The sequence below is a fragment of the Lagenorhynchus albirostris genome, chromosome 15 (genome assembly GCF_949774975.1).
Source record: "Lagenorhynchus albirostris chromosome 15, mLagAlb1.1, whole genome shotgun sequence".
Lineage (NCBI taxonomy): Eukaryota > Metazoa > Chordata > Mammalia > Artiodactyla > Delphinidae > Lagenorhynchus > Lagenorhynchus albirostris.
In genome coordinates, this window is record NC_083109.1 from 78,540,711 (window position 1) to 78,608,837 (window position 68,127).

The 68,127-nt window shown below is 53.3% G+C and overlaps 5 protein-coding genes and 3 non-coding genes across 9 annotated transcripts in view; 5 read left to right on the top strand and 3 right to left on the bottom strand.

Moving 5' to 3' along the window:
• The first annotated feature begins 2,646 nt into the window (after nt 1-2,646).
• TRNAG-UCC (transfer RNA glycine (anticodon UCC)) lies at nt 2,647-2,719 on the top strand. The gene has a single exon. It is a non-coding gene; the product is annotated as a tRNA-Gly (tRNA).
• Nucleotides 2,720-10,325: 7,606 nt separating this feature from the next.
• CLDN3 (claudin 3) lies at nt 10,326-11,412 on the top strand. Its single transcript, XM_060123314.1, has one exon. The coding sequence runs from the start codon at nt 10,487-10,489 to the stop codon at nt 11,147-11,149; it is 663 nt and encodes a 220-aa protein (XP_059979297.1). The 5' UTR covers nt 10,326-10,486; the 3' UTR covers nt 11,150-11,412.
• Nucleotides 11,413-29,496: 18,084 nt separating this feature from the next.
• Nucleotides 29,497-31,952, top strand: ABHD11 (abhydrolase domain containing 11). 2 transcript variants are annotated; one of them, XM_060122764.1, is made up of 6 exons: nt 29,497-29,675; nt 29,829-29,964; nt 30,645-30,818; nt 30,987-31,157; nt 31,261-31,442; nt 31,662-31,952. In XM_060122764.1, the coding sequence occupies exons 1-6, from the start codon at nt 29,560-29,562 to the stop codon at nt 31,792-31,794; spliced, it is 912 nt and encodes a 303-aa protein (XP_059978747.1). In that variant the 5' UTR covers nt 29,497-29,559; the 3' UTR covers nt 31,795-31,952. The 2 variants fall into 2 exon arrangements, with proteins under 2 accessions (XP_059978747.1, XP_059978748.1); XM_060122765.1 differs by lacking the exon at nt 31,261-31,442.
• LOC132506295 (CREB-regulated transcription coactivator 1-like) lies at nt 31,918-43,521 on the bottom strand. The gene is made up of 6 exons (XM_060124816.1): nt 43,327-43,521; nt 42,443-42,520; nt 32,970-33,065; nt 32,549-32,643; nt 32,203-32,323; nt 31,918-32,118 (listed from the first exon to the last, which is right to left on the bottom strand). The coding sequence occupies exons 1-6, from the start codon at nt 43,519-43,521 to the stop codon at nt 31,972-31,974; spliced, it is 732 nt and encodes a 243-aa protein (XP_059980799.1). The 3' UTR covers nt 31,918-31,971.
• On the top strand, nt 40,137-40,208 carry TRNAK-UUU (transfer RNA lysine (anticodon UUU)). The gene has a single exon. It is a non-coding gene; the product is annotated as a tRNA-Lys (tRNA).
• Nucleotides 43,522-43,559: 38 nt separating the features above from the next.
• On the top strand, nt 43,560-59,252 carry STX1A (syntaxin 1A). The gene is made up of 10 exons (XM_060123066.1): nt 43,560-43,598; nt 51,379-51,456; nt 51,815-51,914; nt 54,719-54,793; nt 55,562-55,635; nt 55,733-55,841; nt 55,932-56,005; nt 56,804-56,941; nt 58,625-58,735; nt 59,051-59,252. Exons 1-10 carry the CDS (start codon nt 43,569-43,571, stop codon nt 59,126-59,128), a joined length of 867 nt encoding a protein of 288 aa, XP_059979049.1. The 5' UTR covers nt 43,560-43,568; the 3' UTR covers nt 59,129-59,252.
• A 1,965-nt stretch (nt 59,253-61,217) lies between these two features.
• The window catches only part of BUD23 (BUD23 rRNA methyltransferase and ribosome maturation factor), an 11,515-nt gene continuing 4,605 nt past the window's right edge, over nt 61,218-68,127 (bottom strand). Inside the window, exons 7-12 of the mRNA XM_060124481.1 lie at nt 67,115-67,165; nt 66,278-66,363; nt 66,000-66,045; nt 65,775-65,833; nt 61,650-61,739; nt 61,218-61,515 (exon numbers count right to left, since the gene is read on the bottom strand). Of these exons, the coding sequence (XP_059980464.1) occupies nt 61,461-61,515; nt 61,650-61,739; nt 65,775-65,833; nt 66,000-66,045; nt 66,278-66,363; nt 67,115-67,165 (387 nt within the window). The 3' untranslated portion in view covers nt 61,218-61,460. The remainder of the gene's footprint in view (nt 61,516-61,649; nt 61,740-65,774; nt 65,834-65,999; nt 66,046-66,277; nt 66,364-67,114; nt 67,166-68,127) is intronic.
• LOC132506560 (small Cajal body-specific RNA 20) lies at nt 62,150-62,281 on the bottom strand. Its single transcript, XR_009535884.1, has one exon. It is a non-coding gene; the product is annotated as a small Cajal body-specific RNA 20 (non-coding RNA).

Consider the following 68,127-nt stretch of genomic DNA (forward strand, 5'->3'; position numbering starts at 1 on the left):
AAGGGTTGAGTAACCTCTGATAGAGTCCTATCTTAAATCAACTATGCTCTCCTTGGGCCTCAGAAGCTGCTTTGTTTAACTTTGTGCTGTTTGCATGAAGATATGATAAGTTTCCCCAAGGTTTAAATAAACTTAGAAGTCAACAGAGTCCATTACCCTCTGTTCCTGGGAAGGGAGTCTTAGTGAGGTGAAGACACAGCACAGTGCAGGGGCTGGGGGCTGGGGTCTCACATGCCTCTCTCCTGCAGTGCCCAAGGCCCCAGCCTATCCCAACCGAGCTTCCCTGGGGTTTCTTTCTTTTCCTTTTCCTTTTTTCTCATTCTGGTTGCCAGTAGGAGACCCAGGGCCAAAACACTAAACTACAGAGGCTAAGCCAGGGGTCTCAAACTCAAGTGGTTACATGGGCCGAGCAGGTAACGAATACGTGTACAGAGAACCAGGTGAAAGAAAACAGGTGTGTGGGGTGGGGGGGAATTCCCTGGTGGTCCAGTGGTTAGGACTCCACGCTTCCACTGCAGGGGGCATGGGTTCGATCCCTGGTCTGGGAACTAAGATCCTGCATGGTGTGGCCAAAAGAAAAAGAAAGGAAGGAAGGAAGGAAGGAAGGGAGGAAGAGAGGAAGGAAGAAGGAAAGAAAGACAACAGTTGGGGGACTGACTCCTGAGAAGATGAAATAGACATACGTGTTCCTATTCCTTCTGCCAAGTACAGCTGAAACCCCTGGATTTTATAGATAAAACAGGCATGAGAAGATTGAAAGGTGGAGGGAAGCCAGACCAACTCGGGACCTCTGGACCCAAGGACACATGATGCCCTCATCGTTGTCACCATCCTGCCGCCCGCCCTCCCGTCCTCAGACTCCTCGTAGCTCATGATGAGAGCCACAGCTTTTCTTTTTCTTTTTTCTCCCAGTTTTATTGAGTTATCATTGATATCGGCACTGTACAATTTAAGGTGTACAGCATAATGATCTGACTTACATACATCGTGAGATGATTATCACAGTAAGTTTAGTGAACATCCATCATCTCATATAGACACAAAATTAAAGAGATAGAAAAGAAATCTATTTTTGCTTGTGATGAGAACTCTTAGGATTTATTCTCTTAACAACTTTCATATAACATACATCAGTGTTCATTATATTTATCACGTACCTTACAGCCCTAGTACTTATTTATCTTATAACTGGAAGTCTGTACTTTTTTTGTTGTTGTTGTTGTTGTTTTTGCGGTACACGGGCCTCTCACTTTTGTGGCCTCTCCCGTTGCGGAGCACAGGCTCCGGACGCGCAGCCTCAGCGGCCATGGCTCACGGGCCCAGCCGCTCCGCGGCATGTGGGATCTTCCTGGACTGGGGCACGAACCCATGTCCCCTGCATCGGCAGGCGGACTCTCAACCACTGCGCCACCAGGGAAGCCCGAAAGTATTCCAGTTAGATTCTTTTGCATATAGCTGTCCAGTTTTCCCAACACCATTTATTGAAGAGGCTGTCTTTTCCCCTCTGTATATTCTTGCTCCTTTGTCACAGATTCATTGCCCATATAAGTGTGCATTCATTTCTGGGCTCTCTATTCTTTTCTATTGATCTAGGTGTCTGTTTTTGTGCCAGTGCCCTGGGTTTTCTTTCTCCCTCATGTATCCCAAACATGGAACTGAAGATGTAGGCAAGTGGGAGATACCACTGGACAAAAACCAAAAAAGCCCCAATAAAAGTCTGCTTTCTCCGGTCAAAAGACCAGGAAAGAGGCAGCCTAAAAGGACAGAAAACTTTTGAACAATAACCATTCTAGGGGAACTTCCTGGCAGTCCCTCCAAAAGATAGTAACACTTCAAATCAGCTTTATTATGGGGTGACAGATTTGGGGTTCTTAGAGATAGTGGTAGCTAGAAGAGTGATACTTCATCCCTGCAGTGGTTTGTGTGGGGGCGGGGTGAGGTGGGGAGAATGCAAGGAGTCATCAGCTGGAATGATCCTTGACCCTGCCTTCGGAGCCTACACAGTGCCTGGCACACAATAGGTGCTCAATAAATATTTGTCAGCCGTTTGTGGGTAGTGGGGGTTAAGGACTCCGCACTTCCACTGCAGGGGGCGGGAGTTCAATCCCTGGTCGGGGACTAAGGTCCTGCAAGCCATGAGGCACGGCCAAAAAAAAATTTTAATAAAATTTAAAACTAAGCATTCTATATTAGGACAAACACCAGAGAAGAAACTGTGGCCCCACCCATCCCCACACCACAAAGGCCAATGGGGAGCCTAGATATGAAATATGAAAACATTTTTCAATTAAAAAATTTTAATTACAGTATATTATAACAGCAGTACAACAGGACTCACTCACATATTCATTTGACAAGTATTTACTGAGTGCCTGCCCTCTGCTAGGCACTATTCCACTGCTAAAAATAAAGTGCTGAAGCATACAGACAAGGTCCCTACAGTCATCAAGTTTACATTCTAGCGGACACCACGTTTGAACAGAAATGACTAGAAAAGCATCTTGAAACGTATAAAACCAGATGTCAATAATGGTATCTTTAAATGGATGGGATTAAAATTTTTCTAATATCCTTTTCCATTTTGACTTTCCTGTATAATTAGGCATTGCTTTTAAACTTTAATAAATAATAGCCAAACTCGGGAATTCTCTGGTGGTCCAGTGGTTAGGACTCCGCACTTCCAATGCAGGGGGCACAGGTTCGATCCCTGTTTGGGGAACTAGATCCTGCATGCAACAACTAAGACATAAATAAATATTTAAAAAAGAACAAACACTATAGATAAAATGGATTTCAAAACTGTTCAAGTAACCCACAGGAAAGCAGAAAAAAGAAAACAGAAAAAAAAACAAACAAATGGAGAGAACAAACAGAAAACAAAAAATAAAATATCAGACTAAGCTTTAACACATCAACAATTACATTAAATGTAAATAGTCTAAATACAGGCATCGCTCAGAGATATTGCACTTTTGGTTCCAGACCACCACAATAAAGCAAATACAGCAAAGTGACTCACCCATATTTTTTGGTTTCCCTGTGCATATAAAAGCTATGTTTACACTATACAGTATTCATTAACTGTGCAATAGCATTATATCTAAAAAACAATGTACGTACCTTAATTGAAAAATACTTCATGCTAAAAAAGGCTACCCATCATGAGCCTCATGAGTCATAATCCTTTTGCAATAGTAACTTCAAAGATCACTGATCACAGATCACCATAACATAATAATAATGAAAAAGTTTGAAATATTTCAAGAATTACCAAACTGCGACACAGAGACACCAAGTGAGCAAATGCTGTTGGAAAAAGGCACCGATAGACTTGCTTGGTACAGCGTTGCCACAAACTTTCAACGTAAAAAAACACAATATCTGCGAAGCGCAATAAAACAAGGTATGCCTCTGTATTAATTAAAAGAAATTATCAGAGTGCTTAAAAGCATGACCCGAATATATGTTGTGTACAAGAAACTCACTTCAAATATAATGACATAGGCAAGGTAAACGGAAAAGGATATAGCATGAAAACAATCAAAGGAAAGTGAAAGTGGCTATATTTGTATGAGATAAACTAGACCTCAGAGCAAAGTAAATTACCAGAGACCGAGAGGGACATTATGTAACGAAAAAAGGGTCAATCTACCAAGAAGACATAGTAATCCTAAATGTGTATGCATTATCAAACAACAAAACTGCAAATTATGAAGAAAAAGCTGACATAACTGAAAGGACAAATAGACAAAAGCACAATTATAGTTGGAGGCTTTAACACTTCTCTTTCAACAATTGATGGGACAACTAGATGAAATATAGCAAAGTTATAGAACTCAGTGACACCATCAACAAACAGGATCTAACCAACATTTATAGAATACTCCACTCAACAACAGCAGAACACACATTTGTTTAAAAAACCCAGATAGGGACTTTCCTGGAGGTCCAGTGGTTAAGACTTCGCCTTCCAATGCAGGGAACGCAGGTTCGATCCCTGGTCTGGGAGCTAAGATCCCACATGCCTCGGGGGCAAAAAAACAAAACAAAAAACAGAAGCAATATCGTAACAAATTCAATAAAGACTTTAAAAATAGTCCACATCAAAAAATCTTAAAAAAATTTTTTTTAATTAAAAATTAAAAACCTAGATAGACCATATCCTGGGCCAAAATGAAATCTCCACGGATTTTTTTTTTTTTTTTGGCCGTGCTGCTTGGATTGCAGGATCTTAATTCCCCCACCAGGGATTGAACCCAGGTTCTGGCAGTGAAAGCGTTGAGTCTTAACCACTGGATGGCCAGGGAATTTAAATTAATTGAATTTAAATTAATTTAAATTAAATGAATTTAAATTAATTGAAATCATATAGTATGCTCTCTGACCAAAATGGAATCAAACTAGAAATCAATAACAGAATGACAACAGGAAAATCTCCAAACACTTGGAAACTAAACAGCACACTTCTTGTTCCATAACTCAAAAGGCAGCCATAGGTCAAGGGAAATTTTTTTTAAAATGCATTGAAATAAGTGAATATGAAAGTACAACATATCAAAATTGTAGAACATAGATAAAGCAGTGCTAAGAGAGAAATTTATAACACTAAATGCATATATTAGAAAAGAGGAAAAGTTTCAAATCAATAATCTACACTCCCACATCAAGAATTTAGAAAAAGAGGAGAAAATAAACCCAAAACAAGTAGAAATAAGAAAATAATAAAGAAGAGCAAAAATCAAGGAAATTGATAATTGAGAAGATCAATGGAACAAAGGGCTGGTTCTTTGAGGAAAAAAAAACTGGTAAAAATGACAAACCTCTAGCTGACAAAGACAGACCTCTAGCTGACAGAGAGAGAGAGGGAGAAATACAATTTGCCAACAGAAATGAAACAGGAGCTATCATACAGACCCTACAGATATCAAAAGGATAATAAGAAATATTATGAACACACATAAATTCAACCACTTAGATGAAATGGTCCAATTTCTCAAAAAACACAGCTACAACAATTCACTCAGTATGAAATAGATAATTTAAATAGACCTGTAAGTATTAAGTATTTGTAATTTTAAAACTCCCAGAAAGTAATCTATGGGCCCAGTTTTTCACTGGAGAATTCTACCACATTAGTCAAGGTTCTCAAGAAAAACAGAGCTAATAGACTATATACAGATACGCATAATAGAAGATTTATCATAGGAATTGGCTCATGCAGTCATAGAGGCCAAGAAGTCCCACAATCTGCCATTTGCAAACTGGAGAACCAAGAAAGCCGATGGTGTAATTCAGTACAGACTGCCCACTGGGGAGAGGTGGGGGCCAGGCTGAGTGTGCTGGGATGGGAGAAAGGGAAGGATGCCGCCACTGCAGTAGGGGAAAGGCAGGCCTTGGGGACGTGATGGCTACTTCTGGGGAGCTGAACACTGGGTGGGAGATGGGGAAAAGGCTAATCTCCTAGCTGGGGGCACTCTTCTTTCAGTTCCTCTTTTTCTAGACCCTTGCTTCTTGGAGTTACACACACACAATTCACCCCAAACGCACCTAGTCACCTCCACCAGCCAAATCCTTCTCTACCAGCTCCTGCCCAACCTCCTCCTACGGGAAGCTCTCCTGGACCAAGACAGCATCAGAACTCCTCTTCCTATGGTCACTCAGCACTAACTGGAGGGATGTTGGAGCATCGGTCCCACCTTGGCTCATGCTGCTGTTTCTAGACAGGAGGCTCAGGAATGGAGGAGGAGGAGACAAGCATTGTGCTTGGAGCCCCCAAGCCTCACCCTCCTCTCACCAACTCCCACAGTACTCTCCATTAAAAAACAGCTTCATCCCACCCTCATTCCCACTCTCTGGGGACACACATACCACACGAACACACACTGCAGCCCCCCCACCCAGCACCATTGTGGTTTTTAACAGCTTTATTGATACAATTTACATACCATACAACTCACAATTTAAACTGTACTATTCAGTGGTTTTTTAGTATCGTCACAGAGCTATGCAACCATCAACACAATCGTGTCATTAGAACATTTCCATCACCCCAAAAAGAAACCCTGTTCCCACTAGCAGTTAGTCCCCATTTTCTCCCAACACCACCACCGCAGCACCACCACCGATCTACTTTCTATTTTTATAGATTTTCCTACTCTGGATCTTTTTTTTTTTTTTTTTTTTTTTGGCTGCGTTGGGTCTTTGTTGGTGAGTGCGGACGAGCAGGGGCTACTCTTCATTGCTGCGCAGAGGTCTCTCATTACAGTGGCTTCTCTTGTTTCAGAGCATGGGCTCTAGGCGCTCGGGCTTCAGTAGTTGTGGCACGTGGGCTCTAGAGTACAGGCTCAGTAGTTGTGGTACTCGGGCTTAGTTGCTCTGCGGCATGTGGGATCTTCCCAGACCAGGGCTCGAACCCGTGTCCCCTGCATTGGCAAGTGGGTTCTTAACCACTGCGCCACCAGGGAAGTCCTGGATCATTTTTATAAGTGAAATCATATAAAACGCCATCCTTTGCAACTGGTATCTCTCACTTATCATAATGTCTTCAAGGTTCATCCACGTTGTAACACATATCAGAACTTTATTCCTTTCTATGGCTGAATGATATTGCACGTATAGATACACTCCTTTTTGTTTATTCATTCATCAACTGACATTTAGGATATTTCCACTTTCAGGCTATTAGGAATAATGCTGCTGTGAACATTCGTGCACAAGTTTTTCATGTGAACGTACATTTTCATTTCTCTTGGGTAAATACCTAATAATGGAATTGCTGGGTCCTATGGTAATTCTACCTTGTGAGGAACTGTCAGACTGTTTTCAAAAGCAGCTGCAGCATTTTACAATGCCACCAGCATTGTCGGAGGGTTCCAATTTTTCCACATCCTCTGCAACACTTGTTATCATCTTTTTGATTCTAGCCATCCTCATAGGTATGAAGTTTTACCTCTGTATGTTTTTTTTTTAAGATTTTTTTGATGTGGACCATTTTTAAAGCCTTTATTGAATTTGTTACAGTATTGCTTCTGTTTTATGTTTTGCTTTTTTGGCCATGAGGCATGTGGGCTCTCAACTCCCCAACCAGGGATCGAACCCACACCCCCTGCATTGGAAGGAAAATTCTTAACCACTGGACCGCCAGGGAAATCCCTCTTTGTAGTTTTGATTTGCATTTCCCTAATGATTAATGGTGTCAGACAACTTTTCATGTGCACCTTGCCCATTTGTATGTCTTCCTTGTCTATTCCAAATGTCTACTCAGATCCTTTGACTATTTTTTTAATTGGGTTATTTGTCTTTTTATTATTGAGTTGTAAGGACCGTGGACGATATTGAGCAAAACGCTGATTGAAGCTATTTGCCCAGCGTCCCTGAAGTTTGGCCCCTGGGCAAGAAGCTTTCTGTCTTGCTGGCCTCATCTCCTCACAGCCCTGCCCAGCACATCCACCTCATTCAGGCTCAGGAACAAGGCGCCTCTTCCTGCCCACCACCCCCCCAACCCCGAACCCAAGCAGCTCAGAACAAACCCCTCTTCACAGATGAAGAAACCAAGTCCAGGTGGGAAAGGACTTGCTCAAGGCCACAGGACTGATAAGAGTGGAGCTGGACTCCACCTCAGGTCTGTCCAATTAAACACTCCACCTTGTCCACACTGTTTCTCTGCCCACTGGTTTGTCTGGTCCTGGCTGTTTTCTGGTTTGCAGTACACATACGTTTCCTCCGTTCTCATCAATGCCCTGTGAGGTAGGTCATATAGGCATCAGTCTCCTCATTTGGCAGAGGAGGAAATGTAGGTTAAGAGAGGGGACGTGACTTTCCTCAGCCTCACAGGTAGCAAGAGATAGAGCTCAGGGCAAAACCAGCAGGAAGCCCACTCTCAGGACAAAAGCATGTGATTTCAGGCACCCACCCTATATGCAGTCACACTGCCCAAGTGTTCTGCCTCTCCTCCGACCCAAAGCCACGCCACTAACCAGGAAACTGCAGCAGCCAGCAGTCCACCGGATGGACCTGGGCTTCAAGAACTTGCTCCGGGGCAGCCCCCGCCCAGCACCAGCGGGGCCCTCTGGCTGGGCACTCCCAGCCCTGCCCAACCCAGCCCCAACAGGCCCAGCCCAAGACCTTTGCCCCTGCGAGAAGTAGGACCCTGGTTTCCATGGGCCTCTGGCCCTGTTTACCTCACCCCAGGGCTTCGACCCTTACGGAGGAAGACATAGGCTGCATGCCTGTATTTGAGAGATGTGGGGCAAACCAGAAAAACCCCTAGGCCTGGTTTGATGGGGTTTCTCATCTCGCCTGGAAGTGCCCTAGGTTCCGACTAGATTCCAAAAGCATGTGACAGGGTAGTGTCCCATTATCAGTCATTTATGCCAGGAGGAGGGCCCGCAGGCAGACAAGGTTGCAGGAATGCAAGAAAGTGATGTTTTTGCATGAACTTTCTAAATCAACTTTCTCTTGAGGACCCAGCACCGTTCTGGGCACTGGAGATACGGCAGTTAATAAAACCAGCAGAAACCCTTGCTCGTTTGGGGACCTTCTGGATGTCCCAGTGGAGTTGACATACTAGAGCAGAGAGAGAGAGAATAAAAAATAAGTAAGAAAAATATAGAGTATGATGGACAGTGTTAAATGCTAAAAAAGAATGTAAAGTATAAAAAGGGGACAGGACATAGTGGGGTGAATAGCTGCGATTTTATGTATTTATTTGGCCGCCCCACGTAGCTTGCGGGATCTTAGTTCCCCCACCAGGGATTGAACCTGGGCCACTGCGGTGAAAACAGGGAGTCCTAACCCCTGGACCGATGGGGAATTCCCAGCTGTGGTTTTATTTTTAAATTTTTAAAAATAAATTTGTTTTATTTATTTACTTTTGGCTGCATTGGGTCTTCGTTGCTGCGCGCAGGCTTCTTCATTGCGGTGGCTTCTCTTGTTGCAGAGCACGGGCTCTAGGCACGCAGGCTTCAGTAGTTGTGGCACGTGGGCTCAGTAGTTGTGGCTCACGGGCTCTAGAGTGCAGGCTCAGTAGCTGTGGCGCACGGGGCTTAGTTGCTCCGTGTCATGTGGGATCCTCCCAGATCAGGGATGGAACCCGTGTCCCCTGCATTGGCAGGCAGATTCTTAACCACTTCGCCACCAGGGAAGTCCCAGCTGTGATTTTAAATAGTGTGGTTAGGGAAGGCCTGGCTGGGAACAAAAACATGAAAGGTGAAAGAAAGGAGTGAGCCATGTGGTCTCTGTAATGTCCCAGGCAGAGGACACGGCAAGAATGAGGGCTCTGAGATGAGGGGAAGCAAGGAAGGTGGGGAACAGACCCTCCAAGGCCAACTCTGCAAGGCTCTAAGCAGGGCGAGGGATAGCCCAGGTGTGGGAGCAAGGCTATTGCAGGTAATGTCTCTGACTTCCCACTTTTGCCTGGATCAAACCTCTTTCACCACCGTTTCATTAAGGTGGATCCCGGTTCTGACTCCCCCACCCCCACCCGCCCCCGGCTCAGCAGGAGAGAGGACCAGGGCTCTGTGAAGGGAAGGGACTCAATGGGGGCGGCTCTGGGAGGCGAGAGCAGCTCAGCTAAAGGGATCCGGGGTCACTGCGAGTGTTAAGAGCTGAGAGCTGGAGAGGGGCTAGAGAATCTGAGTTCAGCACTGGCTCAGGGGTGTCTTCTGGGCGTCTTTGCGGGTGGTCCCTGGCTTCCGCCGAGTCCAGACGTCCAGGGCTGGCAACGCCATGGGCCTGGATCAGACCGTGATCCTGCGCTGGGAGCGCTGCCTCAGAGGCCAGACGGACCGAGGAGCAGGTGCGCAGCTCCCGGGGCAGCGGCCCACTCTGGGAAAACAGCCGCGGCCACGCCCACAGTGGGCCCTCCCTGTCCCCGCGGATCCCTGGCAGCTGGCAGCGCCCGCTTCCCCACGCCTTCCGTGCCAACGGCGCTGAAAATGCGGGAGGTGGGAGGGGGAGTGTCCAGCACTTTGTGCTTTTCACCCCACACCCCGTAGAATTCGTTTCCGAGCAGTGGGGAACCAGGAGCGAGGGGCGGGGGCGCAGGTCTCGGCCCCACCCTCTCTTGGCACCCCCCATCCCCGCGCCGTGAGCCACTCCTGGCCAAGTCCTTCCTCCCAGGGCGCTTAGTGAAGGTGGGAAGAGGGGCCACGTCACTGTCCCCAGGCCCGGGAGAGGGCGGCTCCGCCCCTCCCTCCCCCGCCGGAGCGCTGGGCCCGGATCGAAGACTAACCTGCCCCAGCCCAGGGCCAGCCCAGTCGCTGCCGCCCGCCTACAAAGCCACAGGCAGGTGCAGGCGCAGCCGCTGCGCGAACGGGCAGAGCGGACCCTTTAGGGCGCGCGCCATCCGTGTGTCTTTCCGTCGGTCCATCAATTCGGGCGTCAGTCCGTCGGCGCACCGCCGCTCCCACCCAGGCCCCAGCGGCCCCGGCCCCTCGTCGTCCCGCACCCGGAGCCGCCCGCCAGTGACAGCCTTGGAGCGGCAGCCATGTCCATGGGCCTGGAGATCGCGGGCACCTCGCTGGCCGTCATGGGCTGGCTGAGCACCATCGTGTGCTGCGTGCTGCCCATGTGGCGCGTGACGGCCTTCATCGGCAGCAGCATCATCACGGCGCAGATCACCTGGGAGGGCCTGTGGATGAACTGCGTGGTGCAGAGCACGGGCCAGATGCAGTGCAAGGTGTACGACTCGCTGCTGGCGCTGCCGCAGGACCTACAGGCGGCCCGCGCCCTCATCGTCATCGCCATCCTGCTGGCCGCCTTCGGGCTCCTTGTGGCGCTCGTGGGTGCCCAGTGCACAAACTGTGTGCAGGACGAAACGGCCAAGGCCAAGATCACCATCGTGGCGGGCGTGCTCTTCCTGATGGCCGCCTTGCTCACCCTCGTGCCGGTGTCCTGGTCGGCCAACACCATCATCCGGGAATTCTACAACCCGTTGGTGCCAGATGCACAGAAGCGCGAGATGGGCTCCGCCCTGTACGTGGGCTGGGCGGCCGCGGCGCTGCAGCTGCTGGGCGGAGCGCTACTCTGCTGCTCGTGCCCGCCGCGCGAGAAGAAATACACGCCCGCCAAGATCCTCTACTCGGCGCCGCGCTCCAACGGCCCAGGCACCGGCACCGGCACAGCCTACGACCGCAAGGACTACGTCTGAGGGAGCAGCCGCGGGAAGCCTCTACCACTCCCACGAGATGGCGCGCCCACCAGTCCTGCGTGCGGCCTTGCATCGGAGACCAGCCCACCCAGATGCCAGGCAACTCTCTCGCTGGACTGGGAGGGGACCTCCCGGCACCCCCTTCCCCAGCCGCCAGCCCTCCTCGGGCCGGGGAGCGGGATTGCGGAGTCCAGGGGCCAGCCAGCATGGACCATGAAACCTTGCCCCTCTGGAGCGCGGAGCTACAAAACAAGCGCTACTTGTTCGCCCCGTCGGGCTGCGGCCTGACAGCCTTCGTTGAGCAGGGACCCGCAGTCTTGAAAAGGGCCACTTGATATTTTTCAATAAAAGCCTTTCGTTTTGCAGTTGCCTGTGCCTCCTTGTCCCGAGCGCGGACAGGCCTCCACCTCCCTGCAGAGCTCTCCCCGCAAGGGCTGGCCTTGGCTGGATTCTGCTCTCCCACTGCCCGGGATGAAGCTTAGAGAGGGACCGAGTTTCGGTAGCTGAGAAAGTGGGGTTGTAAACCGAGCTGGGTGCTCACTAGCTAGTTGGTCTTTTGGCCTGTTCACTGGGGATTCAGACGATGAAGCCCCAATCTGGAGGGGCGGGCATGAGCGCTTCCGGGCATGGGGGAGGTGTGAGGAGGATTTCAGGGACCCCCTTCCCCAGGGCTTGTGCCTGGAGCACCCGCCCTCCACAGCGCTCCCGCACACCTGAATCTCCCCTGTGGTGTGTGAAAGAGCACATTCAATGCTATGATTTCATATTTGGGAAAGGAGAACAAAAAGATCTATTGTTTTGGTAAAACACACCACCAAAGGAAGCTGAGTGGAATCTTCTCACCAGGAGAAGAGATGAGAGAGGGGCCTCATTTTCTTCCTGAAACCCTTGAGGGAGGGAAAGAGGCGGGGGGACTCAGAACTCTCTGGTGACATGCTAATGCTAAGGTAAACAAGGTTTGGAAGCACTTGTGTCTTGGAGAAGGTATAAGAGGTTCAGGCAGTGGGAAAGGGGGCTGGTGTGCAGAGCCAGGAAAGTGGGATTCCAATGGCTGGGTAGATAGCAAGGTGAGGGGGGAAGTAGCAATGGGGCCCTGGGCCCAGAAGAGGCCAAGTCATGGAGAATCTCGTGAGCAGAATTACAGATTTTGGACCCTCATCTAATGTTATGGGAATCATGGGAGGGACGTACCTGGTCAAATTTACACTCTAAAATAACCTCTCCAGCTGCCCCTGCAGAACTGGGACTCAAGGAGGCACATGAAGGCAGGAGACCATCTTAGAGGCTGCGCAGCTGTACCCGTGTGAGATGATGCAGCCCAGAAATAAAGCAGGGACAGTGGGGTGGGGGACCAGGCCTGACGGGGAGGGGGCGCTGTAAAAGAAGCAAGATGAGCTGGGCTGGAGAACCATTTGGATAGGCGGGGTGAGGGAGTGGAAAGAGCTAGGATAACCCCAATTTTCTGCCTTAGGTCACTGACTGGCTAGTGGTGGTACCATTTACCAAACTAGGACCAGGTTGCTGGGGGAAGATGATGGTTTCACTTGTGAGTGAACGGAGTTTGGCAAGCCTGTGGGACCTCCAGGCAGAGACGTCCAGGAAGTGACTGGACATACATAGAGATCTGGAACTCAGGAACAGTAAACCTGGCTGTTGTTAGCATACATATGGCAACCGAAACCAGGGAAGTGGATGAGGTCAGTCTAGAAACCAAAGAGAAAAAAAAAAGAGTTTCAAGAAGGCGGGCGTTGGCAATGGCATCCGAGGCTGCGGAAGTCGTCAGGCAAGAAGAAGCCTGAAGATTAAAAGCAGCGAGGTGGTCACTGGCAGCCTTAACTAGAGGCGCGGGGGCAGATGCAGTGGACAGAAAAGTGAGTGGGAGATGAGAAGCAGAAACAGAACACGTAGACCATGCGTCCTAGAGGTTTGGGGAATCCAGGCCAGGAGAGCCACTTGCAGGGGAGCAAAGGTCACAGGACAGGTATTTGGGATTGTGGAGGCTTGTAATTATTTCGAAATTATTGTATCTCGAACTTGTTGGCCTGCAGCAAAGCGAAAGCAAAAGGCCCCGGGAGCAGGCAGATTTTTTCAGTAGAATGCTTCACATAGCTCCCAAAAAGTTCTCCTCTAGTTAAGGAACAACAGATATGTTTTTACCCTTTATGACCCGGGGAAGAGGAAGTAGGTTACCATGAACAGTAAGAGTACCCTGGCTTTAGATCCTTCATTCTCTGTGAGATTCCAGGAAAGGACTTGGGGTTGCCATTACTCTCTCTCCAGCCCAGTCCCCTTTGGGAACCAGTCTTCTAGCCTGCGGGGAAGGAAACAGAGTGACGTGGAATATGAAGGTGAGGGGGGCTGCTAGTGATGGATCCTAGGGAGAGCTAGAGGGAGGGGATGTGGGCTCGGGGCAGTGGGTGGGAGGGCTCCATGGGGAGGCCTCAAGGGAAGGAGGCTTAGCCATGGGGAAGTGAGGGGAGGGAGCCCAGTAAGAGGGAAGGGACTCAGAGAAGGGGGTCAGTGAAGGGGAGGGGGCTCCGTGGGGGGAAGTGTCAGAGAGGGAAGAGGCTTAGCAGTAGAGGGGGAGGGAACTGAGATGGGATTTGGGAGTGTAGGCAAAGGGCCAAGGGATTGCATCTGCCTTCACCCACCCCCACGGTCTCTTGGTCAGTGGAACCAGGGAGTCAGGTTGGCCCAAGCCAAAACTGAGGGGCACCAGGTGGCTTCTTTGTCCCAGAGGGCCCTGCAGGCAGGAGCGAGGTTATTCATTTACCACCGGCTTCGGGAGGGCAGCCTGGATGCAACGCCTCCCAACCGCACTGTGGCAGAGCTGCAGCCTGAGGCTCTGAGCCAGCCAGCCCACTGCGGTTCATCCCCAGCACACCTGTCAGCACCCATGAGCCAGAGGGATGTGGCCGAGAAGGTAGACAGACCCAATCAGATCCTCAGGTGGGGTGGGAAGGACTCCCGGGACTCAGACCCTCCCCCGGCTCCCTAGTCTCTCCCCAAGCCTGGGCTCTCCTGGGCTCCCCTGGCAGGTAGTGGTGAGGTATCCTACCCCATCCTACACCCTCCCACCCCAACTCACACACACATCCTTGCCTGGCTTCAGGATCTGTCCTAACTCAAACTCTTCTTATTCCTTCTGGAGTTTAGGGTCTAAACAGAGGGCGTAGAGTTTGCAGCCTAGAGACCACGAACTGAGGAGGGGCCCACGTGAGGGGTCCCAGGAAATCTTGAGACTGCTAGAGAAGAGAAAGCCATTTGGTGTGACTGGACTGGGAGTCAGCTGGGATCCGCTCCTTTCCCTGTGTGACTCGGAGCAATTTCCTTCCCTTCTGGGTCTCAGTTTCCCCATCATTTCAACATAGGGCTTGGACCAGATGATCCATGAGGGCCCCTGTAACTTGTCTTTTCCATCCCCATTTTTATCCTTATCACCCCCTGCAGAAGAAAATTAGTCGGAACCAAATTGACCGGGTAAACAGGGCAGTTCACTCTCTGAGTCTCAGTTTCCTCATCTACAAAATGGGTACGATAATAGCACTGAGTTGTGTTGAGGATTAGCGGAGCCATCCTCTGGATTCCCATGCGGTCTAGTTTCACCCCGTCACAGCACATACTACATACACTATGTTGTTGTTCTGTTTCTTGTGAGATGTCCCCTGCAGAAGGTCATCTCCCAAGATCAGGGGCACTATCCTGAGCTTCTCTCGGTCTGCAGCACCCAGTACAGGCCAGCACTCATTTGTGTTCCTGTCTATGTGCAGGAGTAGCACGTGGCACAATGCTAGGCACACAGTAGAACGTCAGTTAACTTGAGTTGGTATCGTTAATATTTTGGTGTATTCGGCCAGGCAGGAGTCTGGGAACATGAGGGAGATGGCTGGGTCATGAGAAAGTCCTTGGATTTCTTCAAAATCCACAGCCCCTGGAGCCCGCTGCCAGGACCTGGGGCTCTGTCCCCCCCCACCTCCCACTGTTGTGCTGCAGGCTGCCCTGATCCGGCCACACCTGTTCTAGCTCTTCCTCCTAGCAAAACTAAAAGCCAAGTGTTTTACCAAACAAATACAGCATTTATTGTGGCTCCCTCAAGGTCTGCGGCAGGCCTGGAGGGACAGACCCTACCTTCCTTCTCCCTCCCCTGCCAGGGCTCCATTCAAGGTCATCCTTGCCAAGACAAGTATGCACTGCAGAGGAGGTGAAGAGAGAGAGAGCGCATTGGCCCTGGTGAGGGATCTTGGACAAGTCACTGGCCACCTCCCACTCTCCTCTGTAAGAGAGGTGATGTTGTCCCTGCTCTATTTGATCTCCGTAAGAACCCTGCGAGGTAGGCATTACACGCTGAGACCACCGAAGCTCACAAGCTGATGAGGCTGGGCTGCAGGCTCTGCCACCTCCTGTCCATTACCAGCCTGTTATTATTTCTAGATACGTCCATCTCTCTTCTTCCCCACTTGTACCACCGATTCCAACCAGGTTATCACCATCTTTCTGTAACAGCCTCAAGAGGGTCTGCCATCTCCAGACTGCCTCTCCCTACCCTCAACCCTGCTGAGTCCATTTCCAAGCCATTTGGAATAGCCAAGTGACACAGTCCGGAATCTGGCCATGTCACTCCCCTATTTAAAGTCCTTCCAGTCCCCCAAGCCGAGGTGGCTCTTAAGAGCCCACCCAAACACCACGGCATGCCTAAAGAGCCCCTACAAGGGCAGAGCCGTGCTTGCCTCTCGGTTTCTGCCTGCACTCTGCGCATTGCCTCACTCTGCCTCCCCACCCCGGCCTCCAAGGCTCAACCCCACTAGACAGCCTTCCCTTCCTCAAAAATCGTGCTCTCTGGACCCTCAACACAAGTCATCCTCTCTTCTTGGCACAGTTTCCCCATCTTCACCTCACCCGTCCTGGGAAGCTTAGAGGTCACTTTATATCCCATCTGAGGGATGCTTCCCTGACACCCAGCCTATTCCTATAGAGTCCTGGGCATCCCGGGCAACACCATAGCGTTTGTCCCTCTGTGTCAGAATCACCTCTTTTTTTCTTTTCTCTCTCTCTTTTTTTTTTTTTGGCCGCATTGGGTCTTCGTTGCTGTGCGCAAGCTTTTTCTAGTTGCGGCGAGCGGGGGCTACTCTTCGTTGTGGTGCGCGGGCTTCTCATTGCAGTGGCTTCTTTTGTTGCGGAGCACGGGCTCTAGGCACGCGGACTTCAGTAGTTGCAGCATACCGGCTCAGTAGTTGTGGCACACGGGCTTAGTTGCTCTGCAGCATGTGGGATCTTCCCTGACCAGGGATCGAACCCATGTCCCCTGCATGGGCAGGTGGACAGAATCACCTCTTGTCTTTCTCCTGCCCTAGACCATCAGCTCTGTCGGGGAAGGACCTAAGCATCCTGTTCACCTTTGTATGCCCCAAGCCTAGCAGAATGCCCAGCACAAAGCTGATACTCAATAAAGAAGAGACAAGGTTAATGTCCATGGTGCCTCTTGGAGACAAAAATGACTGTGTCTAATGTGCAATCAGGGAACAGCAGCAGATTGGTTCTAGAAGAGTTCAGAGGTCATGAAGAGCTGTAACAGTCTAGGAAGGCTTTGTGGGCAGTGGGGGGGTGGTCCCTGAAAAGGTCTTGCATAAGTAGGTTTTAGATGGGCAGAGCTAAGAGGAAAAGGCTTTCCAGGCAGGAGTCACTGATTGGGCAAAGGCAAGGTGTCAGGCCAGAAGTCAGGAGTTGACCAAAAGGTCAACCTGGTTGAAGTACAAACTTTGTATACAAGCCAGTAAGAGAAAGGTTGAAAAATTTGAGTAGGGACATGGAGTTACATTTCAACCCAAATTTCTCTGCCTGGTATTCCAGACCCTTCAGTGCCTCCTTCCCAGACCCAACAATGCAGCCACCTAGAGTTGTTCCAGCCTCCACAGTTTTTCTTTTATTGAAGTACAGTTGATGTACAGTAATGCTATATAAGTTACAGGTGTACAGTATAGTGACCCACAATTTTTCAAGGTTATACTCCATTTATCGTTATTATAAAATATTGACTATATTCCCCATGTTGTACAACATATCCCTGTAGCTTATTTCATACCTAGTAGTTTGTACCTCTTAATCCCCTGCCCCTGTATTGCCCCTCCTCCTTTCCCTCTCCCCACCCAGTCTCCACACTTTTTTTTTTTTTTTTTGGCCATGTCGCACAGCAGCATCGGGGATCTTACTTCCCTGACCAGGGATTGAACCCGTGCCCCCTGCAGTGGAAAAGAGGAGTCTTAACCACTGGACTGCCAGGGAAGTCCCAACACTTTTTATTATCCCTATCCTTCCACCTTGCCTTCTGTCCACATGCTAATCATTGGCAATTCATTGGGAATCCAGATGCATTAAAGGTCTAACACAACAAAACAAACAAGCAAACTAGAAAGAACTAGAAGACAATGCAGAAAGCATTTTTATGATATCAAAATGAGGAAAGCCTCCCTAAGCAAGACACAAACCCCAGAAGAAGTCAAACAAAAGATGATCAGATTTGAGTGCATAAAAATATAAAATAAATAAACAATCTGAAAAGGAAAGTAAGAAAACAATTCCACTTACAATAACATCAAAATGAATAAAATTCTTAGAAATAAAACCTAACCAAGGAAGTGAAAGACTTGTACACTGAAAGAAATTAAAGAAAATTAAAGAAAACACAAAAAGATGGAAAGACACCCCATGTTTATGGACTGAAAGACTTAAAATTGCTCAGACATCCATACCACCCAAAGTGATCTACAGATTCAATGCAACCCCTGTCAAAATCCCAATGACATTTTTGTTTTTGTGTTGCAGAAATAGAAAAATTCATTCTGAAATTCATATGGAATCTCAAGGGAACTGAATAGCCAAAAAGAAGAACAAAGTTGGAGAATCCACACATCTGGATTTCAAAATATTACAAAACTATAGTAATCAAATCAGTGTGGTACTAGCATAAAGACAGACATATAGACCAATGAAATGGAATAGAGAACCCAGAAATACACTCTCACAAAAATGGTCAAATGAGTTTCAACAAGGATGCCAAGAACACTCAATGAGGAAAGAACAGTTTTTTCAACTGGATATCCACATGCCAAAGAACGAAGTTGGACTCTTGCCTGACAGCTTATACAAAAACTAAAACTGGATCAAAGACCTAAACATAAGAGGTGAAACAACAAAACTTTTAGAAGAATGTGGGGAAAAAGCTTCACAACATTGGGCTTGGCAACAATTTCTTGGATATGACATCAAAGGCACCAGCAGCAAAAGAAAAGAATAGACAGATTGGACTTGATGAAAATTTAAAATTTTGTGCATCAAAAGATACTATGGACAGAATGAAAAGGCAATCCACGGGATGGTTTTGGAATATATTTGCAAATCATGTATCTGATATATGATTAATATCCAGGATATATACAGAATTCCTAAAACTCAAAAAGAAAAATAAAACAGAAAATAACAACTGTTGGCAAGGATATAGAGAAATTGGAACTTTTGGTGGGAATGTAAAGCGGTATCGATGCTGTGGAAAACAGTATGGGGGTAAAAAACTTTAACTACCTTATGATCCAACAATGCCACTTTTGGGTATATACCCGAAAGAGTTGAAAGCAGGGTCTCAAAGAGATATTTGCACACCCATGTTCATAGTACTATTCACAATAGCCAAGGGGTGGAATGCAAATGTCCATCTATGGATAAAGGGATAAGTAAAATGTGGTCTATACATACAATGAAATATTCTTCAGCCTTAAAAAGGAAGAAAATTCTGACATATGCCATAATATGGGTGAGCCTTAAAGATAAATACTAATTGAAATAATCCAGCCACAAAAAGACAGATACTGTATGATTCTACTTACATGAGGTACATAGAGGAGTCGAATTCATAAAGACAGAAAGCAGAATGATAGCTACCAAGGCGGGGAGAGGAGGAAAAAGGGAGTTGTCCTTTAATGGGTATAGTTTCAGATTTACAAGATTAAAAAGTTCTGGGGACTTCCCTGGCAGCCCAATGGTTAAGACTCTGTGCGTCCACAGCAGGGGGTACTTGTTCGATCCCTGGTCGGGGAACTAAGATCCCAAATAAAGAAAAAGAAAAAGTTCTGAATATATGTTTCACAACAATATGAATTTATTTAAAATTACTGAACTATACTCCATAGTTAAGGTGGTAAATTTTATGTTATGTGCTTTTTGCCACAATAAAAAAATTTACATAGAAGGGAAAAATGAACAAATGTCAAAGATAAGCAAGAAACAGGGAGAAAATGTTTGCAACATATGTAACAGAAAAATGGTTAAAACACCTACTATAAAGAGTTCCTGCAAATCAACAAGAGAAAGTATAGCAGTCCAAAAGAATAATCGGCAAAGGAGAAGAAGCAATTATAAAACTATTTATGCTAATAAACATATGAAAAGATGTATAACTTCCCTATTAAGTGGTATTTCTCTAAATTCTCTAAGTGAAACAAATTTTCCCCCCTTTTAGATTGGCAAACTTTAAAGACTAATTGTATCACTGGGGGCCTGGCAGAGAGCAGACAGCATGCTGGATTTTATTCTATTTATTTATTTTTTATTTTTTTGGCCACGTGGCCAGCGGAACTTCCCCACCCAGGGATTGAGCCTGTGCCCCCTGCATTGGAAGGGCAGAGTCTTAACCACTGGACCACCAGGGAAATCCAGCATGCTTGATTTTAAAGAGACTTTATTGGAGGGACTATGTACAGAGAGGTATGGGTAGAGCTAGGGAATTCAGTAAAGGATATTGAGGTACCAAGAAACTAACAATTAAAAACAAAAAAAGGAAAGAGGGCTTCCCTGGTGGCGCAGTGGTTAGGAATCCGCCTGCCAATGCGGGGGACACAGGTTCGAGCCCTGGTCCGGGAAGATCCCACATGCCGCGGAGCAACTAAGCCCGTGCGCCACAACTACTGAGCCTGGCTCTAGAGCCCACGAGCCACAACTACTGAGCCCACATGCCACAGCTACTGAAGCCCACGTGCCTAAGAGCCCATGCTCCACAACAAGAGAAGCCACTGCAATAAGAAGCCGCGCACCACAACGAAGAGTAGCCCCCGCTCGCCTCAACTAGAGAAAGCCCGCGCACAGAAACGAAGACCCAACGCAGCCAAAAATAAATAAATAAATAAAAGAGTTGCATCTTCAGCAGCATTAAAAAAAAAAAGAAAGAAAGAAACTAACAGTAGTGGGGAGCCATTACCACCCCCAAGCCTAAAGAAGCAATGGGAGGAAACCGAGTTACAGGGTTGAAAGATGGAGCCATGGGAAACAGGGTTGCTGGACAGTAGCCACAGCTATAGAAGGACACACCCTCTGCTGGAACCACAGCAAACCTGGGAGCAGCAGGAGAAACAAATAGGCCAGCATCTCTCTCTTCTCGCCCTCAGAAGCCAGAAGACAAAGCTAATACAGCCTGCAAAGGTGAGCCTCCCAGAGGCGCAGTCAAGAGCGGAGAAAGGATCTGCGACACTAACCAGCACTTTGATGATATCCCATACGAGAGAAAATAATAGCTAACAATTTCTAAGTGTAAGTGTTGACTGAATAGTGGTATTATCATCATTATCCCCATTTTATAGATAGGAGAACTGAGGCACAAAGAAGTTACACTAGTTGCCCAAAGTTCACACAGACATTACACAGAGACGCTGGGCTTTGAACTCAGGCATCTGGTCTTCTAGAGCCCAAGTTGTTAAGGACTGCACTCCTCTGCCTCTTGTTTTCCTTTTCCCTTGTTGGTGAAGTATATATTGATACAATAACCAATTTTTTGGAGGGCAATTTGACCACTTCTACAAAAAATAAGGTCCCTTATAAGTATAAAAAAATAGTCTGAGATCCAGTAACTCCACTTCTAGGTAACATTGTTCAGAAATACTCAGTGTGCAAAGATACGGGATATTCATTTTATGCATCTATAGATAACTAGAGCAGATCCCCACCCCCAGCTCCAGTGATAACTCCTGATCAGACTAAGCCAATCATGGTGGTTGGTTTCTTTCCCTCCATGGTGATTGGCTCAGAGTGGGCATGTGACACTTTTGCAGCCAGTGAGACAGGAGGGAAGGTCTGTTGCCAGGCCGCAGGACTAGGCTTCCACTTGCCTAGGAAAGAAAGCACCCCATCTTCCCCTGGACGTTATCCCGTCAGGTGGTGATATCTGGAATTCTATGCCAACTTGAACCTCCAAAGAGAATGAGCCCGAGGACTGCGACCAATGATGAGGACGTCGATCTGGAGAGGAGGAACCTGGAGGCCTGGAAACATTTTCTATCCAGTAACCGTCTCCTCTTCGGGGCCCTGAATTTCCTCTAGATCTCTTGGTTGTGGGAGATGCGGCTTTTCTTATTGGTTAAGCCAGTGTGATTTGGGGTTTCCAGCCAAAAGGGTCCTAACCAGTACAACTTGGCTGCCGTAAAAGAATAATCAAGTACAACATCTCTTGTGAAGTACCCTTGCAGAAAAACAAAAATAGCAAATAAATAAGTGAAATCTGAATCTGATCAATCTTCTAGATCAGAAGATCAGTTTACAGCACATGCAAAGGAAAGAGGAACACATGTACCCAGAATACAGTCAGCAAAATCCAGATGTGGAGAACTCTATAGGACAAACGGGTTCTTCAACAACAAAAAAACTCAAGGAAAAAAATGAGATGTAGGGACATATGGATCAAAAAAGAAGAAACACAAGACATATCAACCAATCACAGCTGTGGATCTTAATTGTTTCCTGATGCAACCTGTTAAAATTTATGGCATTTGTGAGACAATTAGAAAAGTGAACATTGAGTGTATAATTGATAATATTAAGGAATATTAAGTGGTCCAGTGGTTAAGACTCTGTGCTTCCACTGCAGGGGCTGCAGGTTCGATCCCTGGTCAGGGAAGTTCCACATGCCAATGGTGCGGAGGGGAAGAAAGAAAAAAAGTATGTAAATGATATGGTGGTTTATGTTTAAAAAACAAATAGGTCCTTAGCTTTTAGAGAAACATACTGAAATATTTACAGATGAAATAGTATGATGTCTGAGGTTTATTTCAAAATAATGCAGAGATGGGAGAGGAGATACATGGGGTACAGATGGAACAAGATTGGCCTTGAGTTGATAATTGTTGAAGCTGGGTGATGGGTGATGGTGATTCTATCTCCCTTCATATATGTTTAAAATTTTTCATAATAAAAAGTATTTTTTTTACAGGTAGATCCAGGGAATTCCCTGGCAGTCCAGTGGTTAGAACTCTGCGCTTTCACTGTCATGGGCCTGGGTTCAATCCCTGGTTAGGAAAGTAAAATCCTGCAAGCTGCACAGCACAGCCAAAAAATAAAAGAAAATAAAATTAAAAATTTAAATTATAAAGAAAGGTAGATCCAATAAACTAAATTAAATAATAAAAATAAATTAATTTTTTTAATTTTTAAAAATAAAAACTAAAAAAGGTAGATAGAAAAAAAAATCTCCCTCAGAAATACCTTATTTCTCTTGCATTAGCAAATACCACCCACTCTCTACTATATCCTTCACATCAACATATAAACATGTTTATCTCCCATCTTAAAAAAAGAAAGTTCCTTGACTTCACATCTCCAAAGAGATGCCACCCCATTTCTCTGTTCACCTCAAGAGCTATCTCACCCCTGATTTTGCTTCCTCTCTGCCCACATGCCAATCAGCCCCTCCTGTCTGCTCCTGCCCCCACCCGTTCACCACTCCAGGCTGCTCCTGGCAAGGTCCCTGGGGCCTCCAGGTTGCCATGGCCAACAGTCACGCTCTCAGCAGCTGTTGACAGAGGTGGCTGCTCTCTCTCCTCCTCAGAACCCTCACTTGTCCTGCTGTTTGTGACACTACCCTCGCCTGGCCTTCCTCCTCCTTCTGTGGACTTCCTCCATCTCCCTTCCTGCCATCCTCCAAAGGTCCTCTGTCTTAGGCCCTCTTCTCTTCCTCCAATGCACTTTTATCCCCTGTGAGTGTCTCTCCCATTTCCACGGCTTTAACATCCCCCAGCTCCCAGACCTCTCCTCCGAGCTCCCCACTCATGCATCCACCTGCCTCCTTGAATGCCACGAAGACAGTAGAGGACACTGGTTAACAGCATGGCCCCTGGAGCCCAACCACTTGGGATTAGATCCCGGCCCTGAAGCTTCCAAGCAGTGTGATGGTGGGCAATTAATTAACCTCTCTGTTGCTCAATTCTCTCAGCTATTAAAGGAGGGATTAAATAATACATGTACCCTCTCACAGTCATTATGAGGAGTAAATGAGTTAATGGATATAAAGCATTTAGAACAGTGCTTGGCATGTTAAACTCAATAAATGTTAACTATTATGCTATCTCATGGGCATCTCAAACTTAACATGCCTCAAGTGGAACTCTAGATTCTCCCTTACCACTTGTACCCTATAGAGGGGGATATCCATCTAATTCTTCATCCAGGGAATTCCCTGGTGGTCCAGCGGTTAGGACTCTGTGCTTTCACTGCTGAGGGTGCAGGTTCCATCCCTGGTCGGGGAAATAAGATCCCACAAGCCACGCCCTGCAGCCAAAAATAAAAACTAAAACTAAAAATAATTGTTCATCCAATCCTATTATTTCTACTCAAAATATATCTCAAGTCTATCTACCTCTCTCTATCTCCACGGCCACCTCACAGTCAAAAGTTACCATCTTGTCTCAACTAGATAATACAATAGCTTCCTAGCTGATTTTCCTTCCTCTCCTCCACTTCCCCTCTAATCTGTCTCTCCAGCCTTTTCCTGCATAGCCAAATAGTCTTTGTAAAATGGAAATCATGTCTCTCCCTGCTTAAACCCTTACTGGCTCTCATTTCTCTTTAATAAAGACCAGATCCCTTACCAGGCCCCTACATGGACCCACCCCAGCCCATCTCTTATAGGCCTTTTTCCCCTTTGTTTTCTCTGCTCCAGCTTCCTCTGCCTACCTCTCTGTTCTTCTAACAAGGGAAGGTCTTGTGTACTTCAGGGCCTTTGTACATACTATTCCCTCTGCCTAAAACACTTTTCCCCCTGGTGTTTATATGACTGCCTCCTTCTTATCCTCCAAATTTCACCTTACCTGAGACCTTTCTTTACCACCCTACTTAATATCTCCCACCCCAATTATTGAACACAGCACCCTGCCCACTTGAAAGTAGAAATGCTGGGGGGGGGTTTTGGTTTTGGCTTTTTATTGTCCTTGAGGAAGAGGGCCACGTAACTGCCATATCCCTGACTCTAAAATTCATATTTAGCATCCGCGGGTGCCCAGTAAATATTTGCCAAATGAATCATTGGATTGTTGATTTATAAAGAAAGTCCGTGTATATGGCATTGTGGCAATTACCTCAGTTCATAAACTGAGCCATGCAATAACATTATTTCCTTGATGCTCCATTCTGCTGAGGCAGTGGCTGGGCCACAATTCCAGGACATTCAGCAGGGCCAAATTTGCTGGGGATGTGTTGGAGGGGGGAGATGAGGGAGGAGGCTGGGGGAAGGGTGAAGTTGGACAGTATCCAGCCCTCAGGCAACAGTGCTCACTGCTGAGGCACCACCATCTTGTCTCCATGGTCCCTTTGGTCCTGTGGTTTGTACTGTGTCTGCTTTGGGCTCAGAGCTGGGAACAATTTTACAAGCTGCCTATGATCCTGCCTGCCTAGTAAGCCCATGAGCCATTCCTTTCTGGGGACCCTGCCAAGAAGTAAGTGGCAGACCCCTCCCATTCTTGGCCCAAACACTTATCTCTACTGAGGCTTCCTCTTCCCCTCTGGGCTTCAGCTTTTGAAACACAAAAACCAGCTTTTCTACTCTTTGGTCTGCCACATGCATCGCCAGGAGCATTGAACACAGAACCCAGAGCACAGAAAAATAGGAAAATGTAAAAAGGAACAAACTAGAATAACATAGAAATATATTAGATGTTTGGAAAAGATCAAGCTGCCTACTATGTAGGGAAAATACTAGAAGGGCCAAAATGAACAGGTCCAGTGAGAAGGTGGTGATGGAGGGGCGAGATGGGGCTGTGGAGATGGACAGAAGTGGATGGATATCACTGTTTGGGAGATAAAGGTCAACAGAACTAGGTGAGGGATTGGATGGGGGTGGAGGAGGTAAGGAAGGAGGCATCAGAAATGACTCCTGATTCTGCCTTGAGAAATGGGATGGCTTTGTCATTGAACATGGTGTGCCAACTTCTGGAACACCCTCCTCCACTGTAACCCCCTCACCTGGTCGATTCCTACTCATCCTTCAGATCTCCATTCAAGCATCACTTCTGCAGGGCCAGTCATATTCCTCGGTTTTATGCTCTCACTTTCCTTTGCATATTTACTGGGTGTGTGATCACACATCCATTCGTATCTTCCCCAGCAGACTGTCAGATCTGTGAATTGATCTGGGCTCACCCCTGCATCCCCTGTGCCCGGCACATAGCGCTCAGTAAATGAAGGCTCCAAAATGCAGGCAGAGGGGGCTGGTGTGCAACCTGCAGGCTGCTGTTTCTCAAGGGGAGTGAAGGCTGCTGGGTTTCAAAATACACAGACTCGGGCTTCCCTGGTGGCGCAGTGGTTGAGAGTCTGCCTGTCGATGCAGGGGACACGGGTTCGTGCCCCGGTCCGGGAAGATCCCACATGCCGCAGAGTGGCTAGGCCCGTGAGCCATGGCCTCTGAGCCTGCGCATCCGCAGCCTGTGTTCTGCAACGGGAGAGGCCACGACGGTGAGAGGCCCGCGTACCGCAAAAAAAAAAATAAAATAAAATAAAAAAAAGTTAGCAGGGCCTGTCGGGGGTTCTGGGGCAGAGGAGCAAGTAGGTGAAAGCAGGAATTGGAGGATCTGTGGGTCTGGTGGGGAGCTTGGAGGGGAGGAGGTACAGGTAAGGCCTGGAGGTGGCAGAAATGGTCCCCAGAGGCGTTCTGGACACCGGGGCTAGAGGATGATCACGCGCAGTCTCTGTCTTCTACAGGGGGTCCCCATGAGCCTCCCCAACCTGCTCCGAAGAAAGTAAATACTCCACACCACCCACTGTTGTGTGGCTCGTTAGTCTGTTGTTTTGTTCACTGGCTGTGTCTAGAAAGGTGCCTGTGTCTAGAAAGGCATGAGGCCCCAAGAAAATCTGTTGATTGTTGAGTGAAAGAAGGCAGGAGCAAATGTTCTCAAAGTGTTCCCTGAGTCGGGGGAGGCACAGGGGATTACCACCGCTCCCACGCAGAACAGGCTGCTGTGCTGATTAAACAAGATAATGCATACGAAAGTCTTGGCAGTTTAATAAACTCAGGTTCAAAATCTGGTAAGAGAGAAGTTGGGTTGGGGGTGGGGTGCTATGGGAGGATGCTGGATGGGAGTCACTTGAGGGGGGCCACGGGGACAGCCCCAAGGGAAACCTCGAGGGGTCTTCCAGGAGCCCCGGTGACACCCGCCTGACCGACACCCCTGCCCCACCTGGCGGCGGGCAGGAATTTGCCCTGATGACCTCCCCAGGCGCCCTCCTGTCACCATGGTGACCAATCGCAGAAACAAGCAGCCTGATTGTCCCTGCTCAGCGGGGCAGGTGAAACCCTGGCCACGTGACCGATACTGAGCCAGGTGCGGTTAAGGGACACCCGCCACCTCCCTATCTTAACCCATTCAACGCCGCCGCCACCAGGGTGCAGTGTTCCTGCGGCCGCAGGCCACACCCCCTTGGCTGTCAGTCCCCAGCCAGAAGGGCGGTGACGAAATACTCGGAGCACTGCACTAGGAGTCACACAGCCGGGCAAGGACTTCGGGTTGCGCCACACGGGGGCTGCATGATTGGAGCTGGGTGACTTCACCTCCCAAATCTCCATTTTCTCAGCAGTGAAATAAGGATGCTAACACCTTCCCAGTTTGGACGGCTGGGAACAGAGATGCGGAAGTGGAGAGTCGATCACCGAGGTCGAGCGTCTTCATTCTGTGCCCCGTTTCTCCCCCTACATCAACCTCAGCATATCAGGGGCTTGACACCCCCCAAGAAGGAGACCCTCACCAACCACCAGCGAGGCCACTGGCCTGTTCCTGACAAGATGGGAGGGGTGGACGGCCCTAAGGTTTACCCCTGCCCAACACCCCATCACCAGAGTCCTTCCAAGGTAACAACAACCCCTCTCCTGGTCCCACTGCTTATTCTGGAGTGTTAAGTGAAAACCTCAAGCCAACTGGTTTTTCTGCTTGCCAGCCAGCCAGGTCCTGACCGGCCACGTGACACAGCTGGGGCCCAGGACTCAGAAACGTCTCAAGACTGCTTCTGCCCCTAGACCCAGGACTCTGACTGGGGGCAGATGGTCAAGGGTTGTGGGCCGGGCTCAGGTTACCCAGTTAGACAGTAGGCTGGGGTGGGGATGGGGGACCACCTGAAACCACCTTTGAAATGCTACTCTTCTGAATCACCACCATGACATCAACCCTCTTCCCCTTTATCCACCAGTTCTAGAAAAACTTCCTACCTGATCTCCTTCAAGGACCCCTCCCAGGCCTTGGACCAACCCCCCTCCAGAGCTCAGATGTTCTCATCATGCCCCTATTGACTATGCTGGCAACAAATGATCCCACCACCTGGTGTGTTTAGAGTCCCCAGCGATCTCAAAGTCCTCCTCAGATTAGAACAAAACACCTGCCCATCACCAGGCTGGCTCAAGATGGGGGCCACTTCATTAGGCAAGGCATTTATGAGGCCATGGAGTTAGGATGCATCCTACTGTACTGACTCCATCAGGCTTGTCCTAAGGAGGTGGGGGAGAAGCCAGTGGATCCCTGGCTAGCCCAGGTGCCATGTCCTGGAGGGGGCACTGACCCAGCTACCAGCTGAGCCTACACCTAAGCCTCAGCTAGTGCTTGAATCTCTCCATAATCATTCAGTAAAATTACTATTGCACTTTGCGCCAGATGAACAAAACATGACCCAGGTCCTTCAGGAGCCCCCAGCCTATGGTGGACACATAGGAGTCCAGACTCTGACAAATGTTTTGAGAACGTGAGGTGGAAGAGATTAGTTTCAACTGGGAAAAGCTGGGAAGGCTTGAGGAAGAGGTGGCAGTTATCCTGGACCTTAAAAGACATGGAGGACTTGGGCAACTGGCTATCTGGAAAGTGGACACAGCATCCCAGTGGGAAGTGGTGTGGGAAAGGACCTGAAGGGAGGTGTGCAGTATAGTCCTTGGGGGTGCCTGGCACTGCGCAGCTTGTGGGATCTTAGTTCCCCGACCAGGGATTGAACTCGAGCCCTCAGCAGTGAGAGGACGGAGTCCTAACCACTGGATCACCAGGAAATTCCCCCTGACCGTTTCTGAGCAGAAGAATGCTGTAGAAAGAGCAGCTACTCTTGCAGCTGCTGAAGGCTGGACTGCTGTGGAAGCCAGCTGAGACCTGAGACAATGTCGCCACTGCCACCACTACCCCAGACTGGTCAGAGAAGATGGCAGCCAGTCAGTGCTCCAAAAGGAGGCGACTTCCCTGCACGATGTGCTGAGGGGGGTGGGAAATAAAGGTCTTATTTATTTCTCTGCTGGTAAATGGGGGGCGGGGTGAGCAGATCTGAACCATTTCAGCTCAGTGCAGCAAATGCCCCCTTTAGTACAAACACCTGGCCTCCCACCTTGACTCGCAGACCAGAGGTTACGTTATACCGCTTGTAAAAGTTATTTGCCTCAGTTTCCTCATCAGTAAAGGGCGGGAGCGGGGGTCGAAGGGCGGGTTGGAAATGACCTCTAGAGTCTTTCCTAGCTCTTTCTAGAGTAGACTTCAGGATTAGTAAGAGGTGCTCCATCCAGCCTGCCTGGGCCCCCAGCTATAGAGCACGGCGCCTCCAAGCTTACGCCTCGACGACAGGAGCCACTCATGGCGCCCCTCGCCTGCGACCGCCAGCGGCACAGAAAATACAGCATCCGGAGCAGGCCAGGTGCGGGGTCCGCAGCGGGCCCAGGCAGCGCCTCCTCGGCTTGGCAAGGATCTGCCCCGCGGCGAGGGTTCAAGCCCCAAACCCAGCACGTCACGAGCTGCGGGAACGTGATTCCCAAAACTCAGGCTCCGACTCCCCGCAAGAATTCTGCGCGGGGAGGGGCCGGGCGGAGCTTAGCAGGGCGGGGCCAGGGTATTGGTTGGCTCCGCCCAGGGCGTGGCCAGGTACGGTGCTCTCGCCTGTGGGCGTGGTGCCCACAGGGTTTCGTAGTGACGCAAGGGGCGGAGCCTGGGGGGGGACAGTTTTCCGGGATTACGTAAGGAAACGTGAGCGAAGGAGGGGCGCTCCGCGATAGGGGGCGGGGAGAAGGCGGAGCTCCAGTCGGAATTGGGCGGGGCTCCGAGCGAGGCGGAGCCGGGGGACACCACGAGGTGCGCGCCGGGAAGGAGATCCGGGAGATGCTCCGCTGGGCCAGTGCCTGGAGGCTCCCCCATAGGGGCCTCGGCCCCTCCAGTCCCAGCTTCTCCAGAGTGCCTGTCGCACCCAGCAGCAGCCAAGGCGGCACCGAGCCGAGGTCAGTCAAGGGTGTCAGGTGCAAGTTCGTCCTTCGCCCCTCCCCCTCCAGTCCAACCCAGATGGCTCCACTTCCTCCGCTTGGGCCCGCCCTCTGCCAGGCCGCTTCGCCAGCCGGCTCAGGCCCTTCCCCTACCCTTGCTCCTCCCGCCAGGCCGGTGCCGCTTTCCTACAGACTTCTGGACGGGGAGGCAACCCGCCCGCCCCTCGTCTTTCTGCATGGGCTCTTCGGCTGCAAAACCAACTTCAACTCCATCTCCAAGGCCCTGGCCCAGCAGACAGGCCGGAGGGTGAGCTTCCGGGACAGGTGGGGACCCGAGGGAGGTGGGGCCTTGGTGGGCGGGGCCCTAGAGGAGGCCGAGGTGTGGCCAGCTTCTCTGTCCTCAGCGCTGCGAGTGGCAGGTCCTTCTCGGCAGAAATTAAAGAAGAGATTGACCTTCTAAGGCTGGAGGCCCCAGGGCAGACCCAGGCCCTAGATGAACCCCATTTATTCCCTCGTGCTTTCACCCATCCAGTCCTTCATTCGTGTTACAGGTCTAAGTGCTGCACCCTAACCTAGGCTCTGCTGTCAGATGCCTAAGCACCAATACCCTACCCCCTAAGGGGGCCAGACCCTGCTTGTTCACCAGGGATGACAGGGGGCGTTCCACCTCGTACAGCAGCCCGTCCTGCTGTGCTCCAGCTGTTGCCAATTCTTGGTGTCTGCTTTCTCCGGAGTTGCCGCCCAGCTAGGCCATACCTCCAGAGACGCGGTCACACTCCTGGGGCCTTCTGGCACAGTGGCTCCAGGTTCGTCATCTGGGCCTCCAAGGTCTGAGAACTGGGCCTTCTCACCTTTCGGGCCCTTCTTCCCCTTCTGGATCTCCCCACCACCCCAGGCTCTCCACCTCCCTCAGCCTGCAGATCTGCCAGGCTTTTGGCTATGCCCTGAATGTGGATGCCAGAGCTGCCCGCCTCGCCCACTCTCCAGGTGCTGACAGTGGATGCTCGGAACCATGGTGACAGCCCCCACAGCCCAGACATGAGCTACGAGGCCATGAGCCAGGATCTGCAGGATCTCCTGCCCCAGCTGGGCCTGGTGCCCTGCGTCCTCATTGGCCACAGCATGGGAGGCAGGACAGCCATGCTGCTCGCACTTCAGAGGGTGAGCCGTCTCTATCCAGGGCTTCTTCCCATCCACTGTAGACCCTGCGTGCCCAGCAGGCAACCTGGAACTCCAGTGAGCCTTGGATGGCCAAGTTCAGGATCCAGGAACTAGGCCTGAGACCTGCTATGCCTGCCCTAAGGTCCCCAGTCTGATTCTCTCCCACAGCCAGAGCTGGTGGAGCGCTTGATTGCCGTGGACATCAGCCCAGTGGAGAGCCCGTCCAGCTTGAACTTTCCAAACTACGTGGCAGCCATGAGGGCCATAGACATCCCGGATGAGGTGTCCCTCTCTGGTGCCCGAAAACTGGTGGATGAGAAGCTCAGCTGTGTTATCCAGGTAATACACCCAAGCCCCTGTATGGTGTTGTGGGCAAAGGAAGAGTGGCGGCCCCAGGCCTCACAAGGAGTCCCTCCCACCCGCAACTGCTGGACCCCCACAGAGCATAAGTATGCGGCAGTTCCTGCTCACCAACCTGGTGGAGGTGGACGGGCGCTTTATGTGGAGGGTGAACTTGGATGCCTTGGCCCAGCACTTGGACAAGATCTTGAACTTCCCACCACGACGAGAAACCTATTCTGGGCCATCCCTCTTCCTCCTGGGTGGAAACTCTCAATTCGTGCTGTAAGCCAGGCTGGGTGGTGGGAGGGGCATACCTGACTTATCCAGCCCCCAGCCTGGGGAGGGCTGGGGTGTGGGCAGGGGGTGCCTGAAAACCCAGAAACACCACTAGGCAGGTGGACTCACGTGGCTCCCCATCCCTCCCCACTTGGCCTCCACTTCTCTCCTCTCTCCATCTTCCTACTTTCACTCCCTCTCGGTGGCCTTCTCTCCGGCGGACAGTCCCAGCCACCACCCTGAGATTAGACGGCTCTTCCCTCGGGCCCAGATGCAGACCGTGCCTAACGCTAGCCACTGGGTCCACAGCGACTGCCCGCAGGACTTCATGGCTGCAGTCCGAGACTTCCTGGCCTAAGAAAGGCCAGAAGGGGACACAAAACCCCAGGCTTCAAGGCCCTGCGGGCTGCTCCTTGTTTCTGCACAGAAGGACTCAGGTGGGCACTGAGAGGGCACAAGGATGCGTCGGGGGTGTGTCAGACCTTAAACTTTAATGAATAAAGTTACTCTTCCCAAGGTCTTGGGCTGAGCTCTCTCACCGCCAACGTCCCCACCAACGCAGGGGGAATCTGACCCAGGGGGTCCTGGCAGTTCCAGGGTCCATGGGGGCTCCCAGAGCGCCCCTGGACTCTCTCTGCAGCTGACTCTCGACCTGCTGCCTCACCATCCACTGCATGTCATCCTGGGGGCAGGAGAGCAGGTTCAGGGGCCAGGCTTGTGCCCGTCTGGCCCAGCCCCCTGGGCCCGGCCGGCAGGTCCACCCTACCTCCCAGGCCTCCACCTCCTGCTTCAGTCTCAGCTTCTCCTCCAGAACTTCCAGCAGCTGGGCCTCCACAGCTCGCAACTTGGCTTTGAATATGTCCAGCTCAGCCTCCACTGCCCGTTTCCTGAGGGGGCAGAGAGAGCAGCCTGGGCGTCAGAGCCTGCAGATCTGGTTCTGGGCCCTGGGGGTGGACAAGTATGGCCACAGCCCCCGCCTTGTGACAGAGTGGGTATTTGTGTGGCTTTTCTTCCAGGAATGCCTGATGTCCCCCCTTCCCCTCCTGGCAGGACAGAGCCTGAGGGTGAGCCAGCCACCACCCTCCCATCCCCCACAAGCAGCTTCCTCTCACTTGGCAATGGCTTCATCCCGCTCCCGGAGGACCTGGTCCAGCGAGGGCTCTGTCTGGGTGTCCCCCAGCGCTCCAGCCACTTGGGATTCTGGGCTCTGTGGTAGGGTGACAGAGGAGGCAGTAGTGGTTTGTGGCTTGCCTGGATGAGGTGCCCCACTTGGCTTTTCCGCCCTGGCCTTGGCCCTGAGGCTGATGTCAGGAGGGTAAGGGTCTGAGACGTTCTGTACCTGCCCCCCAGTGCCCCGGTCTCGTGGGCAGGGGACTGCATCATGCTGAGGGGTTAGTAGGTGTGGCCCCTTCCCACCTAAAGGAAAGCAGAGGGGGCAGGGTGTTTGGACCGCCCCCCTCCACCCCATAAGAGGAAAGGAATTCTCACCTGATCCCCAGGAAAGAGACAAGGTGGCTTCAGAAGGACACTTACCCCTCGAGGGCCCCAGACTGAGAGGGTGGCCTGGTGACTGGGACTCTTGTCAGCAGGGTGGGGCAGGCGGAGGACGTGGCCCTTTGCCCTCCCTTCCTGTCAAGGCACTCCCTGTGAGGCTCCGCCCCGGGTAGGCTGACCATGCCCCTGCCTCCACTCCCGGATCCTGGAACCCTCCAGCCAGACCCAGAGTTTCTTCACCCATTCCTTGTCCAGGCATGCGTGCCCCTCACCTCAAGGGGGCGCACTACTCACATCAGGAGATAAGAAAGGAGTGAGAGCCGGATGACGTCAACGCTGAGAGACAGGTGCCCCAGTCCCCCATGCTGAGGAGTTGGCATCTTGGAAGCTTGAGTGGCATCACCACACATACAACCATAACCTTAGCTCAGCAGAAAACAGAAGGGCAAAAGTTTAACCGTTCCTGGCAAATGCCTCCTAACACATTGAACCGTCCATCCCCCCTAGCAATATCCTCCAGTATTCCCACAATAGTGTTCATTATTCCTCCAGTATTCCCAACATTCTGATCCTGGAGTGTGGGTGGAGGTGCTGTGCTCTGAGGGGGGACGGGCAGGGGAAGTCTCAGAATCTCAGTATCCCACACCCCCCCTCGATGTGACCATTGAGAGCACAAGTAACCTCAAACGTGTAAGAGGGCCTCCCCATTGAGAGGCCTTTGCAGCAAGGTTCCATCTTGGGGATTAGACCCTCAACCCCACTCTAAATAGTACATACTTCCTCCAAGACCCCCCAGGAAGCTCCCTGCAGACATGACTCCTGGTTTGTCTGGGTCCCACTCAACCAGGTGCACCTCTAACAGCCAGACTCCAGTTTCTTTGGTTGAACCCAGGTGAAGAGGTGGAATTGAGCTGTACCCCCAAAAACCCCTTTTGTGGAGGAGATTCATTCATTGTGTTTCTGGAGGCTGCTGTATGTCATGATCCAGACAGGACCTCTGCTCTCGGATCTCTGGGGCTAGCAGGGATGAAGCACAGATATAATCAGAAAAGGGTGTCAGGGAGTCCAGGGACAGTGGGAGCACAAAGACCCCTCACATCCAGTCACGGGGGTTCCACAGGAGCTTGTCCAATAATGAATCCCGCAGGCCAGCAGGAGTCAGCCAGAAAGGTCTAACACTCATGCCAGGCATTTCTTTTATCTTAACTTTTTACTTTGAAGCAATTTCAAACTGCTCTTCAATGTCAATATATATATATATATATATATATATATATATATCCTTTTAGGGTTAAAAAAACTAATATGGTATCAAACATCGCACCCAGTTGTCACATCTCTCTGGTCTCCCTCAATTTAGAACAATTTGCAGCCTTTCTTTGAATTTTGACCTTGACATGTTTGAAAATCACAGGGAACTTATTTTGTAGACTGTCCTTCAATTTGGGTTTGTCCATTTCTTTCTCACAATTAGACCACTGTTACATATTTTGGGCAGAAATATCACAAAAACGATGCTGTGCTTTTTTTTTTTTTTTTTTTTTTTTTTTGGCCATGCTGCACAGCTTGCGGGATCTTAGTTCCCTGACCAGGGATTGAACCCAGGCCATGGCAGTGAAAGCGCTGAGTCCTAATCACTGGACCGCCAGGGAACTCCTGATGCTGTGTTCTTGTATTCAGTATCATTTGGAACCATGACGCCTGGTGCTGGTAATGTTGATCACTTGATCATAATTAGTAGGTATTGGGGAAGGGAGGTACTTTAAGACTATGAAACACCCTTTTCTTCATCCCACTTTCACCCATAGGTTTCAGCATCCATTGATATTTCTTGCCTGAATTAATTATTAATACAATGGTTTGCAAATGGTGATTTTCCAATTTTATCATTTCTTCTACATTTATTAGTCGGCCTTCTATTATAAAAAACTTTTTCTTCACCCCCATTTATTTATTCATTTACTTATTTATCAGATGAACTTGTGATTTCCTATTTTATTCCATAGGTTATAATCCATTCCTATCATTTATTTTGATGCTTAAATTGTCCCAGGATTGGTCAACGGGTGCCCCTTGCTGACCTCTTGTCATTTTGATGTGTTGCATCATTCTTTGGACACGTCCATTCTTTTCTGGCTCAATAAGATATTCCAGGTTCATCTTGTTTTTCCCTGCCCCAGCCCTAGAATTAGCCATTTCAACAAGAATACCTGTTTCTTTTTGCTGGAGAATAATATTTAGAAACCGAGATCTGGGTGTTAGTTGTGCTCAATGCAATTAGGGTAACCTCTACTGCCAGGCCTGCTCAGTAGACACATGTTTATATACACACATAAACATACACATTTATACCTATGTTTATTCCTTTATCTGTGTGATGGTTAATTTTATATGTCAACCTTACTGAGCTACTGGATGCCCAGATACCTGGTTAAATATTACCTCTGGGTGTGTCTGTGAGGGTGTTTCCAGAAGAGGTTAGCATTTGACTTGGTGGCCTGGGTAAAGCAGGTGGCCCTCCCTGATGTGGGCGGGTATGATCCAATTCATTGAGGGCCTGAATAGAACAAAAAGGCAGAGCGAGGTTGAATTCTCTCTTTCAGACTGTTGAGCTAGACTTGGTCTTCTCCTGCCCTTGAACTTGCACCATTACAGCTCCCTGGTTCTCAGGCCTTCTGTCTGAGTCTGGAACTCCACCACCCTGCTTTCCAAGTCTCCAGCTTGCAGACAGCAGATTGTGAGACTTCTCAGCCTCCATAATTGCGTGAGTCAATCCCTCATAATAAGTCTCTTTCTCTATATTTATCCTATTGGTTCTGGTTCTCCGAAAACCCAAACTAATACAATTTCCATATATTGAAAAATAGTTTCCATTCAGACCTTAAATTCCAATGGCACAGGGTTCATCCTAGCTTTCCCCCTTTCCAGATTTTTACTGCCTTTTCCCCAATTGTCTTCAATATATTTTATAATTTGTTCAGTCTCCCTGTAGGTAGCTAATCCTCTGAGACAACAGGCTGCCCCTGACTTAGATGCCCTCCTTACATGGGGGTGGGTCTGGCAGGGCTGCCTTCCCATCCCACACCAGTGCCATCTGCATGCATGGTCCTGGCTGCCACTGGGCTATCAAACATTTCTAAGACTTTTATATTCGTTCATTCTACAGATATTTATTGAGCACCTACTATGCTTCAGGCATGTTTCCAAGTGACAGACATAAAACAAGATGACAGACAAAGTTCCCTGACCACCGGAGCTCACATTCTAGGGAAGGGAGATAGACAATAAACAATAAATAAATGAGTATACCAGATGGTAAGAAGTGCTGTGAAGAAAAAGAAAGCAGGGCAAGAGAATGATAAAAGACTAGGAGATTGCTATTTTATATAATTCTGTACTATCCTAGGGAGATCACAAATATTAACCTACCACTGAGATGAAAGATAACCGTTCTCATGACTTGGAATAATTTTTCCAGCAACAGCATCATTCATGGATTCAAAAAGCTCTGGGTTCCCCTGATGGTTCAGTGATTAAGATTCCACACTTCCACCTCAGGGGGCACGGGTTCAATCCCTGGTCGGGGAAGTTGCACATGCCATGCAGTGCAGCCAAAAAAAAAAAAAGAGTTCTGTATTTCCAAGCACAAGTGAAGATGACACATTCGAGAAAACTGTATTAGGGAACTCAAAGGAGGTGCTAGGGATGACACATGACATGACAATGAGAAGCAGAAATACAAGTGAAGGGTTTGAATGAACTTTCACAAACCGTGAGCGTGGAAAAGAATTGTTTTGAAATAAAGTTATTTGTAAATATATGTGATTTAAAGTATTTCCATTTTAAATGTTTTCACTAAATATTACTAGGGAGCCGCTTATTTCATTTGTACCCCTAAATGTTTTAATTAGACTATTGAGCCAAATTTCTTTCTTAAAAATCTTCTCATTGGGAAAAGGAGGGCAATGTATTCAGGCATATAGTCAATTCCATCACAAATACCTTAAATATCACACACTGAGCAGTGAGACTCATTCCCCAGCTGCCTACTGCCCGTATCTCCCTCCTCTGCTGCACCCCCAGGATGGCTGAGCCCAGGCCTCAAGACTGAGCCAGAAGATGGTGGGCTGGGGTTAGGGAGTCTGGAAGGGGGAAGGAGAGCTGCCTGCTGGGCAGGGCTGGACTTTGTGGTCAAAACAGCTTGGATTTGCAGGGCTAGGTGGCTTACAAACCATGTCACCCAACCTTCAGTACCTGGTTTGTGTTTACCTCTCTGAGCCTCATCGTCCTCATCTGTGAAATGGAACTAAAGGAGGACCTTCCTGATAGGGTCACAGTAAGAGTGACCCTTACACAATGGCCAGCACTTTGTACAATAATGGGCCAGGGCCAGACTTCCCAGGGGAGGAGAAAGAGGGAGTAAATCTGCCAGAAAGCAGCAGAAAAGCCACAACTGGAGAACATCAACAACACACACGCACGCACGCACGCACGCACACACGCACACGGACACGCACTCTCCCCAGCCTCGGAGCCTGGGTTGGCTGGCCCTTCCTGCTCTGAGCCCCTCACAACTCTGCCCCGGGGACAGAATTCCTGAATTCTACACAAGCTGCCTCCCCTTCCGCCTCCAGACCCCGAAAGCCCATATACTTCCACATCATTGTCTTGTCACTGTCAGGGTGTCTCTCACACCAGCCCGGGAGTTTCTGGAGGACAGGTAGTGACTGTCATCATCCCCACCTGGGCACACAGGTGCTCAGCCGTGAGGGCGTGGGCAAGGCAACACCGGCCTTGCCCAGCAGGTGGCAGCAGTTCCCAATATTAGGGATCCCCACTCCCACCCTCCCAGCTGTTGGGATGGAAACTCCAAACTGTGCTGGGCCGAGGATGCTCCCAGACGCCCAGCCTTTCCTTCAGTGCTCCTTTATAGGAACACGCCTCATTCAAGCATCCAAGTGTTTACAGCTCAGTCTGCAAACACACTTTCTGTGCCAGCCCTGGGGAATCGACAAGAACATGACCCCGTTCCTTCCCTTTATGTGTCCCCATCTAATGAGGGGACAGACACTTAACACACACTATATGCACACGGGATGATAGTGCTATAGTCGGGATAAATACAGGACTTTGTGGGACCACGCAGAAGGAGTCCAAAGCTCATTCTTGGGTGGTCAGAGACAAATTCTTGGAGGAGGTGATGGCTAGCGGGGAAGGACTAGAAGTCATTGGCCAGCTGCATGGGGAGGAGGAGAAAAGAGGGAGGAGAGGGCCCCAGGCATGTGCAGGTCAGGCATTAAGGCTGCTCACAGGGTGGGAGGGAAGGTGGCCTCCAAGAAGAGAGGCAGGGCCAGACCACAAAGGACCTGGAAAGCTATATTGTGGTACCAGCATTTCCCCGCTCCTCAAGGAAAAAAGGAAACCTGAACAAGTAGAGGGGTGCAGAATGCCAGTGTTGGGGCACAGTGATGCCCCTTTAACGAGAGTGGGGAGAGGGCTCTACAGAACATTGCTCTGGACTGAATCTCCATCAATTAACCACATTAAAGAATGGGAGTGATGTGTGTGGTGGGGACTGCCTGGTTCCCACAGGGACGAAGCCCTGCTCTCTCACTGTCCATGTCCTTGTTCACAGCTTTGCCCCAGAATGCCCTTCCCCCATTCTCCACCTGGTCACCTCCTACTCATCCTTTAAGCCCCAAGTCAAATGCCCCACCTCTGCCAAGTGGTCCCTGATCCCAGGGAGGTGGCTGCTCGGGTGCTCATTGGCACCTTGTGCAGCAGCTTCTACTTTGGCTCCTGCCATGGTTCTGGGTCCTCTGTCTCTGGCCATCCTTCACCTGTCAGTTTCATCTTCAGCCCTTCACCTTCTTCCATAGACACAGACACACACCCACAGACACACACATATGCACACACTTCCCTAGACTGTGGCCCACAACTTCCATTTCCACCCCAAACCAGGCTCCTGCTGCCTTCCAAGTCTCCAGCCTGTGTGCCACACTAACTCCTCATTGACTGTCTGCCTGTCTCCTCTGGATGTCAGGGCAGAAACCTTAAATAGTACACATCCTGGTCGAACCGCTCTCCCAGGTGCCAGTTCTGTGCTTATCGGCACGTGGTCAGTCACAGGGCCTGTGGCTTCTAGTTCATAATATCTGTCACTGTTTGGTTTTGTTTTAAATAAATTTATTTATTTGTTGTTTTTTCTTTGGCTGCGTTGGGTCTTCGTTGCTGCGCATGGGCTTTCCTTTTAGTTGCAACGAGCGGGGGCTACTCTTTGTTGCGGTGCGCAGGCCTCTCATTGCGGTGGCTTCTCTTGTTGCGGAGCACGGGCTCTAGGCGCGCAGGCTTCAGTAGTTGTGGCACGTGGGCTCAGTAGTTGTGGCTCGTGGTCTCTAGAGCGCAGTCTCAGTAGTTGTGGTACACAGGCTTAGTTGCTCCACGGCATGTGGGATCTTCCCGGACCAGGGCTCGAACCCGCATCCCCTGCATTGGCAGGCGGATTCTTAACCACTGCCACCAGGGAAGCCTCTGTCACTGTTTTAATGTTTTACAACAAACATATTCTTTTCATAATTGAAATAAAGTCGTATTAAATCTCTCTCTCTCTCTCTCTCTCTCTCTCTCTTTTTTTCTTGGCCACATGGCTTGTGGGATCTGCGTTCCCTGACCAGGGATCGAACCCGTGCCCCCTGCAGTGGAAGCACGGAGTCCTAACTATAGCTACTGGACTGCCAGAGAATTCCCTTAAATAAATCTGTTGAATGCCTTTGACCCTTCTCTCCAGCCGATGGGTCCTGCTCTTGTTCACACAGTCCCAGTCTCTCTCCTGGACAACGCAGCAGCCTTCCAGCTGGCCTCCATGCTGCTATAGATGAGCCTCTTCCCTTGCTTTAAGACCATCTATGGTGGCCTTTTCCAGCCTGGGCCTCTCCCACAAATTCCAGATTCCTATGGGCAGTGGCCTACTTGCCCTCCCTGGTGGGACGTCTAATGGGCCACTCAAACCTAAGGGTCCAAACCCCGAATCCTATTACCACCTGCCACCCACCTGCCACCTGCTCCTTCTCTAGTTTTTCCTCCATCTTTGCAAATGGCAACACCATCTTTCCATGTATTCAGGGCAAAAAACTTGACTCCAGGCATCCTTGATGCCTCTCTTTCTCTCAGTTGGCTCTACCTTTAAAATGTATCCAGGGGAGCTCCCTGGTGGTCCAGTAGTTAGGGCTCGGCACTTTTACTGCTGTGGCCCAGGTTCAATCCCTGGTTGGGGAACTAAGATCCTGCAAGCCACGTGGCACGGCCAAAAAATAAAATAAAATAAAATAAATAAAAATAAAATGTATCCAGGATGTGACCACTTCTCATCACCACCATTGTATCACCTTTGGCCCAGCTGCCTGCGTGATCACAACAACTTCCTAAATACGTCCCTGCTTCCTCCCGTGTCCCCTTCCGTCTGTTCTCCACTCAGCAATCAGAGCAATCCTGCTGAAGCCCAAGATGGATCAGGTACCTTCTCTCTTCAAAACCCTCTGGGGGCTCCCATCACCCTCAGAATCAAAGCCAAGGGACACACAGTCAATTCCAACGCCCCTCCCTCGAGTCCTCTGACTTCACCTCCTTGGAGCTCTTCTTCACCCACCACACTCCAGGCATCCTCACCTCCTTGCTGTCTCTCCGATATGCTAGGCACACTCCCTGCTCCTGGTCATTGCACCTGATGTTTCCTCTGCCCAGAATGCTCCTCCCCCAGAGACCTACATGCCTCACTCCCTCACCTCCTTTATTTATTTATTTAGAAAAAAAGGTTTTTTAAATTTATTTTATTTTTGGCTGCGTTGGGTCTTCATTGCTGTGCGCGGGCTTTCTCTAGTTGCGGCGAGTGGCGGTTACTCTTCATTGCCATGCGCGGGCTTCTCATTGCGGTGGCTTCTCTTGTTGCGGAGCACAGGCTCCAGGCGCGCGGGCTTCAGTAGTTGTGGCATGCGGGCTCTAGAGCGCAGGCTCAGTAGTTGTGGTGCATGGGCTTAGTTGCTCCGTGGCATGTGGGATCTTCCTGGGCCAGGGCTCGAACCCATGTCCCCTGCATTGGCAGGTGGATTCTTAACCACTGCACCACCAGGGAAGCCCCCCTCACCTCCTTTATTATTATTATTATTATTTTTTGCGGTACGCGAGCCTGTCACTGCTGTGGCCTCTCCCGTTGCAGAGCACAGGCTCCGGACGCGCAGGCTCAGCGGCCATGGCTCACGGGCCCAGCCGCTCCGCGGCATGTGGGATCTTCCCGGACCGGGGCATGAACCCGTGTCCCCTGCATCGGCAGGCGGACTCTCAACCACTGCGCCACCAGGGAAGCCCAGCAAGGCCCTCCTTGACCACCTGATTTAAAGCTGGAATCCTGCCTCAAACCCGGCACCTTACTCCTTCTGTCCTGCTTTATCTTCTTCATAATATATTATCACCGTCATGTATGTTATTTTCTTGTTTGTCATCTCTCTCCTCTACTAGAACCCATGGAGGGCAAGGACTTTGGTTTTCTGCCATGTCCCTAACGTCTAGAATAGTCAGCACGTAGTATATGCTTTTTGATTAAGGGAATGAAAGTCGAACCCTTGATTGCCTCCACCCTTGTCTTCACAATGAAGTTTAACGTTCAAGGTCTCCCTCACTGGCCTCATCTCCCACCCACGCTCATCCCCATACCTGAGCACTGCAGCAGGCGCCTGAGGTTCTCCAGTTGCTCTCCACCCTCACCCCAGCGTCTGGGCACACTCCTTCTGTCTAGAATGCCTGCACCACTGCCTGCTGCAATGCCACTCCTTCAATATCCAGCTTGAATGTCACCGGCTCTGGGAAGCCACCCTGAATCCTTCACGTATTGAAACCATGTCTGTCTCTCCCACCACTCTAGGAGCACCTTAAGTGCAGAACAGTATCCCCAGAAGGTGCATTCCCAGGTAATGTTTGATGAATGAATGAATGAATGAGAGTAAGACCTGTATCAGAAAGGCAGTTTAAGTTGAAGGGCACACATTCATTCTCTATTCATTTTTCACGCTACCATTTAATATTCATCTCAATAAGTGATGCTTGGCATGACACCAGGATTCTCTAAGGGCAGCAGCTGTGTCTCCCCTTCCTGCCCTCTCCCCACCGGGCCAGACACTGGGCTCTGGGGCTGCACCCATGACTCACCCCACTGAGTCACCCTGCACAGAGGAAAGTGCTCTGAACCAGGAATCAGCAGCTTCCCTGCCACCTGTTCCCTGTAACCCTGGGCAAGTCCCTCTAGCAGATGAGTTCTGGTCTCACATCTGTCAAATGGGGCACCACCAACACTTGCTCCGTGGGACACTCAAGGTTGAGGTCTGGACAAGTGGAAGGGGTGTGGCTGCCTCTCATGCTAGGTTACGTCTGAGCTAGTCTTGGACCAGACTTTCCTGGGAAGGAGGGATGGCTGGAACAGTGTCTCCAGCCTGTCTGCCAGCCAGCTAACCTGTGCCCACAGTCTCGGAGAACTGCTGGGCCTGGACATACTGATCAGCAGGGGGCTGGCCCAGCTCCAGAGCAACACCTTGGCAGCCCTGGGGAAGGGAAGGGGGAGTGCTTGGCTTGAGGTCAGAGCATCTGGGCCAGGGCACAGAGGGGGCAGCTGGGTGTGTGTGTGTGTGGCTGCCGCTCAACAAGATGCTGGCAGGGACCAGAAAAGAAGCATCTGCTACTGACTAGCCCCCAGCCACCACCCCTCCACAGTATTGAGAAGACCTTCCCATTAGTCCAGAGGAGCTCGGCCCCTGCTTAGCTACTCCCAGCTTCTAGCTAGGAAGTAGGATCTCAGGCCCGGGGCTGGGATGCAGGACTGGGAATACAGGGAAAGGGGAAAGAGATGGGGCTATAACTTAGATCACCTTCCCTCAAAATAGAGGGGTGCCTGCATCTTGCTGAGAGTGGAAACTAAAGGAAAAGTGGTGGTCACTCAGCATCAGACTGTGAACTGAGGAATCCTGGGGAAAGAAGGGGCCAGAGCCTGAGTCTGAATGAGACGCTGGGAGAAGGCAGGAAGGGTAGGGGCTCAAAGGCTGGAACTCTAGAGGGTTTTGGCTCGAGGAGGCTTTTGGAGGGGGATGCTGGAGGTCCCAAGGCAATAAAATTAAGGAGGGAGGTGGGGTCTAACCTCTAGCAAATCCCCGGGGATATGAGGGGCCCTGGGGGTGAAGAGCCAGGGTCCAGAAGGAGGGATGCTGAGCGGCTGAGTCGAGGGATGGGAGGAGGGAGGACGGAGTTAGGACGGGAGGGAGCAGAGACTCTGGGAACCGACCCCAGGCGGGGATCAGGCGGGCGTCGAGAACGCAGGGGGATGAGGTCCCTGGGCTGTGACCCTTCGGAGGACCTGATTGGGTGTGGGGGAGGGTGGGCAGTGGGAGCGGGGAGCCAGAGTCCCAGAATTGGGCTCTAGGCTGGGACCCGCCAGGGCGGGGCGGGCAAGGGGCGGGGCCGGGCTGGGGGCTGGGGGCTGGGCCGGGGTCCCGGGGGCCGGGGCGGGGCCGGGCTGGCGCTGCGCAGCCGCGGGGCGGCCGCCGCGCATGCGGGGCTCACAGGGCTGCAGCCGGTGCCGCTGCCACTCCCGGGAGCATGAAGGACCGAACACAGGAGCTCCGCACGGTGAGTCCGGCCCCTGCGCGGCGCCCCTCGCCGCCCGTGCCCAGCGGCCGGGCAGCTCCCCGACCACCTCTGGCGACCTCTGGGGCGGTAGTCCCTGTGTCCCTGGCCAGGGTAGGAGGGAGCAGTGCCGAGCCGGGGACCCCCATTCGGGTCCCGCCCCTTGGACCCACTGGGGTCACGGGCTCGCGTGAGCTCGGCTCCGATGGTTCGCGGACTGACGACTGGAGCCCGGAGTCCTGGATAAACTTTTCGGCGCCCCCTTCTTTTCGGGGGTCGAAGGGGTATTCTGGAATATCGGTGGCGGGACCGAAGCCTGACCTCTCGCTCGCCCCGCGGAGCAGGTTCCGACTCTCTCTCCCCACGGTGCCTCATCACTGACCCTTCTGCCCTTCCTCTGGTTTAGACAGACGGCGGGACCGGTGGGAAGGGGCCGCGGGCGGTCTGCTGTCCAGAGCCCCGCTGCAGGGCGCGCTGCGGAAACGGGGCGGTCGGGTGTGGCCGGGCTCCTCCGTTGGGCGCTGTCTCGCGGGGCGACCGCCGCCCCCATCACCTTCCATCACCTGTAGCTCTCGTCACCTGTGGCTCCCCACCCGGTGGCGATCGGCATCTGCTGCCCGCCCTGGTCCGGGAGGGGTCAGACCCGCTCCCGGTCCACATTCCTGGCTTCCGGGCAGCCCGGGCCGGCGTAGCCAGACCCTTCCGGGGTTCCCTGGTCGGATTCCTACCTGAACCTATTTTTCCACCTGTGTTTCGGGGGGCCCCTGGGGTGTGGCTTCTGGGGCGGGGTTCCGGTGGGGGAAGTAGAAGGATGCGCAAAGGTTCTGAGTCGGAGCCCGCCCTCTCCCAGCCCAGACAGAGACCCCTGCCGCCTGCTCCTCCTCGTCAAGGCCCCCCTCCCCTGGCCTCTGCTGTTAACCAGGGTGTTCGCACCTCTCCCTTTAAAGATGGCAATCTTGGGGTGGGGGGGCTGGGGGGACAGAGAAGGAAGGGAAGCCTGCCTGTGGGGAGAGGGGCATCAGGGCTCTAGACCCAGTTGAGGCTCCTCTGATGCCCCGACTGACCCCCCCACCCCCGTACTGTCAGGCCCCCACCTGCTGATCTCTGTGGCGGGGGCGGGGCTAGCTCAGTGTCTCCCCAGAACACTTCCCGTGCTACCCACCTTAGAGCCAGAGACCTGGGTCCCCTTATATGGAAAGTTCCAAGGGTCCTTTGGACTTTTGATCCCATGGCTTGTCCTCTCTGCCCATAGGTTCCCTGCATTTGTGCCTGGGTCTCCCACCCGTTGTACCAGTCTTGTCTCCTGGTCAGCATGGGGCTGGAACCTGTGCTCTCCTGCCTCCGTGTCCCCCTTGCTCTGGCTGCCAGCCCCCACTCTCCCGTCAGACCTGTGTTATTCCTGGCTGAGTGCCCAGACCCAGGAGTAAACCCCACGAGGTTTCAAAGGAAGAAGATGGTCCCTCATGTCGTGTATGGTATCTAAACTCTTCCCCCGCCAGCCCTTGTGGTTGCCCTCAAGTTTCCTGTGCTTGGTTGAGTCAGAAGGAGTGTGGTTATCTCGGTGATGAATGGCTGTGTGGTGCATTTGCTGGTGTTTGGGTGCCTGGTGGGTCAGGGGAGGGTGTATGTGGGAACCAGGTGATCAGGGAGAGCACAATCCTTTCCATCTGACATCCTCTGACTCATCAGCTTCATTCCCTCTGCTGAAGGGAAAACTGAGGTACAAAAGAGATGTGGCTGGCCTGGAAGGTGAAGTGGGATGGTAGAAAGGGGCTTCACCTAGTCCTAAAAATGGTCACACTCAGACCTGGCTGAGACCTAAGGCCTAAGAGATCTTGGGCTGTAGGAAGCTTGAAGCCAGCTCTTTGCTCTGGTGTGTCTGTGATTCCCCCCTTCCCCCCAGCCAGCACACATACACACACACACACTAGCCAGAGTGGTCTTTAGGTGGTGAGGCCTGGCTTCTCTGAAAGTAAACTGAGTCTTCCTCTCCAGACAGGCCCCCAGTCCAGGCATTCAGCGCCCATGAAGGCTGCTGTACTCATGGCTGGGTGGCTCTGCCCCTTGGGGGTTTCTAGCAGCCTTGAGGGTCCGCTGGCAGGAGCCCACACTGGGTGGGGTGGAACCATTAGTATGGGGCACTGCCATTCCCCCAGGTCTCCCTCTGGGCTGCATAGATTCCTATCTATGAAGCGGAGGTAGGAAAACCTAGAACCCAGTTTCTCAGGGCAAGAGGGGTGGTCACAGGTCTCCTGACTCTGACTCCATATTTGGGGGAGACCTTGAACCCCAGGAGCCAGAACCCCCAGGAACTGAGACTCCAGTGCTAGCTGGGCTGGACAGAGGGTGGCGCTTGGGACAGCCACTTGCACCACAGCCAGCCTCCCTCCCTCCTCCTCCCCCCTCCTCCTCCTTCCCCACCACATTTGGAAGGAAGGCGAAGGGAGCTTATTTATAAAAGTCACACTTGGGGAAGGAGCTAGCACGTTTCCTCAGCGCTGCAAGCCAGGCCCAGCCCTCCAGCCTTCTCCAGCCCTCATCTCTCGTGGAGCTGATCCTCTCATGCAGAGGGAGAATGAAGGGGTCCTCGTGGGCCGGTGTGGGGACCTGAATGCTCTCCACAGCCCTCAGAGAGCAGAAGGGCAGCCTGGAGGCCTAGGACGGGTGAAGACCTGGGTCACCAGAGTATACCGGGGAGACTTTGGGGACAAGGTGTCCCCAGGCAGCCCCGCCTGGCCTGCAGCTGCCTCCTTCCCCCAGTTCAGAGGCCTCCCTGGTTTTCTGTCCGAGAACTCCTTGGAGCCGACCCACCCCTCCCTGGGCCCAGAATGGTGTTTATCTACATTCTGGGCCATGTGAGACACAGGGGCGCCTGCGACAGTAAAGAGGAGGGAGAATGGGGTAGCCAGACCCAGGAAGAACCTTCCTGGAAGGAGAGGACTTGGGATGGCCCAGAAGGAGGAGCTGGATTTGAATGGGAGGAGGGAGTGTGGTCCAAAAGAAGGGACCAGTGTGAGTAAAGGCAGAGGGGCTAGGATGCCCAACCCAGAGAATGGTGGGTGGGCCTGACATCTGGTCTAGAGCAGGGCCCAGCTCACCGGGGCAGCACTCTGCTGACCGGTTCCCTTTTTCTCTCTCACTGCTGGGAAGAGACTGGGGGTTCCCGGGGCAACAGCAGGCAGGTTGGTGCCTTAACCTCTCCATGCTCATTTGTCTGTACAGTGGAGCCAACCGGCTTTGCCCTGCAGAGCAGAAGAAATGGGAGTGTAAGAATAGACCCAGGCTAGGGGCCCTCTCCTTCCTTCGTTCCCTCTCATCACCTCCTTGGAGTTTCCCCACAAAAAAAAACCCCAGTGGATTTGGGTACGTGTTCATCTGAGGTACAGATGGCCTCCAGGAACTATCTAGTCCAACCTGCTATTTTACAAATGGACAAACTGAGGTCAGAAAGGGCCAGGAGTTTATCCAAGGTCACACAGCACCTGGAGGGAGGCAGAGCTCAGCCCCTCCCCACAGCCCGAAGCTGCCTCCCTGAGCTGCTCTGGGGCCCTGCTAAGGGGTAGACCCGGCTGAGGGCAGGGATCTGGGGGAGGGGGAGGTTTGCAGGATGGGGAAAGGAGGAAGGGGTCAGAAAGGAGAGCCCTCTCTTTCTGGAGACCCAGCTCGGCCTCTCGCACACCCCTGACTCAGCTCTGGGCCTCTCTGCTTTAGTAATACCGGCTTTGATTAGTCATTAAAAAGAACAAGGGGAAAAAAAATAGCCCTCGAGACAGACAACAGCAACTCCTGCTCCAGCAGGAATGAATCAAGCCTGCCTGCCAGCCTGCCACCATCCCCCAGGACGCCCCGGAGGCTGCCTGGCCTCTGCACCCCTTGGAGGATTCACACTCTTACTTCCAGGAGGGTATCCTGGAATCCTGGAGCCTCTGCTTGGAGAGACCACCAGGGCTGCACGCATGGTGGGTCTAGTGGGATATTCTCTCCCCTGTTGCAGCAGGTCCCTGTGGTGGGGCAGTGCTGTCTCACTCCCGCACCAATTTTCTTTTCTGATTGCTCAGGCCGGAGGTGAGGATGCTAGAGCCGAGATGGCCAGCCGGCCAGAGAGGAGTGAGACCAGACCAGTGGTTCTCCATCCTGGGGGGGCTTAAAAAAAAAACTTAACCTCACCAGCCCCATCCCCATAGATTCTCATTTGGTCTGGAAGCTGTTTTGTTTTGTTTTTTTAATCCCCCACCGAGGGACTCAGGTCCTGAGCCAGGGTTGAGAACCCGTGAACACTAGAACCAAAAAACAAACACCATGACAAATTGGATGTAGGTTGGATGTGAGAGGAGGAGGAAGAGTGCGGATGCTCCCCCCAGTTTCTGATTTGGGGGACTCTTGAGAACGGGGGTTCTGAGCAGGGGGGTTCAGAGAAGGGGGCTCAGGAGAAAGAGGTGGAACTTAAGTTTGGGCCAGGTGGCAGACAGGGTGCCCATATGATGTCTGGGTGGGTTTGTCCAGAAGATGTTTGTACCTTTGAGTTTATAACTGCCTCACGACTCCAGCTGCCGCCTCCACGCTGCAGCCTCTCAAGTCCCCAGCTCTAGTCCAGCCCTCTTTCCGGAGCTGTGACTGCCACTTAGAGAGGGTTGGCGGATCCCCAAGGGAGCTGGGGCCCTAACCATTCAGGGCTTTGGCCTAGATGTGGTTGAAGTTGCAGGGGGCAACAAAAGCATAAACCGTCAGATTCTCACAAACGGAAGCAAGGATCAGAACAAATGAAGATCCTTCCCTTGAGCCCCAAATCCAACCAAGTAAACAGGGTGGGGAAGGGCTTGGGGGCTTTCCTTGGCAGGAAGAACTATAACATCACTTCTGTGATTCCCTGGCTGCATTAACAGAGGTAGACTATGTAGAAAGAGGGAGGTGATGGGTCAGCTCTTTGGCACTGCTCAGGCCACAGTCAGCAGCAGGTTCAGTTTATATCTGCTACTGCGGGAGAAGACAGAGGCTGAGTGGAACAAGTCTGGGGCAGGGGCTGCAACTTAAGGCCTCTGGAAAGGATCTGAAGGGGAGGGAATGGTCAACTTGAGAAGAAAAACCCAGGAACGATGTGGATGCTACCTTCAGATCTCTGGCAGGGCCAGCCCAGGGAGAGGGCACCAACAGGTTCTTTACGGCCTGGGGCCAAACCACAGGAAAGGGAAGGACTTTCTAACAATCGGGGCTGCTCCAGATAGGCAGAAGTGCCCGAGAGAGCTGGTGTGCTCTCCATCCCCGGAGGTGTGAAAGCTGTGGCTAGATGCTGCGGCCAAGGTGCCTTTTCAGGTCCCTTAGGGCTTGAGAGTGTGTGCCTGTGGCTCCAGTAGGGATGCAAATAGGGTGTGGGGAGCCAGAGGAGCAAGATACCCACCCCAGGGAGCTGGGGAAGGCTTCCGAAGGGGGTGGCATCTAAGGACGAGGGGAATGTCAGCTCCATGGAATTGGCACTGCCGGCAGAGGGAGCCACATGGGGACAGCAGGGAGGAGAGTGGGTAGATTATAGGGGCAGGGAGATGGTTATAGGTTATAGGCGGAGTGTGGTGAGATTAGATTTCCGGCTGGGGCAGTGAGATGAAGAGGGGCGTGAGAGTGAAAAGGTCCTGAGGAGGAAGAAGGAGTAGCACTTGGTAAGGAAGGGTGCCCTTGGAGCATCCCCTGCATGTTTTGCTCAGAGCCACAGCTGTTTGACCCAGGCTGTGAGGTCAGGCCCTAAACCCTCCAATTGATAGAGAGCATGGAGGAGGGTGTGGCATCTCTCCCGCCACCCTTCTGTTGGAGAAGCTACTCAAGTCCAGCCTCTGTGCAGGGAGGCTGTGCAGGTAGCATGTCAGAACTGGCTGGATGCCTGGAAAAGATAAGTCCACTTCACAGATGGGCAAGCTGAGGCCCAAAGGGAGGCATCAGCCCCGGGGTCCCTGGCAGTGACTCTCATCTCCAGTGACTCCAGCACCCTTGTCTTTGGCTCTAGCGGGTCATCACTCCGGAAGGGAAGGGAGCTGGAAAATTCTCCTTCTGCCTCTTCCCATCCACCCCTATCCTTCTCTGGGCACCAGAAGGACAGAGAAGCCAGGCTGCTGAATGGCAGGAATTCCTGGGGCCACTTCCCAGCCTGGCAGGCTGCCGGGGAGGGGGCCCTGGGGTTCTCCAGGCTGCACCCTGCCTCAGTGTCCCTAGGGAGTGCTCCTCCTGCTTGGCTTGGTTCCTGGGCCTCAAAGTATGGAAATGGCTCCTAGATTCTCTGTGGCTAAGGGTGGGCTTGGTGGGGGATGGGGGCCACCTGGCGGCAGCCACAGGCACTTGTGGGAGCGAGGATTTATTTTAGCTGCTGGGGGAGGAGGTGTGATCTCTTGAGGAGGGGGGCCGCCTCCATAAAGCTCCCAACCAACCCCCTTTCTTGGTTGGTCCCACTTTGGTGGGGTAGTGGGACCCCGAGAGCCCCAGGGCCACAGCCCTTTACAGAACACGCTGGGCTTCCCCATCCATTCTCAGCCCGCCTCCCCCAGCATGGCATCACTGTCCCCATTTCATAGAGGAGCAAACAGACCCGGAGGGGAAGTCCCTCAGCCAGTCAGTGTCTGTGCTGGGCCCAGAACTCAGCGCCTTCCCCAGCCGGCGGGGGCACAGCCTCCCCGGCCCCTCAGCCTCCCCGGCCCCTCAGCCTCCCCGGCCCCTCAGCCTCTGCCTGCCTCCATCCTCGCAAGAGAGCATCAGGGTGAGGGCTAGTGCCTCCTCCTGTGGGGCGCTGAGAAATGAGGAGGCATGACCCAGCCCGAGAACCCAGGTGACCGTCCTGCCCTGAGCATCTGGGCCTTGGCCGTGGAGACGGACCTTGGCCTTGCCAGCAGAGTGGGCCGACCATGGCTGATTCCAGGTGTGGGGCAGACAGTAATGAGAGTGGCCGGCATGCTGGGAAGTCAGAGGTGTAATCACCCCCACCTCCTGATGGGCTGGCTTTTGTACGGCTCCCCCTGGGGCCGCGGGGTGAGGCCTGCACCTGCAGCTGAGGCAGGCCCCGGGCCAAGTGGCAACGTGACTGGCCTCTTGTGCCTGCCGAACCCAACTCTGGACCTGGAAGGAAAGAGGATCAATGTCAAGACTAACAAGGAGGGAGAGTTCCCCGAGGTCTGAGGGAGCAAGCCTGGCGGATCAGAGGCCCGTCACAGGCAGGAGCTCTCAAGCCGGCCTGGGTGCTGTGGGGATGGCCCATATCTGAGCCATTCCACCTTTTGGCAGGGACGTGTTCGTGGTGCCCAGGCTTCCCCCTGCATGGCCCTCCCCTGAGAGGGAGCTTGGAACTCAGGGCCAGCTTGGGAACTCCAGGCAACCTGTCTCAGGCATGGTGTGAGCTGGGGCCAGTGGCCGGGGGACTAAGCCCTGAGGTTTTCTTGCCTAGCCTGTGGCAGGGCCTCCCCAGCAGCACCCTAGGGTGAGGGGTGTGCTCGGAGGACCCCAGTCCTGTGGGGGAGGGGAGGCAGCTGAGCAGGAGAAGGAGTGCCTGGCACGGAGGTGGATACTTGGCCCTGTCACCAACTTGATAGGCAAGGCCTCTCTCCGTGATCATGCTGGGTCCCCAGGGATCCTCCAGGTCTCACTGCGCTGGGAGCTGAGGGCACAGCCAGGCCTTGTCCCTGCCAAGGGCCCTGGAGCTGCAGCCTGCGGGCCTGCTGTATGTAGATGCTGGGCAGTTTGGGTGTCCCAGGTCCAGTGGGGCCCAGTGGTCCTAGCACAGGTCTGCTCATGTGTGCACACCCCTGTGCAGGCCAAGGACAGCGATGATGATGACGATGTCACTGTCACCGTGGACCGAGACCGCTTCATGGATGAGTTCTTCGAACAGGTGGGAGCAGCACACCTGCCTCTCCCCAAACACTGGCAGACCCAGGGTGGCCACGTCTCAACTCTGAGGCAGGCCAGGGCTCTTACACACCTGCGCCTGGCTCAGCAGCCCACAGGCGCCAGTTAATGAGCCCACTGAGGCTCAGAGGGGAGCAAAGTTTGGGATGGCCCATTCCTCCCTACTCCTACCCCAGTCTAGAAGGATCCTTGGAGCAGCCCCACCTCCCCTCACCTACCCCCTGAAGCCTGGCCCAGTCTGGCCCTGAGCCCTGACCTCCAGCCCTACTCTGGGCAAGCCCTGGGCCCAAGAAGCCCCCTCCCTGGATTTTGCCCCCAGACCACCTGGCCTTGGTCCACAGGTGGAGGAGATCCGTGGCTTCATTGACAAGATCTCAGAGAACGTGGAGGAGGTGAAGCGGAAGCACAGCGCCATCCTGGCCTCCCCCAACCCTGATGAGAGTGAGTGTGTAGGTGTGAGGAGCCCCACAGGCCTCCAGGAGGGCGCTGCTGCGGGGAGGGACGCCCTTCATTGCTGGTCGGCTGAGGGCTGCCTGCGCCTGGCCAGGCTGGGGAGGGCTCCATGGGAAGCCTCAGGAAACAGCTGTCCCAGGTCCGGGGTGGGGGTGGGGTCAGTGCCCAGTACCACCTACCGGATGCCTGGTGAGAAGGGCGGGGTCAGGCGCCGGACCCGCCCTCCCCAGGTGAGCTGGCTGTTTTCTAAGGCGGCACGGCTGGCCAGCCGGCTGTAGCCCTGGGATTCTGGGAGGGAGCAAGGAGGGAGGCAGCGGCCTCTGATCAATAGGGGGCCTCTCAGCCCAGCCTCTCCCTCTCCCTCGCCTCCCCAGGGGAGCAGATGGCAGCTCTGAGGCATCAGCGCTGTGGGAGGGCAAGCCGGCCAAGCAGGCAGAGTTTCCGGAAAAAGCTGGCAGCCCTGGCACTTGGCCATTGGTACCCCGGAGCCGGGCATTCTCAGGGCTCCAGGAAGTGACCTCTCTCCCTCTGCACAGGGAGGCTGTGTGGGTCTGCGTTTCACTGTCTCCAGATGGGTCCCACTGACCTGGCTGTCACGATTCCCGTGGAGGTGTTGATTACTACTACACTAACATGGGCCAGGCTGACGGCATGCAGGCCCGTGACCCCCTCCCATAGAGGGGGCTCGCCCTCAGCCCTGGGGAGGCAGTGACGGGCTGGGGCCCAGGTCAGCCACCTGGACTCATCAGATTGGGTGTGTGCACTGCCTGCCTGTTCTTGCGGCTTGCTCACCTCCTCTCTCCCTTCTCCAGCTCCTTTGGAAGTCGCCAGCCTATGGGGCCCCAGGACAAAGCACGGGGGAGGGTCCGGCTGCTGCCCAGGTGTTCATGGGAAAGGACCTACGGCCCATAGCCCACCACCCAGGCACCCAAAGCTTGATTTTGTTCTCAACTCCAGCACTGCCTCCCTATCCATGGCCTCTCAGCCCCAGGCCCACAGGCATCCTCAAGCACCCAGAATAAATCTCTCCACGGCCCCAAAATGTGCTTGAACTTGAGGCCAGTGCCAGGCCCTTTGAAGGCAGAGTGAGTCAGCTGGGAGCCGGGGAGACTAGCCCAGGAAGAAGTGGGAAGGAAAGAGGGACACCCCAGAGCAGGGCGTACATCCAGTGCAGCTGCTGTGTCGTGCTTTGCCCCTTTCCCTAGAGGTTTGTCTGGGACGGCAGTATGTGATGTGGTTTGTCTGTGGGCCCGTGTGTATCCGGGTCAGCACATGTCCCTGGTGGGTCACTCCTGGTGAGGTGCAGGAGGGGGCTGACTGTGGGGCGAGGCTATAAAGAGCTGGGAGTTGGCCTCTCACCTGCTGGAAGGTGGGGCAGGCAGGGGACAGAACTGCCCAACTCCCCCAGCCTTGGCTGCCTTGTGCCACCTTCATCAGACAGCACTAGTGACCAGTTTAGAATTGCCACCCATGAGCTGGGCAGTCAGGACCCGGCTGACGGTCACTGACATGGGCTAACAGGCACTCCCCAAGGGGAGGGGGCTCCCCATTAAGGGTTCTAGGGCAGAGGCGGAGCAGAGCTGAGGGGGCATCACAAAGAAAGTTGGCAGTGAGTGGGGGGCTTTCCTGGGCCCAGGCTTGCTCTGCCTCCTCTGGGGGCTGCCATCCAGGCTGGGCTATTCTGGGTCTGAGCAAAAGAGGCTGTGACGTCAGAGCAGCTGGTAACCGAGTTTGCCTTTGTTCCTACGAACAAGGCCTCTTCCCCCGCTCCTGGAAGCCCCCCACTCCACCTCGTTCACATTCCACTTGGGAAGTGGCCCTCCCACTTGATCAGCCACTGTAAATGCCCCTCCCGAGTCCCCTATGGGAGAAGCCCCAACCCCAGAAGCAAGCACAGGGTGGATGAGAAAGGCTCCAGCCAGGAGCTCAGTCCTGGTTTCTCCAGGGGGTGGAGCCATGGGGGGCTGCCCTGAGGCTGGGCTCCACCTAGCACCCCAGAGGGAAGCAGCCATGTTGCCCCACTTTGCCAGCCAACCCCTCGCAGGGAGCAGGGCTAGCTGGGCACCTCCATGGCCTCCGCCAGCTTTACAGAGATGGTTCCAGTTGGAACAAGGGCCAGAAACTACGCCACAGCCCTCCCCCAGCTTCACCCCCTCATAGCCCCACTCCATGCTACCTCTAGAGCTGACTGTACCCCAGGGGCCCACCTCTTTGAAGCTCTTCTCACAGCCCCCACCCGGCCGGGTGCCTCCAGCCCCCATCCACCTACCGGGCACTCAGCAGTTGGCCTTCACTGAGCTCAGCACCTGTGAAGAGAACAGGGTCTGCCCTGCCCAGGGTGCTTGATGGGGGCTGGCTTCTGCCTCCTTGGCCCCTGGCCTGCATCAGCCCGTCAGCTGGATGTCCACCCCCAGAGCCACCAGGTAGCACTAGGTGAGCCCGCACCTCCACCTCCGACTCGGGCAAGTTATCGAGTAAACGTTCCCCAGTGCCACCTTCAGCATCACCAGCTGCTCCACGATTACTTCTGCCTTAAATTTAGCCCCATCTGTTACCTGCAGGGGGTTGGGGGGAGCCAGCGAAGGCAGAAGGGAGGCTCCTTGGAAGGCACACGAGAAGGGGTGAGGCTGCAGCTGGTGTGGCCCCGGCCCGGGATTGGAGGGGCAGGCGGACTCTTAGCCAGGGGACAAGGGGAGACCCAGGGTCTGCCCAGAGCCCCCTCGGGCCTGAGCCTGAAAATCAGGCATGGGGGAGCCCAGGGTGTCTACCCGCCACCCCTTCTGCCTCCCCAGAAACCAAGGAAGAGCTGGAGGAACTCATGTCTGACATAAAGAAGACAGCAAACAAAGTTCGCTCCAAATTGAAGAGTGAGTCTGGGCTCCAGGCCTTGTCTGGGATGTGGGGGGCACTCCAGGCCTGCTTCCCCCACACAGCCCATGGAATTTCACTGGCTCTGAGGGGGTACTTTGGGTCTTTCTTTCCTCACACGCCATTTACTTAGCAGCTACCTGGCAAGGCCTGTTTGTGCCAGGCTCTGGGCTGGGCCTTGGGACACATGCCTGAGGCTCCGTCCAGGGAGTGTTCCACTCTGGACACTGTCAGCTAAAGAGAGTTAAAGGAGTGGCCAGCAGTGCCTGGTCCCACACAGGAGCCCCCACGCGCTCACGTGAGCACAGGCATGCATGCCCCGGAAAGCACAGGCCTAGGGGTCCCGTGCCCTGTGGTTGTGGCCACCTAGCCCTGCCCACCCCCCGACCCCCTCCACGGCATGCCCCACTCCTCGCTCCATGCACAGCCTTCCTGAGCAGGAGAGAGACAGGGTGGGCCTGAGCCACCAGGCCTAGCACATAGTAGGTGTACACACACACAGATACTCAGCTTGGTGTGTGCCTGAGGCCTCACAGGTGTGTGTGTGTGTGTATGCACGCACCCCCACACACATCATGCCTGGAAGAGCCCTTGTCGGCCCCTCCTCCATCAGTGCCTGGAGTTCCCTCTTGCTCTGCTTCCTGTGTGACCCCACTCAACAGACAACACACGTCCCCCCAGGGGAGGGTCCTGAGCCAGATCCTGGGTGTGTGGGTGGCGAGGCAGCGGTGAATGGGGCAGGTTATCAGCAGCTGGCTGTTCCCCAGGCATCGAGCAGAGCATCGAGCAGGAGGAAGGCCTGAGCCGCTCATCCGCTGACCTGAGGATCCGAAAGACACAGGTGTGGGCGGGACCTCTGGGGTGGGCAGCCAGGCACCTGAGGCTCTGGGGCCCGGTGGGGTGGGCCTAACACCTGCACCCCCATCTCGGGCCCCCAGCACTCCACACTGTCCCGGAAGTTTGTGGAGGTGATGTCAGAGTACAACACCACGCAGACTGACTACCGCGAGCGCTGCAAGGGCCGCATCCAGAGGCAGCTGGAGATCAGTAAGCTGAGGGGGTGGGGCCAAGGGGCGGGGCCGGGCTGCCGCTGACCACCCTGGGGAAGGCCGGGCTCAGCGTGACCCCTGCTCACAGCCGGCCGGACCACGACCAGCGAGGAGCTGGAGGACATGCTGGAGAGTGGGAACCCCGCCATCTTTGCCTCCGGGGTGAGTGTGGACCCCTCCCCCTGGGGACCCTGGTGTGCGTGCAGAGCGCCGGATCTGGGCAGTCTTCGGACACAGCCACCTGTGCGGCAGGTTTTAGAGAAGAGAAAGCCGAGTCCCAGAGAGGCTTAGGGACCAGGCAGAGGTCACGCAAATGTTAGGGGCAAAGGGGGAATTAAGACCCGTCTCCCGGTTCCTCCCAGTCGGGTCCGCTTCCTAGCTACCCCTGCTCATTTGCCACCGGCTAGGGGTCCTTCCACCAGCCTCAGGACCTTTTACCCCTCTTGGAGGACACGGTGCCCTTGGCCTCTCTACATGCACGTGAAGCTCCACGTTCTACCCGGCAGGGGGGCTTCCTGAAGGAGGTGGCACACAGGTAGGGGAGGCAGCTTGGGCGTGTGGTTCTAGGAAGGGGTGTCGGCTACATTCAGTGTGGGAGGAAGAACAGGAGGAGAGGGGATGGGAGAGAGGCCGAAAGGCCGTTCAAGGCCTGGGCCCCTCGGGGCAACTACCACTCAGCTGTTACTATGCACGGGCACAGGTGGGGAGGGTTAGCCCCGTGTTACAGGTAGGAAATCAGGTCTCAGAGAAGTTAGGTAACAGCTAGTAAGCGCCGAGCAGAAAGTGGGGGGAGAGCTGCGGCTGAGGAAGAAGCCTCAGGCTCTGCTGTCAGAACGTGCTGCTCAGGCCACGGCCCATCCCGGTGGCCTGCTTCCACCCTCGGCCTCTTGCTGTCCCAGTCCCCACCCCCGCTCCCTTCAGCCGGTCCCTGGGTCCCAGCCCACTGCTCCCACCCTCTAGATCATCATGGACTCCAGCATCTCCAAGCAGGCCCTGAGCGAAATCGAGACGCGCCACAGTGAGATCATCAAGCTGGAGAGCAGCATCCGGGAGCTGCACGACATGTTCACGGACATGGCCCTGCTCGTGGAGAGCCAGGTGAGCGCCCGGGGCCCCACCGTCCCCCCCCCAGCCCCCAGCAGCACCCAGGGCTGCACGACATGTTCACGGACATGGCCCTGCTCGTGGAGAGCCAGGTGAGCGCCCGGGGCCCCACCGTCCCCCCCCAGCCCCCAGCAGCACCCAGGGCGTCACTAACCCTACCCTCTCTGCCCGCCACGCTGCCCTGCCCGGGAGGGACCAAGTCTTCAGGTAACTAACCACGTGCTGTTGAAACTGCCCTCAGGGTCCTGCCCACCTAAAGGATCCTCTCTGCATGGCTCTGCTTGGCCTTCCAAGACCCCAGGCCCTGCATGGCCCTACCCACCTTCACCCAGCCTTGTCCTGTCTTGTTCACCAGCTGTGTGTCATGTGGGCACTGTGGATGGGCACTTTTCTAGGAGCCGGAGGTATAGCCGTGACCAGGACAGCTGAGGGCCTGCTCCCTGAGAGCTAATGTCTGTTGGGCAAAAGGGCAGCATAAGTAGACGATGAATGGCATATTCTCCAGTTGTGCCAGACGTTAGGAGGCGACGTGGCAGAGCAGCGGTTCTCAAACTTTAAAGTGCTTCAGGGCCACCAGGAGGGCTTGTTATACGTTCCCCTATTCTGGTCCCCGTTCCCAGACATCGGTAGGTGGGGTGGGGGTTCATAAATTTGCATGTCTCACAAGCTCAAGGGTGATACTGACGCTACTAGTCCAAGGGCCACACTTGGAGTGACGCAGTCACCGCAGTGGCCACTTTGGACGGGGTGGTCAGAGAAGGCCTCTCTGAGGAGGCGGCATTTGAGCTCCGAAGACTTCCCAGGGGAAGAGTGAAGCAGTTGGCCCAGGCAGAGGGACCAGCAGCACCACAGTCCTGAGACCGGCAAGAGCCTGACTTATGTGAGGAGCAGAAAGGAGATCCGGGCGGCTAGAGCACGGGGAGAGCTGGAGATGACAGAGGTGGAGTCTTGGCAGGCGGTGCTGGGCTGCTGGAGTCTCTTCTAGACTGGAGGGTCCTAAGTGTGGGAGTGGCATGGCCCGAGTTAGGAAGCAGGGAGGCCTTGAGGAGGCTGCTGCTTCCACTGGGGCGGGAGACGATGGTGCTGTGGACGCCAGTGGGAGCAGTGGGCTTGGAGAGAGCGGCCAGCCCTCAACACGGTGCTGCTGGGAGTCCTGGGCATTGTCATGGTCGAGTGCCCTCCAGGGGCTTCCTGGGACCAGACTGCCGGGCCCACGAGGCCTGTGGGACTGGGCAGGGGTCTCTTAAATGTTGAAGACCAAAGCCTGTCAGGGCTGGACGGAACCATCGTGCCTGGGGAGGATGGAGTGGGGGGCTCACCGTCGTCACTCTGGCCAGACTCCAGCCCACCCACTCCCGCCCCTGCCTTCCTCTGCCCTGTGCTGTCCTCTGCCCAGCCCCGGGGTCAGGGCCCCTTCTGAGCGTCCTCTGCATGGTCCCCGCCCCCCTGGCTGAGGTTGCATGGCCAGTTCCCGCCCCAGGACGGCTGCATTTCAGGGAGCTGCGCAGGGTGCCGGGGTGCCTGGCAGAGGCGAAGGGCACGGGTGAGAAGCTCTGCCCCATCCCCCTCACACTCCCCTTTTCTCTAACCTCAGGCTGCTTTCCCGAAATCCTGCCCTGGGCCCCCTCGTAACCCTGAGGGGGGCCCTCTGGAGCTCGGGTGCCCCTGGCCCTGCAGGGAGAGATGATTGACAGGATTGAGTACAACGTGGAACATTCGGTGGACTACGTGGAGAGGGCTGTGTCTGACACCAAGAAGGCCGTCAAGTACCAGAGCAAGGCTCGCCGGGTCAGTAGCCCCAACCCTGCCCGAGCCCACGTCCTCACGCACGCACAGAGCCCCCGGACCATCACAACCCCCTCCGCGCTCTGCCTGCACCCTCCCTCAGCTCTGACCAGAGCCTCTGGTGCCCAGTTAAAACCCCACCCAGACATGTTCCAGGCCCTCACTTTCTCCCTCATTCAATCCCCCAGACTCTCCAACCCTCATCCCTCCCCAGAGCCCCTCCCCAGCCGCCCCACAGCCCCCAAGCTCTGCCCGGAGGCTCAGCCTCCCTCCTGGCCCCAGTTCCGCGCTGAGGTCTCTCCTCGCCTCCCTGTGCAGAAGAAGATCATGATCATCATCTGCTGTGTGGTCCTGGGCATCGTCATCGCCTCCACCTTCGGAGGCATCTTCGGGTAGAGACCACCCCACCGCCACTGCGCTCTGGATGGCCCACCCCAGGAGGCCGCCTGGCTGCTGCCACCTTCTGGCTCGGGCCCTCTCCTCCCCACCCCACACCGCTTTCTCTGCACAGGGCCCCCGTTCCCACCCTGCCCTGAGCCGTCGTGTGCATGATCCTTGTGACAGTGTGCGTCTGTACAGAGGAGGCAGAGGGGAGCCAGGCTGGGGAACAGCCAGCCCGGTGGGCATGGGCCGGCAAGGGACAGACTCAGGCCCTGGCCCAGGCCGCTCCCCTTATAGACAGGGCTGCCTGGGGTAGTCAGCTATGCTCCCCTCCCCCAGCCTTCAGTAATTCCACTCCAGCCTGGGGTCTGCCCTCTCCTGGGATCAAGGCTCTCTGGACCCCAACCTTGCCTCCTACTGACCAGCCCATCTGCCCCATCCTGTGTCCTCTCCAGCTGTCCCCATAAGCCAAGCCCCCTGAGGGCTGGGGACCAGCTGGCCACATGGTGCTGCTTTTCAGGTTCGGGGAAGGGTGGCCCTGAGAGACAGCCCAGCTCTAAGCCTCTAACAGCCAATTCACTGCCAGGGAGGCTCAGGGTGCCGTGGCCGGGTAAGGCTTCTGGCTTCTGGCCGTGTCAAGACCAGGCTTCCTCCCCTGCCTCGGGGCAGAGTCCAACAGGTCTTCAGCTGCCTCAGCCTCCCTTCCCACATTCCTACAGCCCCAGGAGCAACCCCTTTGGGCTACGCCTGACCCCAGGTAATATTCTGGAAGAGGCTGACTGGTGCCTGGTCTCCAGCCACCCTCGGAGCTAGGGAGGCAGAGTGGGCCCCGGTCAGGCCTCTGCACTGGTAAAGCCCACGGCCCGGGCCAGCCACTCTCCCTGGCAGGCCCTAGTCGGGTCCTCAAGCCATTGTGTGTTGCATGTTTGGGACAGTGGTCCCTGCTCTCTTGTGCTCGGGAAGTCAGCATCCCTTCAGGCGCCCGCAATCTCGTCCTGCCCTTGCTGCCCCCCACTGACGTGCCACGTGGGTGTCAGGTGTCTGGGATGCAGTGTTCAGCAGCCAGCCAGGGAGGGGCACCTCCCTCCTCCCCACTGTCTTGGGACTTCTCAAGTCTGAGATGTGCCCCCACCCAAAACCCGTCGCCCGTTGACAGGCAAGGAGCATGCATGCGAGCGCATGCAGCAGGGGCCAGGGCCGGGTCTGAGCCCCGCCTTCCCTCAGCTTTGCTCCTGCCCAGTGACTGTGACCGCTGTCCGTGTTGCCTTCTTGAACAGCGACTCCCCTCCCCCTCCTCCACCCCTTCACCAAAGGTCTTGGTACAACCAGCTGCCCATTTTGTGAAATTTTTATGTAGAATAAACATTTGTACCTGTACCATGCCTCTGCTCTAGACTTCTTAGTGTCATGGCCTTAGGACTGGGGCTGATCCTACGTGGCACCACGGGGCTCAGAGACCAAGGATCCCAGCCGCCTCCCTTGGCCTTCACCTTCCAGACCCTCTGGCCCCTCCACCCCAGCCTGAACATCTCGCCACTCCTGCTGAACACCTGACGCCTATTCTGTACTGTGGGCCCAGATTGACCCCCTCTTCCCACTTTTCCCGGAGTCACAAGCCACCACTGGATCCCCTCTCATCACCCTGCTAGACAGTCCCCCCACCCGGGGCCAAACCTGTCCTTCTGACCACTAGTGATTGGAGAGAAGACAGGCCCCAGAGGCAACCAAGTGCTGGACTGGTCAGCTGATGCGGCGGCTCGGGGTTAAAGTCAGCCCAGGCCGCTGGGCTGGATAGTGCCTTCAGACCAAAGGGAAACCAGACTGGGCAGAGGCCTCAGGCCAATGGGTACCACGGATACCTTTCATTTCATCCCCCCCATGCTTCCCAACTTTGCCTGGTGTTGTTATACATAATATAGTTTCATCTAAGTCACATATAAGCAGCCCTAAATTAATCTACCTTGTTCCTTGCAGGTTAAAAGAATGCTTTCATACATTAAGTTCTTTAAACCCTAACTGATAACCTGGGAATCAAGCCCCCACCAATAGAGGAACTTCAGAAATCTGTTTAGGATCACAGAGCTGGAAAATGCCAGAGCCGGAGTTCCACAGAAAGTGGTTTACTGCTTTTAGAACAAAATAGGATGCTCTCAGAACTTTTTTTAGTGAAGAAAATACTTTTAGAACTTTAAACCTTTTTAGAACTTTCCTAGAGCACTATTCTTGTCAGCTGATAAAGTAGGCACTTTAATACGCAGAAAACCCTCCAGAAGCAAGTGCCTGGGCTGGATGGCTCAGCTCACAACTGTGTGGTTCCCGAGCTGTCCCGCTGGACGCGGCCGCCTGCTCAGAAGCGGGGCTTGCGCTTGCGGCCGGTGTACTGAGTGTCAGGTCGGACCTCCCTGTGTGAAGAAGTAACAGGGGCGGGAAGAACAGAACCATCTCAGGAAAAACAACAAGACCCCCTGGGACCCCTGAGGCAGGTGGGACCCCGGGCCCTGGGTGGCCAGAACCTCCCACCCCCACCTGCACTCACTTGCCCTGCCGCCGCCGGCGCTCCTTCTTCTCCAGCACCCACTCTCGGCTCTTCCTCACCACTCCCCGCCTCGCCATCCTGTACGGGACCCTGTGCAGGAGACACGACTGTGAGCAGGTCCTGTGAGCAGGACAGAGTGGCCTGGCTGGCACCCAGGTTAATCCCAGCAAGTAAGTGTGGTGAGCTTCCCCGGAGCCAGGTGGCCTCAGATGCCCCTTCCACAACAGAAGCCCCCATTCTGGACACCCCCTTCCTGGTGACATCTGCTGGGGCCAGAGCGGTTGTTTAGGAGGAGGCAGGAGACGTGGGGTCCCCCCCTCGCTCGCAGGCATCCACGCGGTTGACCACGTGGTTAGGCATACGTACATACCTGCTGTGGGGCAGGCAGGGGCCAAGCTACTTTTGGGGCTCACAAGAGCCGATCCAAGGAAAGCAGGCCCTAGTCTGGCTGTGAGGCCAGCACGCTTGGTACAGACCAGGTTGGGGCTCCCAGCAACTACAGGTGTCTGAGGTAGGAAAACAAGGCTGCCCCACTCGTGGCAGCCCTGACAATGATCCTCAAGGGGTGATCTTGGCCTCCAGTCTTGGCTGAGGAGAAAAGGGACCTCCCACAGCTCTATGGGAGAGAGGCCCTGAGAACAGGGGAGTCTGGGCCCTCAAACCACATCCCCACCTGGCAGTTGGAATCCAACTGTTTTCAGCGTCGAACACACCACGGAGGCTGCTTGCCCTCTGAGTAACCACTCCCTGAGTACCTGCGTGCACGGCCCGTGGACGTTCTACAGTGGCTGTGAACCAGCCCTGCCCCTGAAGAGTCCACGGCTGGGCTGTGGTAGCGACTGTCCGCATGAGGCAAAGCAAGAGCAGGGAGGCCAGGAGCTGCTAAGGCAGTGATGGGGAAAAGGAGAGGGCCACAGAGATAAGCTGCTTCATGCAGAAGGCGGGCCAGCATTCCAGACAAGAAGCAATACATGAAAATGAGGCACAGGGAAAGGACTGAAGAGGAAGGTTAGGGAGCAGAAGAGCCCTGTTGCCTGGAGTCATTGAGTGTAAGGAGGGGAAGGGTCCAAGTGAGACTCTGAGGGTCAGCTGAAGATTGAGTCGTCCTCGTAAGTGTCCTCCTCGCCTGAGGACCAGTGGAAGCCGGACTGCATGACACACCCTTCCGGCTCCTACTTCTCATCTGTTCTAACCTAATAGTAAAAGTCAGATTAAAAAAAAACACCAAAAAAAAAAAAAACAAAAAAAAAACCACCAACTCAGAATCCCACCTGGCTGGTCCAGTTCATGGAGGTGTGAACACCAACCAGCAAGGAGCGTGCTCTCCCTCCAGGAAGCAGCGAGGCTTTCTACCACAGGAGGAACACAACATGTCCTAGACTCTGGGGTGTGCAGATAGCAGTTCACGAAAGAAAGTTAAGAGGGCCTACAGTGAGGGGGCAGGAGTCTGGTGTGCCAGGTGCAAAGCAGGCTGCTGGAGATGCAGGACTAATCCCCAGGAGTCTCTACGGAAGGACGAGCTCTGGGGTAGCACAGTGAACAGGGGGCAAGATGTGAGCTGCGGGAGGGACGATGGGAAAGAGTCATCAGGGGAGACAAAGGGAGCAGTGAAGACGGTAAGCGACCCCAACCACAGGTGCCAAGAGGAGAGCGGAGTCCACAGTGCAAATGCCAGAGGGGACGGAGCCTTTGGAGAGAGCAGCTGACGAGTGGTACGGTAGAGGCTGAGTGACGAGGATTAAGGAATACATAGGTCAAGCAAAGTTGTTGGGGGGCGGGGGGAAGAAATTAGAGATAAGTCAGGTAAAGGTTTAAAATACTTTTCCTTGATTTACCTATTTATTTACAGTAAGTGGCCTGAATGTGATCAGCCAGAAGTGACAGCACCGGGAGAAGCCCCATCAGCCTTACAGTAGACAAAGGCCTCCTCCCACCCTCCTCAAATCCGAGGACTTCAAAAGGAAGAGCCTGTAGGGAAATGAGGTCCGCGCCAGGCACTGTGCTGAGTCCTGTACAGACATGCCCTCGACTCAACTCACTGCCCAAGAGGGTGGCACATCCCCCCCAATTTTAAACACGAGAAATGGATGATCAGGTCTCACAACTTACCTAAGTTTACAGTTAGGACACGTCGTCTGTAGACACCGGCGTGAGGACAAGAGGGAGCCTAAGATAGACGGAGGGGAAGCAGGAGACGGGACCACTCCCTGAGAGCAAGCAATGGGCACCTTAGAGCAGAAACGGCTAGGAGAGCCCCCAAGTCCCCACGGGGAATGGGTGAGGAAGCTAAGGGAGATGACCGCGGAGGGCCAATGGGTCAGAGGGCATCAATCCATGGTGAACAGGAGGACTGCACTCATGATTTTCACCACAGGTGGGCCTTCCTAACTCATCCATTCTCGGCTCATTTTTCCTCTTAAACGTCGTAAGAGTCTGAAAACCTTTCACCCCTACTAATCAGAACTAAGAAACACCTCATTCTTCACTACCTTATAATCAATTGTTCCTTCAACAAATATTGAACACCTTTTGCTAACAAGACACTATTCTGGTTTCAGGGATACAGTGCAAGTCCCCACCAAGTTTTCATTCTAGTTGGGGACAGAAGTAATACCAAGTAAACGAATGCTTATGATTTAGAGCAGTGAAAGGTGGTAGGGAAAAATAAAGGTAACAAGAACTCAACTGAAGATACTGAACAGAGAAATGGCAAGATATGATTTACATTTCAAAAACGTAAAAGAAAAAGGTAAGTCTCCGTCTTGCTGCACAGCAAATGAATTCAAAGAGGCAAAGTCAGAAGTAAGGAGACAAGTGAGGTAGCTTTCAGTAATCTAGGCAGCAAAGACAGAGACCAGGTAGGAGTGGGGAAAAGGGATGGAGTGACTAGATGTAAAATGTAAGGAAACCAGGAAGGGCTGAGAATGGAAAGAATGGAGGGAGGAAGTTCGGGGATGGAGACCAAGAGCTCTGTTTTGTTCCAGAGACCCGTGCAAGTCCAGGTATGGATATTTAGGAGGGGAGGTGGTTTGGAAAGCAGAGGTGGGATTGAGACCAAGCATAGAAACCTGGAGGTTCTGAACCTGTAGCTGGTGTCTAAGGCAGCAGCACAGAGAGAAAAGGGGTCCAGGGTGGGCCCCAGAGTGGACCAAGAAGGAACAGCCAGTGAGGTTAACAGAAAACCGGGACATTGGGTGGGAGGCCAAGTGAGGAAAGCGTTAGGGGAGCGATCGGCTGCATCAGCTCCTAATGAGCAGGCAAGTTACAATGAACATGGAGAAGGAAAAAAGACTGGGAAGTGACCATGGGTTTGGCGAAGACAGCCTGGCGGTGGCCTTGATCAAGAGAGCAAACTGTGGGGCTTCCCTGGTGGCGCAGTGGTTGAGAGTCCGCCTGCCGATGCAGGGGACACGGGTTCGTGCCCCAGTGCGGGAAGATCTCACATGCCGCGGAGTGGCTGGGCCCGTGAGCCATGGCCACTGAGCCTGCACGTCCGGAGCCTGTGCTCCGCAACGGGAGAGGCCACAACAGTGAGAGGCCCGCGTACTGAAAAAAAAGAGAGCAATTTGTGATGAGACAAGCATGAGCCAGAGGAGAGGAGTGAGAATGGCAGAGGAGACAGTGTGAGGAGTTCGGTCATAAAGGGAAGCCGATGAACAGGGTGGCCGCCAGGAGCTGTTACGGGGTTAAGGGAGGACCCTTTTTGAAGACAGGAGAAATCGCGCAGGATGTTTGTGTGCTGATGGGGATGACTCAGGAGGGTAAACATGAGGATGCGGGAGAGGAACGAGAGCCACAGGGGCCAAGTGGGGATGGGGTCCGGGATGTAGGTGAAGGAGGCAGCCTTGGGAGGAGGGGACAGCCTGCTGGGTATGGCAAGAGGGCAGGCAGAGAGGAAGGCTGCCCACAGACATCCGGAAGGGCTCCACTAGCTCAGCCGGAGGCAGGTGCAGGCACAGGTCTGAAGGGTTCCCAGGTCCTATTTCCGCCTTGGTGTCTCTGCCACACCGGACCCTGACAGGCTTGGTGAAAGCAGAGAGAAACGGAGGAGTCTTGCTGCTGTGTCTAATGAACCTGGTGGCAGCAACTGCCTGCGCCTTAGGCAGGGCTGAACGACAGCCTTACCTCTCAACCGTGAATGTGGACTCCCTGGCCTCCTCTTCCTCATTATCTTCGTTCTGGGCCTGCAGGAACCAAAGTGCTCTCAGATCACCCTGGAGATCTCTCAACCCACCTGCCCCGCCCCAGAAGGCCTGGCACCCAGGCCTGAGCCCTTCTAACAGGTAGACAGCCCGGCCCCAGAAGAAGGGAAGCCAGAAGAGATGGGCCTACAAACTCAAGGTCCCTCACCATTGGTATAAAGGTCGAAGGTCCAGAAAACAAACAGAGGTAGAACCTGAAACAAGAAAGTGCAGAGTGAGGGCTGGGCTCAGAAAGGCTCAGAGAGCAGGACAAGTCCTCCCCCTCCCTGCCACAAACACATACAGACACAGCCAGGCCTCTTGCCTGCCCGGGGCCCCAGTGACCCAACTCAGCACTGCCCTGGTGCTCGCATCAGTGGCCTGTGAGGGCCACACCGCCACCCTCTCTCCTGCAGCACGGGCAGCACCCTGGCTCCCGGCACTCACTTCTTGGCTCTGGCGCTGTTGGGATAGTCCACCAACACACCACCAGTGAAGCCGGCCCTGGTGGCCTGGGTCGTGATCAGCTCCAACTGGGGAGAGAAGAGCGCGCAGTCAGGCAGGGCGGCTGGGGGAGCAGCAGCTTCCCGCCCCCTCCCCTGGCCCCGCTCTGGTCCCAGAATGGACCTTGTCTGGGAGAAGTGAGGGTCTTTATCAGACTATTCCCAGTTCTGAGTCCCCGAAAGCCACGCAGAGAAGGTGCAGCCTAGAACCAGCCATGGCAGATACCTCCCTCGGGGGATTACAGACCAACCAAGTCCCCCTGATTCTCACTTTCTAGCCCAGGGACCCACCTCCCGACTCAAATCTCAGGGGATGAATGGCCACCAACTGCGAGGCAGACTCATTCATGTTATGAGTCAGGGACAGCTCGCCACTTGTCTGTCAGAGTCGGTACCTCCTACTCCTCACTGCTCATGCGTCACACTCCACAGAACAGACAACTGTTGATGTCCTCTCCCCCACCCCCAGTTATTTCTTCGGTTATGGAAATCAGTAATATCAGATGGTTTATCTGTCAAGAGCAGACAGACCCCCCCTACCCCGCCCCTCGCCCCAGGTACCCCTCCCTCTTCCTTAGGACATTAGGTCACAAAACGTGCCAACAGGGGCCACGGGGACCACTCCCAGGAGCTCAGCCCCTCCCTTCCCACCAAGCAGCCTAAGGTTGCTTGTTCCATCACCTCCCAACAGCAGGAGGGCAGGTGGGTGAGGAGCAGGATGATGTTTACCTGTTCTGGGTCCCTCCCCCTTCCCTGCACCTCCACTAGCCAAGGGGTTCACCTGCTCTGAGTTCTCAGGGTACAGCTGCAGGACAGCCCGAGCTCCATGGACCTGCAACAGAAACATGGTTATCTTTCAAATATCCCATGGGGTCAGGACCCAGACACTCCTCCTTTCCTTATTCACGAGATATTTATTGAGTTCCCATTATGTGCAAGGTATACTGTTCTCAAGGCTGGGAAACAGCCAGGGACAAAAGAGACAGCCTCCGAACTTCTGCAGCTCACATTTTAGTGGGTGAGGTAGCTAATTTACAGTAGTGATTAAGTGCCAAAAAGAAAAATAACTTAGGACAAGGGATGGTGCATGACAGCAACTATCAAGTTTACTTCTGGCTCAAGGAAGGCCTCTCTCTGAGGGACGCTGGAGCAGAGACCGGAATGTAGTAGACGGCTGGGCTATTTAAATGTCTGAGGGAAGAGCATTTCAGCAGAGAGAAAACCAAACACAAAGGCCCTCAGAACTTCAGGGTTAACCCCAGGACCTGAGAGGAAGAGAAACCATGTAACGCACAAGACGCAGCTATCTGCCAGAACCACCCACTCTAAGAAAGCCAGGGGTGAGGTGAGGGGACTGAGGGGACCAAGAAACACCCGGATCCAAAAAAAAAAAAGTGAAAGAACTCACTTTTAGGACTTAGAATCGCAGACTATCATCTAATCCTAGTAAACAGTGGAAATCAACACCATCACTTCTAAAGACAAGAAAGGGAATTCCCCAGCAGTCCAGTGCTTAGGACCGAGCGCTTTCATTGCAGGGGCCTGAAGCCGAGCGGTGTGGCCCAAATAAATAAATAAACAAACAAACAAATAAATAAAAGACAAGAAAAAGCTAATAAGGCTCTCTCAGTGGTAAATAACCACCCTGCTCCCCATCTGAGCATTGGCAGTAGGTGGAAGGCAAGGTGGGAGTTGAAGGATGTGAGCACTCTAGAAGGTGTCCTCTGTGTGGCCTCGAAATGCTGTCCCTGTCCTCCCTCTGTGGCGTCCAGGACCCCAAGCCAACTTCTGACT

Bases quoted from the DNA above. Each gene is read 5' to 3' on its own strand.
- LOC132506295 (XM_060124816.1), bottom strand. From the start codon at position 43,521: ATGCGCGGCGGCCGCCCCGCGGCTGCGCAGCGCCAGCCCGGCCCCGCC. The intron at 42,521-43,326 runs GTCCTCCGAAGG...TCCCTTCCCCAG, and splicing joins CCTCCCCCACACCCAATCAG to GGCTGCCAAGGTGTTGCTCT. The intron at 33,066-42,442 runs GTGGGCACAGGT...GTGCCTTGACAG, and splicing joins CCCAGCAGTTCTCCGAGACT to GAAGGGAGGGCAAAGGGCCA.
- ABHD11 (XM_060122764.1), top strand. From the start codon at position 29,560: ATGCTCCGCTGGGCCAGTGCCTGGAGGCTCCCCCATAGGGGCCTCGGC. The intron at 30,819-30,986 runs GTGAGCCGTCTC...TCTCTCCCACAG, and splicing joins TGCTGCTCGCACTTCAGAGG to CCAGAGCTGGTGGAGCGCTT. The intron at 31,158-31,260 runs GTAATACACCCA...GGACCCCCACAG, and splicing joins AGCTCAGCTGTGTTATCCAG to AGCATAAGTATGCGGCAGTT.
- STX1A (XM_060123066.1), top strand. From the start codon at position 43,569: ATGAAGGACCGAACACAGGAGCTCCGCACG. The intron at 51,457-51,814 runs GTGGGAGCAGCA...CTTGGTCCACAG, and splicing joins TGGATGAGTTCTTCGAACAG to GTGGAGGAGATCCGTGGCTT. The intron at 56,006-56,803 runs GTGAGTGTGGAC...CCCACCCTCTAG, and splicing joins CCGCCATCTTTGCCTCCGGG to ATCATCATGGACTCCAGCAT.
- CLDN3 (XM_060123314.1), top strand. From the start codon at position 10,487: ATGTCCATGGGCCTGGAGATCGCGGGCACCTCGCTGGCCGTCATGGGC.